We start from the raw sequence: 72,089 nt of genomic DNA, 5'->3' as shown, positions 1-72,089 counted from the left end.
TGGCTTGCTTTGACTTCGAATTAAGTATCGGCCGGGGAGGTGCAATAAGAACGCTTATCAGGGCCGTAACTTTGAGTCCTTCTTAATCCAGCAACTTTGTCTGCTGTATGGGATAAAGAAATCTCGTACTACACCACACAAACCAGCTGGAAATGGTCAGTGCGAGTGCCTCAATAGGACTTTGCATAACTTATTGCGCACTCTGCCAGTTTCTAAGAAAAGGGATTGGGTGTCATGTCTTCCTCAGGTGCTCTAATCATTTAACACCACGGCTTCCTGTAGACTTCCTGTTAGGTGGAGTCTCTAACCCAGTTAAAGGGGAAATGAATGACTGGATTGTGGAACATCAGGCAAGGCTGCAGGTAGCTTTCGATGGTGCGCAAGATCGGTTGAGAACAGCGGCTGAACGTCAAAAGGGATACTTTGATTCTCGTGTTAGAGAAGTACCACTTGAGGTCAATGAGTTGGTGTTCCTTCGGGAATGTGGATTGAAGGGTTGCCGGAAGATCCAGGATGCTTGGAGTTCTGTGATTTATAGGGTAATTGAGACCCCAATTTGGGTGGTTCAGTAAATACTATTGCACCAATAGACGATGTGACTAAAGTTAAGCAGGTCCATCGTTCTCTCTTAAAACCACAAATTCTGGGCAATCAGGCTCTTGGCCGTGGTACAGGACCTGTAGAGGATGCAGAGTTTGTAAGGGGAAGTTACGTAGACTGTCCTGTAGAAGACTCTGAGATAGCCATAGAGGATAGTCTGGATGAGGTAGATATGTGGGCTGTTTTGCCAGAGCACAGGCTAGGAGAGGGTATTTCTTCCCCCACAGTAAGGTCAGCTTCGCGTACAGTGGAGAGTGAAAGCTGCTTTCCTGATCTGGATGTAAATTTAGGTTTTGCCTCGGCGGTCAAGGAGGCCTACTTCTGGCCAACATTCAAATGTGTACCGGTTGCCCAGACCAGTTGGAGAGGCCCTAGGGAGAGTTCCAACAGTCCCTGAGGTGATGTCCAATGCATGCTGGCTTTCTATAGGCCGTGGGATTGATGCTTGAGGTGTGAGGATTTATCGTCGGGGCGACGATTCACAAGGTGGGGTGGAATGTAGTGGGGTGACTTATGGCTCTGGCTGCTCATTGGCTGGGGTCATGTAAATCTGCGGACCAATCAGGGGGCCTTTCATATTGTATAAAGGCTCTAGTGGGGTAGTGCCTGGGAAGCGTCATATCATTGGTACCATCTTCCGTTGAGGAAGCGCGTTTCCGACTGATAGGTATGTGTCCGGCTGCACGTTTACACAAATTAGATTTAGATTATTAATACTGTAATCGTTGATGTAGGTTGGAGTTGTCCCCTGTCCGAATGCTCTGTGCATTTACATTTACATTTAGTCATTTGGCAGAGGAGATCATTTCATGTATCTGCTTTGGTATATATGTAAGTTGCTTTCGTTATATTAAGATATATAGATATATATATATTGCTAGTACTTTATTGTACATTTTATGTTCGGCAGGTGGCTACACGTCTAAGGGTTCACTAATTAAGTCACGAGACGTGGAATATAAAAGCCCTTTGATGTGGCTGCACTGCTTTGCTTTACGTTGCTGTGTCCTGCTCTACATCATCTCTTGATGGTTTTAATCCAAGTACAATCAATGACTGTATTGTTATTCGAAGTCATTCTTGCTTCCAGTGTACAGTGTACATGGGCGGGCGGCTGTAAGCTTCCATGTTCATTTAATACTCCATTCCATTTTCTACCGCTTATCCGAACTACCTCGGGTCACGGGGAGCCTGCGCCTATCTCAGGAGTCATCGGGCATCAAGGCAGGATACACCCTGGATGGAGTGCCAACCCATCGCAGGGCACACACACTCACTCATTCACTCACGCACTCACACCCTACGGACAATTTTTCCAGAGATGCCAATCAACCTACCGTGCATGTCTTTGGACCAGGGGAGGAAACCGGAGTACCCGGAGGAAACCCCCGAGGCACGGGGAGAACATGCAAACTCCACACACACAAGTCGGAAGCGGGAATCGAACCCCCAACCCTGGAGGTGTGAGGCGAACGTGCTAACCACTAAGCCACCGTGCCCCCCTCCATTTAATACTCATTGCTTCCAATTTTGTTTATTGGTTGTGATGTTTTGATTAATTTTGATTTTTGAGTTTTCTTTGTGTACGTTTTGTTTTCATTTTCAGTATTTGGAAGTTGAGAGACGTTGGCTGGGGATATAAATTCACAGATTGTTGTGCTGGAGATCTTACAGTGTGTCACGAGTGTGGTGTATTGAGCGTGGGGTGATGAATTAGCGACCCCAGCTGGCCATCTCTCCCTCCTTACTGATAGGATGGTGTTTTCTATGATTTTAAGTCATTTGATAAAGCCTTGTACAAAATTGTCCTCCCTTTAGATTGTGGGATTTATTTACAGTTGAAAGAAAAAGTATTTGAACCCTTTGGGCTTACTTGGATTTCTTTATAAATTGGTCATAAAATGTGTTCTGATCTTCATCTAAGTCACAACAATAGACAAACACAGTCTGCTTAAACTAATACCGCACAGACATTATACGTTTTCATGTTTTTATTGAACAGAACATGTACACATTCATAGTTCAGGGTGGAAAAAGTATGTGAAACCCTAGGCTAATCACTTCTCCAAGAGCTAATTGGAGCCAGGAGTCAGCCAACCTGGGGTCCAATCAATGTGATGAGATTGGATGTGTTGATTAAAGCTGGCCTGTCCAATAAAAAAACACACACCAGTTTTGAGTTTGCTGTTCTGAAGAAGCGTTGTCTGATGTGAACCATGCCTCGCACAAAAGAGCTCTCAGAAGACCTACGATCAAGAATTGTTGACTTACATAAAGCTGGAAAGGGCTACAAAAGTATATCTAAAAGCCTTGATGTCCATGTGTCCACGGTAAGACAGATTGTCTACAAATGGAGAAAGTTCAGCAGTGTTGCTACACTCCCTAGGCGTGGTCGTCCTGTAAAGATGACTGCAAGAGCACAGCGCAGAATGCTCAATGAGGTGAAGAAGAATCCTAGAGTGTCAGCTAAACACTTACAGAAATCTCTGGCACATGCTAACATTTTTGTTGACAAATCTACAATAAGGAAAACATTAAACAAGAATGGACTTCATGGGAGGACACCACGGAGGAAGCCACTGCTGTCCAAAAAAAACATTGCAGCACGTTTGAAGTTTGCAAAAGAGCACCTGGATGTTCCACAGCACTACTGGCAAAACATTCTGTGGACAGATGAAACCAAAATTGAGTTGTTTGGAAAGAACACACAACGCTATGTGTGGAGAACAAAAGGCACAGCACACCAACATCAAAACCTCATCCCAACTGTGAAATATGGTGGAGGAGCATCATGGTTTGGGGCTGCTTTGCTGCCTCAGGCCCTGGACGGATTACTGTCATCGATGGAAAAATGAATTCCAAAGTTTATCAAGACATTTTGCAGGAAAACTTAAGATCATCTGTCCGCCAACTGAAGCTTAACAGAGGATGGACGATGCAACAGGACAACGACCCAAAGCATAGAAGTAAATCAACAACAGAATGGCTTCAACAGAAGAAAATACGCCTTCTGGAGTGGCCCAGTCAGAGTCCTGACCTCAACCCGATTGAGATGCTGTGGCATGACCTCAAGAGAGCGATTCACACCAGACATTCCAAGAATATTGCTGAACTGAAACACTTTTGTAAAGAGGAACGGTCAAAAATTTCTCCTGACCGTTGTGCAGGTCTGATCTGCAACTATAGGAAACGTTTAGTTGAGGTTTTTGCTGCCAAAGGAGGGTCAACCAGTTATTAAACCCAAAGGTTCACATACTTTTTCCACTCTGCATTATGAATGTTTACATGTTGTGTTCAATAAAAACATGAAAACGTATAATGTTTGTGCGGTATTAGTTTAAGCAGACTGTGTTTCTCTATTGTTGTGACTTAGATGAAGATCAGAACACATTTTATGACCAATTTATGAAGAAAACCAAGTAAGCCCAAAGGGTTCACATACTTTTTCTTTCAACTGTATAATAAACTTCTATTTTCTAATTTGTTTTGGGTTCGTTTTATGCTCACTCCACTTCTGACCATGAACCTGTGTGCTTAAATTGTCAGTTCCCAGTGTTTGCCGGGTGGCGTAGTCGAGGAGTTTCGTTACAAATAACCCTTCTTGAGTATTCTTAAACTGCACCTCGCCACACACATATGATACACACGTTGTCGACTCGTCGCCAAACATGAAGTGTTTTTTTTTGTAATCCTAATTATTGTAATTATAATTATTGTAATTCAAGAAAACGAGTTTTATTGTGTGATATGCGGAACTGAATGAAATAAAAAAATCTAGCAACAAAAGGACACAAATACTTGTTGGACAACAATATTATAGTTAATCGCTAAAGTTGGCAAAGTGATTATATTAGCCGCTAAGCTTGTTGCAAAACCAACTGTTAGTTTATCTTGAAATTTGATGATTTATTCAGAACATGAATTTAAGTTTACCAGATGATAAAAGCACCCTCTCAAAAATGAACCATGGTTTTATTAAAGTAATAGTATAGTATCATGGTTTTAGTACAGTAAAAGTTTGTAACAAAGTGATCTGCTGTCTTCAGTATTAAAGTTAGTCTAATATACATTTTTTAATTAAGTTTAGCCTAATCATAGTAATTAATTTAATCTTGCAGTACATGTGGAACCTAAAACCCAAAACCAAGTGTGAACGGACAGTACTTTGTAGAACACAAGAGAGTTTCACTGATAAAGTTCAGTTTGTCCTGATATGTTTCCAGAGTATGCCTAACCGTATTGTGTTTTTGTGCATGCTCCTGCTCGTGCACGTACTGCAATGTATACTGTACTCAGCATGTCTACCATGGTGCCACTTGTGTACAGACCTGTTCATGAAGATTTGCTTTTGTGTATTTATTTTGTTAGGCCATCATATATAGGGTGACTGTGTTGCAGAAGGAAATTGAGCACTCTTCTTCTTTGGCCCAAGTAAGACTAGATAAAGTTTTTTACACAATGACCAGTGTTCCCCTTTCATGTGTTACAAATAATTCTGTGATTTATTTCACTGCTTATTAATTCAGTAAAGTTGGGAGTAATTTAACTGAGGGATAAACTAAATATTTAGAAAGATGCGATAAAATCTTTTTGTACATTCTTAACAAGCAGATGTTTTAATATTTAACGCTCAATTTAAGACATAGTGACATGTAAATAAATAACGTTATTGACATAAGTTATTGACATAAAGATTTCTTGCCCCTCTTTCTGATTTTTTTTTGCCAATTAAATGTGCTTAATTGACAGATCTTCAGTTTGGCCAGATCTTCAGACAGTACACAATAGCGGCACTATTAATTAACATTAATATTATATATACATGGGCTATGTGTGTCCTGATGATTCACTTTACATCAGATTGTGACATGTTGAAACTTGTCATGGTTTCACCTCTCCTTGCAGGTATTTCTTAGTTGAGAGTTGGAATCATACAGAATCCTTTGTTTCATGTGGGGAGAGATGTTTTTGACCTTGTGGCCTTCCATACTCTCCCCGAGTCGCCTCATCGTTCCTACCCTCCTGTTTCCTAGTTTGTGTTAATTAGCTTCCCCTTAGTGTTTGATCTGTGTCACCTGGTCCCTATTTAATTATCCTGATTTGTTTCCCCATAAAGAGTCCTCATGTTTCATTGTCCTGTGCTGGTGCATTGTACGTCTACCTCGAGCTGTAGCTGTAGCTGTAGCTGTAGCTGTAGCTGTAGCTGTAGCTGTAGCTGTAGCTGTCCCTGTCCCTGTCCCTGTCCCTGTCCCTGTCCCTGTCCCTGTCCCTGTCCCTGTCCCTGTCCCTGTCCCTGTCCCTGTCCCTGTCCCTGTGTAAGCCGTGGTTCCTGTTTCCTATTACCCTGTTCCTGTTTCTCTCAGTCTTAGTAAGTGTTTAAGTTTAGTTTATATCAAGTGCTGTTTAGTTTGGTATTGTGTTAGTCAGTCTTGTACCCGTATTCTGTTTTTGGTTTTACCCCATCGTGGGTCTTTGTTTTGTTTCTTTGTTTAATAAACCCGTTCAACCCCTGTACCACCGTGCCTGCCTGCAATTGGGTTCTCCTGCCTTGTCTCCCTGTGAGATTCTTGACAGAAACTAATTGTGACCACTCTATGTCCTGTATCCTTATTTTAATTTGAAGAGGACAATTTCTTAAATGAACTGAGCTTTACATCTTACTGTAAATTCTTATTCTACTGCATTGTTTCATGCATTTCTCTGACCCCGTTTCTATCCTCTCTCAGGAGTCAGTGAAGCTTGTAGAAGTTTGGTACAAATTATCTGATCTACACAATACTTTGAGGGATTGAATTCTCCATTCATAAAGACTTTGATTAATTTAGAATCAAAACCTAAAAAGACTAAACATTGTTTTGAACCAATCCGCCTGATGATTTATATAATTTGAATTATTTCCATATTCAATTAATCATTTATAATTATACATTTGAAATATTCATTGCATAGCATTATTCATGTATTTTTAATTTCAGTCTACATCATGCTACCTCGGAGTAAAACAAACTCTTGATTTTAAAGATTAAAACAATTGATTTTAATGTAAACGATAACACGGATAGGTGGATTAGAAAATGGATTTTACTTGTTGGTATATTTAGATATGTGTAGAAGCTAAATCTAAAACTTTAAACTACTACGTTGTTTGATCCCGAGATTGCTAGGTTTACGCGCTTTCATCATGTAACCTACTGTTGTTTGACTCTTTGTTTTATCTCCATAAAGAACTAGTTTATTGGCTCCACACCAACATGCATAAGTAAGGTGCATACAATTTCTATTATTTTGCTGCGTGGTTGCGAATGCTTTAAAAACCTTTTTGCCCTTTTTTGCACCTGTTTTACACCATTAGTTAGGTCGCTAAAATACAAAATACACCACCCGGTTAACAGCGCCCCTCAATGGCTAAAAATGGAAATCACACCCTTTAACACAGTTTGGCTCCTACGATATGTTTTTATCTGTTCTTTTTTTAAAGCCCTGTAAAAAAGAATACTGAGGGTATTTAAAAAATCTACATTTATTTATAATTTGTAGCCAATATTCGTTATTAATTAAAGGACACAAAGCATAACAGCATCTATTCATCCTGTACAATAGCTATAAATTACAGGTGATGCATCAGCAACCCCGATCTCTATCAGACAATATTGTATTTTTCTCCAAAGGGCATAAGAAAGCAACATTAAATAAAGCATAAAACGGGCAAATATTCTATTTAGCATTCAGAAATGTAATAGAATCACATGTACAGCTTATTATGTTTGCATTGGGGGAGGAATGAATCATCAAAAACGATTTTTATAACATTTCTCTGCTATAGAGTTGCAAGGATGCGTGACTTTAAACTTAACATGCATGTGTCATCGGTGTCGACCTTCGTGTTACGCGTCTATGGTGGCGACGTATTCTTCTCTCACGTAAAAGTACACGACTGTCTCCTTCGGAAGGTAATCCATGGCACTATCCACCTCTCACAGACCTGCTAGCAAGTGTTACAACTAACCCTCTGTCTGTTACAAAGAACCGCACCCATGGGGCAAGTTGTAAAGTTTGCACTTCTGTCACTTATGCTGTAAGACCGTTGTGTTCTAAAAATAAACTTTTCGTGTTTGTTTGTAGCAGAGATATGTATGTTGCTTGTGTAAAAATCTGATTAATCAAGCTCAAATATTTGATAAGTGATGACCAAAAAGCGTTACTTTCAATCCCTATACACAAAAAACATAGTACCCTTTAACTGCACGTGATGTGTTATTCTTTCACCTGACTGTCGTCCTGCCAGGCGGTTCATGAGGTAAGATTTTCCCGTCCGGTAAAGTCCCACCACAGACACCACCACAACCGGCTCCCTGATACCTGCCAGAAATTCTTTCTCATCTTTCCTCAAACAAAACTCTGTTCACATCCGTGTCGATCAAACACACAGGAGCTGACATGACCCTGTTACTCTCAATCTTACACAAACACAAAGTGACAATGATTAGCAAAACCTTAAAAAGTCATTACGCTGCATAATAAATTCTGATAAATATATACCTTAATAATACATGGTTTTTTTACCTTGAATTGAAAAGCACTGCGTCAGTTTAACGTGTATGTCTCTCGTTTCTTGATGCTGCTATGAGCTCGCTGCACTCATCTCATTTCTCTTTCTCTCTCTCCATTCATATCAATTTTTTTTTTATCAATTTTTTTTCAGCTGTAACAGTTTAAACGAAGTTCAGGTGTTTTCCCGAACTCTAATGCTACTGTCACGGTTGTTTTATGTTTTGGTTTGTTTTTTCCTTGTCTGATTTCTTTATTAGTTATTTAGTCCCTCACCTGTTTCAGTTTCCCTTGATTACGTTTTCCCTTTTATTTACGGCCTGTGTTTTCCTCAGTTTGTTGTCAGTTATTAATATGTTTGGGTGTTTCCCGTTCCTGTGTGTCACAAATAAATGTTATCCGATGGATATTACTCCCTTGTCTTGCGTTTATAGGCTACACGTGACAGAGTAACAGACCTTAAATATGGATTATCTGCGGCTCAACATCTCTCCAGAGGACAATCTGAAGTACCACCTCAGCCAGGACGGCCGTCCTCTGAAGAGATGTGGCAGACTTGTGGAGGACTTCCTCGTTCTGAGTCACGAGATGAGCTGGAATGATCGCTCACTTAATGCGTGTTTTATGTTGGGATTGGATGATGACTCCCTCTGGTGTCTGTGTCCTGAGTTCAAGGAAAGACCCGTTGCCATCCCGGATGAGATCGATCATCATCCAATCCCGTCCGTTCATGCGACGAGCGATCCGACTCACCTCGCGATCTCTCCGAAGTCCTCCACTGGTGACAGAGCGTGCAGAAATCCGTGGTCTGCGAACCCCGCTGCCCAGCCTCTAGAGCCAGCTTAACAGCTGCCAAAGATCGCTGCCCAGCTGACAGACTCCGCCACCAACCAGCTGCAAGAGTCGGTTAAAGGGGACCTGCTCTCGGAGCCGGTTCCGTCCGGCCTTCCAGATGCCATCGAGCCAGTCCCGTCCGGCATTCCAGAAGGCCTCCAACCAGTACCGTCCGGCCGTCCAAAGGTCCTCCAGCCGGTCCCGTCCGGCCTTCCAGAGACCTTTTTTTTGGTGGGGCGCCATATGGTAGGGATAGCCCGATTGGCGAGACTGGTCATCGGGCTCTCGGTGAGGCCAGTGCCCTCCCTTTAACAGTACTCTGGGCCTCCCGAACAACCGGCGCCCTCCGGCCCCCCAAGCGGCTGGCGCCCTCCAGACCTCCCGAGCTGGACGTATGGTCCTGGAGGCCTCCCATCCCGCCATGTCCTGTGTTCCCTGCACCGGCCTCCAGGACGCCCACCTGAAGGGGGTAATGACACAGTTGTTTTATGTTTTGGTTTATTTTTTCATTCCGTGTTTGATTTCTTTATTAGTTATTTAGTCCCTCACCTGTTTCAGTTTCCCTTGATGACGTTTTCTCTTGTATTTAAGCCCTGTGTTTTCCTCAGTTTGTTGTCGGTTATTGATTATGTTTGCGTGTTCCCTGTTCCTGTGTGTCTTAAATATATGATATCCGTTGGATATTACTCCGTTGTCTTGCATTTATATGCTACATGTGACAGCTACAGTGCTATTGGGATGGGCCGTGAAAAAAACCTTTAGCTTGAACACGTTAAATGAGGAAAATATTATGTGATGCTTGTGTCTTTTTAGTGTCAGAAGTCAGTTTTAGATCATGTGATTGCAAAGACATTTTTAATCCTTAAATCAGATTTTTTAAGGTTGTATAAAAGTTTGATTTGATAGAAGCCTAGAAACGTTCAGCTATTTGACCCAAATTGGCAACTGACAGACCGCTGTGTAGAACAAAAGAAGGGGATGTGCACAACATTCTGGTGAAAGGAAAACGCTTTAGAGAAATTATGGCATTACAAGAGGTCATGTTCATGTAACCGTTCATAATTTTGCCAGTTAGTATTGGCTTGTACACACTCCTTTAGTATTATGTTGCACATTATATCAAGTGATTCTGGGCATGTGTGAAAGTATACTGTATGCAAACTCTTATTTCCATGATAAATGCAAATAAATCCAAACTGATGTTCATCATGAAAGTGGCACATGTTCACAAACCCATTCCTGATATTGAGTTGGTTACAGTCAAATGTGTGAGTCGGCATAAACCTACCGCTTCAGTAAACTTATGCACAAAGACTTTTCCCCTCAAATATTACTGACCATGTGTTAGAATTAAATAACAGGAATGGTTGTGTAATGGAAATGTTTTGATAATCACATTTACACCATGATTAATATTGTTATTTTTAATAAAATTGTGAAAGCATTGTCATATTTTGAAGCTGTGTGATCTCTTTTTAATTTCTGATAAGTTTTCTACTGCGTTTCAAACACTTTCTTTTGCAGAATGTCATGACAAGGATTAATAGTATCTCTCAGTAGTCAAGGCCACAGATATTGGCAGAAAGATTTCCGTGTGAAAATGTGTTATCAGGACGATGTTTGCATGCCTTGGCTGGTTAAAAGAAGACCAAGATAAGTTTACATGATTGGGGATGGAAAAAAAGAGACATAAGTTTCTGGTCATTTATTTAACAAGTCCATATTTTTGAAAAGTTTGAAAAAGTTTTTATCGTATTTTTGAAAAGTTTGTTTCATGATAAATATGTATGATTTCGCTGAAAATGCTCTGTATTTAAAAGTTCATCCTTGTAGCTCTCCGAAGAGAAAAATAAACATTTTGTACTGTAACAATATTAATAATAATAAACATTGATCACTAAGTGGTCGGAGCTCTTATTACAGAATAAATTAAACCGCCTTTATAATAAATTATAATTTATTATTACGATTTTTACAGATGTTGGGGTCTAATCTCCTTAGTCTCCTGTCTACTAACTTTTTAATGTTTGTCTCATAATCTCAAGTATAGGGTTTTAGAGTCAGGTCTATAAAACCATTACATAATCTGTAAAACACATTAAATATGGATCTTATCAAATGACTCATTGCAGTTGCCATAGAAGTCCTGGTAAAGTGTGGCCAGGTCAGATCAATGAGTAAACTTGGCTCCAGCATGCTTCAAAATGCTGGCACTAAATAATAGTGTTTGATCAAGGCAAATGACAGATAACCTCAAGTCACCAAATCTGACCAGGGGCCTGTTTCAATAAGGAACTTCAACCAACACTGCTCTCCTGAAATCAAAGTACATCCATATGAGTTAAAGCAGCCTCTTCACATACAGGATTCTCCATAAAAGCACAAATTACATATTAGACACTGAGATGGTCTCTGTGTGATCAAAATGTGTGTCATGAATGACTGTATTAAAGATGTGATGAACTGTGCTTGTTTTTTGTTTTATACTCTTATATGAGGTCTACGTATGACGTTCGCCTGGTTTTTACATTCAAAAACATCAAAATCCCAAAAGTATCATCAAAAAGTAATGGGCTATTTTCTACACAGGGTTTTCAGGGCAGCTCTACAAACGCTCTTGCATTGAAACACGTTGAACACTTGGAAGTACACGGCCACCGCTTTGATTGGATAGAAAACTTAGTTGGAGCCTTCTGTGAATTTGGTTAGAGACTTAACGTTAGTTGACACATTAGCACCATTCACAGTTATCGCACGGTATTATCTGGAGACCTGTGATCAATAAATGACCTCCCCACATCTGTATTTCATGTGACGCTTTTGCACAGGATACATGAAGCCTGTGATTTACTACTTTTACTGACTTATTTCCCAGTTGTGATAGTTGTATGGTGTTTAATGACATATGACCGTACCTGTTACTCCAACAAATACAGTTAAAGACCTAGGCGTTATATGAGACAGTAACCTGTCATTTAAAAATCATCTCTCCAATATCACAAAAACAGCCTTCTTCCACCTTAGAAATGTGTTGCTGATGCAGAAAAGCTTATTCATGCATTTGTGACGTCAAGACTTGACTATTGTAATGCTCTACTTAGTGGTTGTTCTAAGGAACCACGCAGAGGAACCACGATTCCAGCCCAACATCGTGATGGCTGTCAGCCATTGGCCCAACCCTAATATGAGCCCGCCAAACCACAAAGATGCCGATTCTCACGAGATTAAGAACACATACAACCTCTGCAAGTTTTAACTCTGCAGGTAATACTATTCCCGTGCGAATAGGGCTCAGAGTACATCGAGCGATGTCTAACAAAGCAAAAGTGACACATAGTACAAAATGTTTTACTCACATAAGATTGCTGCACCATTCCTATCGGATCCAATATTGACGGCACAACACTGCTTTTTAATTTTAGTCTCTCTGCAAATCCAGCGTTGACAGGTGCCTTGTTCACAAAGGAATCCATTGTGAAAAGAAGCGAACAAACGCTCAATGTTTCAGTATATCCACGTGAGCTTGAACCTCTTTTTAACCACTTGTGTTACTCTAAATTGGGGGTCATGTGATACTTATTTGTTTATTAATTGCACCTTTGCCTCGTTTGTTTGAGCATTTTTATACACCCTGTTATGCCCTTAGTTCCTCCTGTTAAGTTTGTATGTTACTGCCCATTCCGTATTTCGGTGCGTTCTGTTTTCTCCTGTTGGTTTCAAGATACCTTTTTGTGGATTACCTTTTATGGATGTACCTTTGTTGGATTTATCATTTTGTGGATTATTTTTGAGATGGATTGTGCTTGATGGATTATCTTTTTGTTTGACCATTAAATCCTCCTTTTGCATGCATCGTTGTGTCTGCCTCACCTTTTGGGTTCAACCACTTTCCTCACCGTCTACCCGAGTGTGTACCGGGTTCTCACAGTGTTGGGTAAATTACTCTGAAAAAGTAATTAATTACTAGTTGCTCATTACATATTCAATAGTGTAATTACATTACTGTCCAAATTACTCCAAAAAGTATTTAGTTACTCATTACTAATTACTTTCTAAATCCTACATCAACCTTGATTAGTTAAGTGATTCCAGGATAGACATGAAACGGCTTATTTAATTCATTCAAATAAATAATATTATGAACTGACCAAAGTATTACAAATGTGAGAATTATACATTAAAGCACAGATTTTAAAGTAGGACTTTGAATTTTGATGTAAATTACACTATTGCACACACATATATTTCACAAAGTATTTAGTTTAATTACATCAAAAGTAACTAATTTAATTACTTTTCCCTTGAAAAAGTAAAGTAAGGGATTACTCAGATGTTTTCTGTAATTTAATTACAGTTACTTTTGGAGTAATCACTTTACTTTTTCAAGGGAAAAGTAATAAAATTACAGTAACTAGTAATTTAGTTACTAGTTACACCCAAAACTGTTCGTATGTCTTTTTATTAAAGGGACCGGTAACCCTCAATAAAAATTCTGTCAACATTCACTGACCCTCTTGTCATTTTAAACCTGTTTGACTTTCTTTCTTCTGCAGAACACAAAAGATATTTTGAAGCATTTTGATAACCGAACAACATCATACAGAAAGTCATACAGGTTTAAAATGACAAGAGGGTTTAAGAATATTACTTTTTGTCCCCTTTGTCTAGGTATAAGGTTAAAGAGTCTAGTCGATGGAACACACGAAGTTTCAGATCTGGGAACCAAGAATGACACAGACACAGAAGTGCAGTTCAATCTGAGTTCCAAGTTTATTGAATTTTAGGTCCAATACTTATATTCATAAATGATGGAAGTAAATATGTCATTGAAAGGTATGTCATGTAAACATACCAGATCTAAATTGATATTATTCTTGTGAGTTAGTTTCTTATTCTTAGATTTTCTTAAAAGTACATTTATATTATTAGCAAAAGGCAGCACAACGTTCTGAACATTCTGTAAACTTGGTCAGCCTTTAAACTCAAGTAAGATTAGACATAATTCGTGTACAATAATCATTGGAATACATTTCACATAATATGTGGGACACTGGCAAAACCAAAATTCTCACAGAGGGTGAATAAATGATGACATTATTCTCTTATTAAGGTGAACTGTCTCTTTAAACCAGAAAGTATCATATGAGACGTAAATAGTAAATAAAAATATACACATAAATGCAGATTAAAATTACAAGTGAAGTGATTTGATTGTTTTTCATTTATGAATTGGCCATAGCCATGTCTTGGGATTCGACTGGGATTTTTCATAAAATTCTTTAGTATTAAGTATTTTTTTAAACATTTATTTAGTATTTGAAGTGTTTAGAAACTTCTAGAAAGTTTTATTAAGTAATCATCAGATATTTCTTCTTAAATAAACAAATTTATTTTTCCTGAAAATCACAAACTGATATGTTTAAATGGAAAGCACACTGTATCACTGATTCATATTTCCGAAATAGAAATAATTCGTTTTTTATTTAATAAAGTTATTGATATTATTATTGATCGCACCATGATAAGTGGTCATTACGTCATTGACTCATAACATGTTAATATTATGAATATATTTTTCTGAGGTTTTCCTTTCATAGCAGATGAGACCTAACCCAAGACATCAACTTTGTCTTACATGCTACCGCTATTTTTTTTTTTGAGGAGGTTTAGAGAGGTTTGGATTAAATTGAAAAATGTGGATTTGCGGGAATTTTATGAAAAGTTTCCATTATGAGGGTATTATAAGCACAGTCGAAACATTATGATTTTTTCCTAAAATCTTTGTGCACTTATAGAATCCAACTTGCAAAATGTTCTCCCTACATCCATAAATAAGTAACTTGAACATTACATTTTTAGTTAAAGGGGTCAAATTATTGTTTTGCATATACTGAACAAAATTAGCCTACACGTGTTTCTAACAAAGATTATTTTGTTGACTAGACTTAGTTTCTCAAGTTTTTGGCCAAAATGTGTCAGAAAGTTTGCTCAATTTACAAAACAGTGTATTCTGAACAAACAAGATTTTGAAAGTTTGAGCTTTCCTGTAGCTCAGTGGTAAGAGCGTTGCAAGGTAGTGGACTCGATCCCAGGGTATTGCACATACCTATGCATAAATATATAGGATAATGCAATGCAAGTCGCTTTGGATAAAAGAGCCTGCCAAATGCATAAATGTGAGTTCAATGTTGAGGTGTAAGTGCATAACACAACCCCCTGTACTGGTATATAAACACTCAACACAAACTGTTTAAACAGTTATTTGATCAAAGTTTGGGTCTGTTTGAGGCAGAAAACATTCACAATTGTAGTAAAAGAGAAATACATTAGTTTATTTTTATATTTCACAGTACTTAAAGAGTACTTGGAATATTTCATTTGACTAATTTAACATTTTTCATCCACACAACAGAAATATATTAATTCCCTGAACAACAATTATTGGTGTGACATTAATATCTTTATTAGAAAATAAGACAATTAGCATTACATAAACAAACAAATTTCATTTGGCTTAACAAAGTATCATTACTTTGAAGAATTAAATAATATACGTTGAGTCAACACAAAAGTCTTACTGCATCAGGTTGCCTCATTTTACTACGCTGGCTCAAAAAAATGTTTACCGCGGGAGACGGTTTGATTCTGCTGTGGTCTTTTTCTCCCTAAAACACACAAGAAGTGATCACATATAAGCTTTATTCCCTTACTAAATGGGAGACATACAGTTGAAAGAAAAAGTATGTGAACCCTTTGGGCTTACTTGGATTTCTTCATAAATTGGTCATAAAATGTGTTCTGATCTTCATCTAAGTCACAACAATAGAGAAACACAGTCTGCTTAAACTAATACCGCACAAACATTATACGTTTTCATGTTTTTATTGAACCCAACATGTAAACAATCATAGTGCAGGGTGGAAAAAGTATGTGAACCTTTGGGTTTAATAACTGGTTGACCCTCCTTTGGCAGCAATAACCTCAACCAAACGTTTCCTATAGTTGCAGATCAGACCTGCACAACGGTCAGGAGAAATTTTGGACCATTCCTCTTTACAAAAGTGTTTCAGTTCAGCAATATTCTTGGGATGTCTGGTGTGAATCGCTCTCTTGAGGTCATGCCACAGCATCTCAATCGGGTTGAGGTCAGGACTCTGACTGGGCCACTCCAGAAGGCGTATTTTCTTCTGTTGAAGCCATTCTGTTGTTGATTTACTTCTATGCTTTGGGTCGTTGTCCTGTTGCATCGTCCATCCTCTGTTAAGCTTCAGTTGGCGGACAGATGGTCTTAAGTTTTCCTGCAAAATGTCTTGATAAACTTTGGAATTCATTTTTCCATCGATGACAGTAATCCGTCCAGGGCCTGAGGCAGCAAAGCAGCCCCAAACCATGATGCCCCCTCCACCATATTTCACAGTTGGGATGAGGTTTTGATGTTGGTGTGCTGTGCCTTTTGTTCTCCACACATAGCGTTGTGTGTTCTTTCCAAACAACTCAATTTTGGTTTCATCTGTCCACAGAATATTTTGCCAGTAGTGCTGTGGAACATCCAGGTGCTCTTTTGCAAACTTCAAACGTGCTGCAATGTTTTTTTTGGACAGCAGTGGCTTCCTCCGTGGTGTCGTCCCATGAAGTCCATTCTTGTTTAATGTTTTCCTTATTGTAGATTTGTCAACAAAAATGTTAGCATGTGCCAGAGATTTCTGTAAGTGTTTAGCTGACACTCTAGGATTCTTCTTCACCTCATTGAGCATTCTGCGCTGTGCTCTTGCTGTCATCTTTACAGGACGACCACGCCTAGGGAGTGTAGCAACAGTGCTGAACTTTCTCCATTTGTAGACAATCTGTCTTACCGCGGACACATGGACATCAAGGCTTTTAGATATACTTTTGTAGCCCTTTCCAGCTTTATGTAAGTCAACAATTCTTGATCGTAGGTCTTCTGAGAGCTCTTTTGTGCGAGGCATGGTTCACATCAGACAACGCTTCTTCAGAACAGCAAACTCAAAACTGGTGTGTGTTTTTTATTGGACAGGCCAGCTTTAATCAACACATCCAATCTCATCACATTGATTGGACCCCAGGTTGGCTGACTCCTGGCTCCAATGAGCTCTTGGAGAAGTCATTAGTCTAGGGTTTCACATACTTTTTCCACCCTGCATTATGAATGTTTACATGTTGTGTTCAATAAAAACATGAAAACGTATAATGTTTGTGCGGTATTAGTTTAAGCAGACTGTGTTTCTCTATTGTTGTGACTTAGATGAAGATCAGAACACATTTTATGACCAATTTATGAAGAAATCCAAGTAAGCCCAAAGGGTTCACATACTTTTTCTTTCAACTGTATGTCTCCATTTAAAGTCTCATTCATGTCACTGGTACTTGAGAGGCAGAAATTCTGAAAATAAACTGAGAGATGTGATAAAGTCATTCTGGCTCATCTGTGTGTTTCTCTCTGCAGCTGCCCACCTGTCGAGCATCCTCATACATTCCCTGCTGTGTCCATTAAAACCTCTCACTTCATGTCACATCAAACAAATATGTCGAAGCTGTGAATCTCCCGAAAGCTGCTAACAAATCCAGTCTTTGACAGAGAGATGTAAAAGTAAATCCGATCGAAGCTGCGGGCGTAGGCAGAGCTCCTCAGCAGGACACCCTGCATTCAAATACTACAGAGATGTTTCATCTCTCTGTTGGTTTTCCTGTGCTTTTCATCCCGGCTTTTAGACAGAGAGGATGCCTTGTTAACATACCGTCTCATCTGTGGTCGTGACAAGAGCACCGGGTGAGGGTTGCGAGAGCTTAAAAGCAGAACGATTTGACAGAAACACATGTATTTACACTTTATTCACTCCATGGGGCTTCTCTCGTCTAAGTACTTCTTATAAATGTAGCGTTGGTTTGTTGTTGTGCAATATGAATGCAGTGTATTATCATGATGTGTAAGTTATCTGAGCATTATTTTAGTGAATGTCAATAGTTGATCTGTCATGAGTTAACACTGTCAAAATGATTCTTGAGGTTAAGTGAATACTACCCATGCAAATTAGTCAAATGTTACTTAAATATATTAGGTAGCAAAGTCAACTGTATGCAAACTTACTGAATCAACTCAATAAAATTGAGGTCAAGAACTCAACTAAAGTGAACACTGATCACAATAAGGATCACAATACCAAATATATTTAAGTAAATTGTAACTGATTTGCATGGGAAGTATTAACTAACCCTCAAGAATATTTTTTTACAGTGTTATATAACTTTCTGAACTTATGCACACAAAGTCAGTCATTACGTATGGAAAAGTTTATGGGCAAGAATAATAATCCAGTACATGGGTCAGACTGAATAATGGCATTCATTTTTCTTTCATAAAAAGTGGTTTAATCCGACATTCCAGACGTTCCTCGATTTTCTTTGATCATGTAAGATAATTGTTCTCACATTCAGTTTGTTATTTTTATATTGCTGTAATTGACTTGTCTAGTTTGCATATGTGTTCTTTTGTATTAATCTGGTTTATACTGTAAACTTGTGTAATACTGCTCTTGTTGAGTTGTAGTCGCTCATTAAGTTCCCTTCTAAACATAGTTTGTAGTTTTCTGTTACGTTATGTTTAAAAAGGAAATACCAAAGAGTCATTTGGCAAGTGCTTTTTCGTTACATAAGCTCTCCTCTCCCTCCACATGACATTTCATTTTGCATGATATATGTCTCGACACTGTCCACCGTGCTAGTCTTCCAGCTTCCAGTCAATCCCGATGGATGAAATCACGTCAAGTGTGCATTCTTCAAATCGATCCTTCCTTTTTTTTTCTTTATGATATAAAGTGTAAAAACCGCCAGTGCAGCTTTCATGCCGACTTGAAGACAAAAAGGCAAACGGCAAAATCAAGCATACAATGACAACAATTTCATCAGTTAGTACTTGATTGTTCCATGACTCCTGGAACTTGCCTCAGTAAGCTTTACTGATGTGTTGGGTGTAGTTTTTTTCCCAAACCTTCTTAAACTCTCAGCTGAGCTTGAGTTCACACACCAAGCACAACGAAACCGACATGTTTTTAGAATAAATATCTAACTGTGTGTCCTTTTCAACCCAGAAATGCATTCTTGGTGTGCATTTGGGGCTATTACAATTCAGTCCATAATGAGAGCTATTGGAGTCTCAGTATGCAATCTGAAAACAGATGCAACTTAAATACTCATTCCACTGGGTATATGTTTCCTAGAATAAATGTGAGTCCCTATAGATGAATGGTTCGCCTATCAGATGATTTACATTTACGCATTTGGCAGACACTTTTATCCAAAGAGACTTACTGGGATCCAACCCACAACCTTGTGTTGTTAACGCAATGCTCTTACCACTGAGCTGATGTAATGTCTTATATAGAATAAAGGAGACTGGGATTGACAAACACTATGATTATTCCCTGATACATTTCTCTGGCTACAGTTTCCACAATTATGGGTTCATCATAGTGGTAATACACAAGAGAGAGAAGAAAACAGAAATTTAAATTTAAATCGAATGAACTTCCACACATTTGTTAAATGTAATAAGTTTAATGAAGCACATTTGTTAGCAAGATGGCATCATTTATCACATGCTTTCAAAATGATCAATCAAAATCTATCTAACATGAATGTATTTGTTGTTATTTTTTTCAGCTGTGAGGGAATATTTTGGTGTGACCGGAAACACTTATGTAATTCATGTCACCTTTTTCTGCTCTTCTCGTTTTTTGACATTCCAGTAAACCACCAGCAGAGGGCACTCTGTTCAAGGAGTATAATAGCGTGACATGATACAATTCCTCATGCTGCAGAACTAGACACATTACTCATTGCCTGTTTCCCAGTTGCAAAGACTTTTACAATACGGTGATAATTTGACTGCTTAGATCTCTCTAACATGAGATCTCTAAAACACTAACATATGGCAGCAAACCAGTTGGTTTTATAACCAATAAATCAAATGGCTTTTGCTCCCCTGTGACTCTTCTATTCGATTAATTCTTGGGTCATTGATTTTTTCAATTTATTTAATGTGGTTATGAAAACGTCTTGGTTACGTATGTAACCTCAGTTCCCTGATGGAGGGAACGAGACGTTGTGTCGAGAACGACAGATGGGGTTCGCCCTTGAGAACCAATCAACTCTGACTACTATAGAAAAGGCCAAAGAAATTTGGCGAATGCAATTTGCATGCCGGGCTCCGCCCCCGGAAATCCGGTATAAAAGGAGGCCGGCGTGCAGCATTCACTTACCTTTGTTCTGAAGAGCCTGAGACCTCTCAAACTGCAGCAGAATACGATACGTGTTCGTGGCATAAGGGACACAACGTCTCGTTCCCTCCATCAGGGAACTGAGGTTACATACGTAACCAAGACGTTCCCTTTCTGTCGGTCTCTCGACGTTGTGTCGAGAACGACAGATGGGGTTGCCTATGGAAAACGCCACAACGCTGTATCGCGTCACAATCTCTAGCGAAGCGACGGTAACAAGCCTGGGCGTGTCATCTCGAAGCTTTCGTGAGACTGTAACCTTCCAGTGTGGTGGTCGGGGGGTTCCAGAGCTTTCTTGGAGAAAGATGGGTACAGCCCTGACCGGTAACTTTCACGGACGGGGCCTTAGCTCTCTATAGGCGAGAGGCCGTCCAGATCAGTTTACACCGGGTAAGCGCGACTCTTAATCAGAGAAGCGCTACAGAGGCCACCTCCTACCCGTGGGGAGGAATATGGTGGATATAGGTATGGTCTCGTCCTTGGAGGAGAACGCATGGAACGTGCGGACTGAGTAGTTAACCGCGAGGTGGAGGCCCACCTGGGGAAGCTCATGGGTTACCAGGAGTGGGAACCATTCTCATGAGGATACATCAGACGGAACAGCCCACGGAGGGGGTGTTACAGACGTCCGGTAGCACTAGGTCCGGTTAGAGCTATCTGTGATAGCTCACATGGTATCCCGGCCTAAGGGGGAAGGCTGCTCTGCCCAGCCAGCCCCCAGGGGGTGCTTGTTTGGTGATGGATGGAATGCCTATTCTTAACCAGTGTCTGGGTAAGAAGGGAGGCTGGTGAGGTACCAGTTTCTTAGCGATGTGTTCGGGTAAGAAGAAAAGGTAAATAGCACACTGACCCAACCTGTTAGAGGGTGGAAAGGTGCTTTCGCAGGCATACGCCCCCCCGGATGCCAGTCCTACATGTCGCCACGCAGGACGTGGGCTGACACCGGGTTTACGCAAAGGTTGTTAACCCTTGCGAAGGTGTTTGGGCATAGCCCAACCCGCAGCTCTACAGATGTCTGCTAGAGAGGCGCTTCTGCCAGTGTCCAGGAGGTGGCTAAACTCCGTGTGGAGTGAGCCCTCACTGCCAATGGGCATGGGAGATTCTGAGATCGGAATGCCGTCGTAACGGCGTCCACGACCCAGTGCGCCAGCCTCTGTTTGGAGACAGCCTTCCCCTTCTGCTGTCCTCCAACAGACACGGAGCTGGTCAGAGCTTCAGAGCTCTGCGTGCGGTCCAGTACGTACTGGACACAACACTAATCGGGTTGGGTCTTCCTCCCCTATGGGGAGCGCCTGCAAGTTCACCACTTGGCCCCGGAGGGAGTAGTGGGAACTTCTTGGGCACGCACCCGGGCCTGGGTCTCAAGATAACGTGAGAGTTTCCAGGGCCGAGTTTAAGGCAATCCAGGGACACGGAGGATGCTCTGTGGTCCCCTACCCTCTTGAAGGAAGTGAGCGCCGTCAGGAGGGCCGTCTTACTCTATGAGGAAGATCGGAACCTCCGAGGGGCTCTTTGGGGGGCCCTGAGGCTCCCCAGGACCACTTAGGGTCCCAAGAGGGTATGGAGCGGAGATGAGGCGGATTCCGCCCTCTCGCTGCTTAGGAACCTGGTGACCAGGTCGTGTTGCCCTAGAAACTTTCCACCGACTGAGTCGTGATGAGTGGCAATAGCGACTACATACACTTTCAGTGTGGAAGGGAGATGTTAGTCTCCAGTCTCGTGAGGAGGGGAACACAATCCTGATCAAGCACCTCAGTGGGTCTTTCTCGTTGAGAAAGACACCAGGACGAGAAGAGGCACCGTCTAGAGGCGTGTAACCGCCTAGTAGATGGGGCCCTAGCCTGGGTGATGGTCTCAGCCGTATAGGGGGAGTAGCCATCTTAGGATCTTCTCGTCCCGTCTAGAGACCAGACATGGGTGTTCCAGAGGTCTGATCTGGGATGCCAGAACGTGTCCTTCCCCTGAGAGAGCAGGTCCTCTGTCAGGGGAATGGTTCAGGGGGAGTCGCTGTCCAGAGCATCGGCTCTGAGGCCAAGTGCGGTTAGACCGGTGTGGTGTAACCAATAACACTTGGTGCTCCTGCTCCCTGACCTTGCACAGAGTCTGTACAAGAAGGCTCCTGGGGGGGGAAGGTGTGCTTCCGCCCATCCCGCGGCCAGCTGTGCGCAAGGATATCCGTGCCGAGGGCAGGGACTATCAAGCGGGCAAATGGTGGTGTTACGGGAGGTGAACAGGTTTTACCTGGGCCTACCCGAACAGCCTCCAAATGAGCTGGACTGCACGGGGGTGGAGTCGCCACTCTCCACGAGGCATAAACTGGCGAGAAAGCACGTAGGCTGTCTAGTTCAGTTTGCCCGGGGTGTGTGGCCTGCAGGGAACGAGTCACCTGTTGACTCCACCGGAGGAGGCGTCGAGCAAGTTGTGTTTAGCTGCTGTGTGCGAACGCCACCCTGACGATCTGTATTCGCTACAGCTATAGTGCTGTCCTCGGAACAGCACGTGTATGTCTCGCACGAGAGGCCGTAGCCTGCTCAGTGCAAGTAGCATAGCCCACAACTCTTGGCAATTGATATGCCAGCGCAGGCGGGGGTTCGTCCAACACCCCACCTGCGTGCCCGTTGCACACTACACCGCACCCCTGCAGGGAGACTTCAGTCGTCACCACGACCTGCCTCATAACCTGCTCAGAGGGACCTGAGTCCGTCGAAAAAGTCATAAAGACTAGGGGTTATGGTGCGTCGGCAGCAGGGCGGCATCACCATGCGCCTGCTGCCGGTGTGCCACGCTCTCCTCGGAACTCGACTCTGAAACCAGTGTTGGAGCGGTGTCATGTGCATCAACTCGAGGGGTATTAGCCCGCGAGGACGCCATGTGTCCCAGGAGCCTCTGAATTGTTTCAGGGGGACCGCTGTCTGCCTAAAATGTTCATTTCAGACAGTTCAACACTGGTTGGGCACAACTGCGGACAGGTGTGCCGACATGGTGACAGAGTTGAGTTCCATACCGAGAAAGAGGATGCTCTGCACTGGGGAGAGCTTGCCCCTCTCTTGGTTGACCTGGAGTCCCAATCGACCTAGGTGCCGGAGCACCAGGTCCCTTTGTGTACATAACAGATCTCGCGAGTGTGCCAAGATAGGCCAGTCGCTGAGATAGTTTAGTACCCGCTCGCCTTCCTCCTCTCAGGGAGAAAGGGCGGTCAGGGACAGACCGAAAGGGAGGACTCTGTACTGATATGCCCGCCTCTCGCACGCGAACCGTGGGAACGGCCGGTGTCGAGGAGGATCGAGACATGAAAGTAAGCGTCCTTCAGGTCGATTGCCACGAACCAATCCTGACACCTCATAGATGTCAGGACGCGCCTCTGTGTGAGCACCCTGAATGGCAGCTTGTGAAGGTGCTCTGTTCAGGGTACGCAGCCTTTGGGGGCAACCCGCCGTCTTTCTTGGGAACGATGAAGTGCGGGTGGTGACCCACTGAACATCTTGGTTTTGAGGGACGAACTCGATGCCTGTTTTGCCAGAAGGGTGGTGACCTCTACCCGAAGTACGGAGGCGTCCCTGCCTCTGACAGAGGGAGAGATGATGCCCCGAAACTTGGGTGAGTCTCTGGCGAACTGGATCGAGTAACCAAGACGGACCGCCCTCATTAGCCAGCGAGACAGTGTGGGCAGCTCTCGAGCTCCCAGGGACTGTGACAGGGTGACCAAGGGGACGGTCTGCTTCATCATTCCCACGGGGGGTGGTTCGTCGGCTGGCGGAGCTAACCATGTCACGGGGAGTCCCCGGAGGGAAGGTTTTTGCTCCGCCTGCTTACCTGCCTGGCGGGACAACGGCACGCACTGTCGGTTTGAGAGTGGTGACAGCTGTCATATGTGTACGACCTCACGCCTCGCCAGGGTGTGAGGTCGGTTCGCCGAGCACAGTCCAGTGGAGTGTGCGATCGGCTGCAAGTAAACCCGGGGAGAACAGAAAACTCAGTGAGTAAGTGGGCGCCAAGCCCTAACAAGGGCCCGGCTTTGGTGACGAGGCAGGAGTCGTCCCGTACCGACCGATCAGAGCCGTGGCTGTGAAGGTTCGGGCCCGATGTTGTTCTCCCTGGGGTCTTCCCGTCAGTGTCCCTTCTCGCGAGGAGGTTGCTGACGGGGTGGAGGTTTCCCCCTCGACCTCTGCTTCCGGGGTGCCGCCTGTGGGGGCACAGGAACCGGAGCCGATGTCGAAAGGGTCCTGGGTTGCAGGGAAGCAGACGTCACGTGAGATCTCGGAGGCCTGTAGGCGGCCGAGTCGCGGCGTGAAAAAAATGTGGTTAATTGCCACTGTCTGCTTCGCCGTCAAAAAACTGCTGAGCGCAGTCCTCGACGGTGTTACCAACAACCCACCCTGCGAGATGAGTGCATCAAGAAAGCGGACTTCCTTGCTGTCACTCTTCTGCACAAGGTATAGCCGGGGGTGTCTCTCCTGGACCACTACCGTGGACATCGTCCGACCCAGGGCCCGTGCCGCCGCCTTAGTCGCCCGTAGAGCGCTGTCAGCGGTGGCACGGAGATCCTGCATTATACCCGGGTCGGCCTTACCCTCGTGGAGCCCTCTCAACGCCCTGGCCTGGCGGACCTGCAGGATGGCCAAGGCATAGAGAGAGGAGGCAGCCTGGCCCGCAACATCGCAAGCTTTCGACATCAGTGATGCCGAAGTCTTACGTGCTTTGGACGGTAGGAGTGGTCGATCCCCCCCCAGGTGGTAGCCGTCCGCGGCACAGGTGCACCGCAGGCGGACGTTCCACCCGGGGGATCTCGACGCAGTCCTTGGCTGCCTCACCATCGAGGGAAGTAAGGGAGCCGGAGCTGGTTTCACTGGAACGGTCCGTGAGTGGAGCGTTCCAAGTTTTACACAGCTCCTCATGCACCTCCGGGAAAAACATGGCACCCGGGGTGGGCGCGGTTTTCACCGCGCACCGACCTCGGGAACCACGCATCCCCGGGTTAGCACGGATGACATCACTTCTGCTTCCTCCTGAACTCGACCGCTGGGGGTGGAGTTTGGATTCGGCAGAGTCGGATGCCAGTCTCCCTCCGATGCTGCGAGCGACATCTCATCTACGTCACACATCGTTTCCGAGTGTGTGCGTGAGGATCCGGACGGTATGCCACCGCCGGTTGGGGAACGTTCAGAAGAGCGAATCGGGGTGCGATCGGCCCGTGAGCACTTGGCTGGCGGGTTTACGTTCGCAGAGTTCCCCGTATCACTAACGCTGCTAACGTGGGTGGTCATCGGGGCCGTAGCCACAGATGTCACAGCCCGGGTAGCAGACGAAATGGTGGCTGGTTCCCGTAGGAAGACAGCCACCCGTGACCGCAACTTCTGAATGACAATCTGCCCGCAGTGCAGGCAGATGTGTCAACGAACGCTGCTTCAGTGTGCTGGACGCCCAGACACCTAATGCAGCGATCGTGTCCATCCCCCTCCTCGATGAGGGTGCCGCACCCAAGAGAACAGCGGGACATGCCGCGCTGGAGAATGCTCAGTCAGTCCTGAAAAGGACTTTTAGAAAAAATCTCTAACACCTCCGGAACCGCCGAGACGCCCAGGGGAAGGTCGCTGCAGGAAGGGACGATCCGCTGTAACACGTCGTAGCACCAGCGTGTAGTTGTAGAGGATTGAATCCTGAGTTGTACTCATGAGCGATGGCTCTGAAGAACAAAAGGTAAGTGAATGCTGCACGCCGGCCTCGTTTTATACCGGATTTCCGGGGGCGGAGCCCGGCATGCAAATTGCATTCGCCAAATTTCATTGGCCTTTTCTATAGTAGTCAGAGTTGATTGGTTCTCAAGGGCGAACCCCATCTGTCGTTCTCGACACAACGTCGAGAGACCGACAGAAAGGGAACCATAGTTCGGAAGTCACAATAAAATATGATGTACATGCCCATGTCTCCGGTTAATCTGTTAGATTCATGCATTTTGTCATGAGCTTTGACTAGTTTAAAAGATCAAAAGATATTAAAAGCTTTGATTTTAGCTAGCAAGACCTGACATGAAAGAAAGTCCAAAAGGCATGGATGCTAAACATTCCCAAATGCAAAATAATTGGGACAGTCCTGAAGCAACTTTCTGAGCCTACATTTGAAAAATGAATTAAACATACAAATGCAAAGAAATAATGATGGGATTTACATGTAGGTTAGTTATAAAAGTAGATTTTTGATATGTAAAAAAAGCACTTGAAAAAAGGTCCAGTTACTCAAATGCGGAAAAATCTGCTTTATTTAAAATGTTTATTGAAAATATAAGGTATCTTGATAATATACTATCAATAGGTATACAGTAAATCTAAATCAGTGCTATGATTTCTGGTAACACTCACTATAGGGGGCAATTCTCACTATTAACTAGTTGTTATTAGATGCCTATTTTAACATATTGGCTGTTTATTAGCACTTATAAAGCACAAATTCAGCATAACCATATCCTAACTCATACCTAAACCTAACAACTACCTTACTTACTATTAATAAGCAACAAATTAAGAGCTTATTAGGGATAAAGTGGTAGTTAATGGTTTGTTAATAGAGAGAATTGCCCCCTATACTGACCTAATTTCTTAATGCATGTTTTAGATCTCACGCTGTCTGTGCTTTGTAGTCTGTACCCACAATGTTATAACATTTTCTATGACGATTTTTTCACCGGTCATTTAGAGATGAACTTTCACAATCTGATCGATTCCCGATGGATCAAATCCAGTCTGTCAGATTACAAAAGCAAAATGTGTTATGAAATGCTGTTTGATGTTGACTACAAAGCTAAGCAAATGCTCTGTTGTTCATCACAACAGTAATAACTTAAAACCAAAAACATAAAAAAATAACATGAAAAAATGAAATCTTCAACACAAACATGTTTCTCTTTGTTTCATTTTATTTACTGAATAAAAAAACACTTTGTTAATATGTTTTCACTCCCTGTATTGTTCTCTGCAATGTGTGAATATAAATGGAAATCTTATATTCACATTGAACACATTGAAATGAAGACATTTGGAAACAAATGAGGTTACTTGAATGAAAGGTGCAATGTATGTGCAGTGTATGTTGAATTTATTCTTACTGAAATTCAGTCATCACATCGGTGTATAAGAGGAGACCCGTGACACATATGCTGTTGCCCTGCAAAAACAGACAACTGAGAATTACTTAAACCAGACAAACATCCTTTATAAAGGGAGTATGGATCTGACCATAATAGTGTTAAAATGGGTTAGTGGATCCATTTTATTCCTCCTTTGGGAGCTGTTGGTTACGCTGTTGATGGACGAATAGCAATTTAGAGCACATAAGAGATTGTGAACTGTCCCTTTGGAGCAATATTCACTGATATCTCTGCAACATCCCCACGAGCGCTGTCATGCAATACTGCAATAGCACCGACCAATCACATACAGGTCAGCTGTCACAATCCTATCCTGTTCTTTGCTCAAAAAAACATAAAATACTGTACAAGTAGTTCACAGTAGTTCAGACTGCGAGAATGTGTTCATCCCCAAATGTTTCTGCCTTCTATCATCACAATCAATCGTTCAATATTAAATCAAAGAAGAACATGTTTTACTTCACTTTAAATGAAGTCATTTAAAAACTGGAAGTCTTTATGTGTGCAATTCATGTTGTGTGATACATCACAAAAATACAATAACTTACTCCGCCTATATAACACCTGGCTCTGTTCTGGTACTAACACACATTTTTCATAATGCTGTAATTTCCCAGTGGATCACATTTCTTTCTCATTTAATAGTCTATTTCAGATGGGTTACCCAAACACATTCCCTCGCGGTTGGTAGGACAAATAGACTCTCCCTAAAGTCAGAAGTTGACTGTTACATATATATGTATGACTAAATACATATTAAACTGGAGTAGAAAAGATGTGAAGACAGAAAAAGCATCTTACACTCATCCAACGCGCTTTACCTCGACAGCACTAACTCACATCTCAAACTCAAACATCTGTTTGACAGGAATTCACCACTATGTTTGGTATTAGCACCATATCAGATGAAACCAACCCGGTCTCAACAATTGCTTATAAATACCACGCTATTGCATTATCGAACACAAACGCCAAAGTTTGAGTTTGCGTTCATACGCTAATGTTTGCGTTCACCTGGGTGGACAGCAGCCCCATTTTTAAACGTACATGAAGAGGAAACACAGAAATAATTAAAGTAATACTGTTAGGTTTAGGGATGGGGTTAGGGTAGAGGTTATAATATGCACACACGCTAACATACGGTTTAGGGGTTGGGTTAGGGGACAGGTTAATGAGACAAATTGCTGTTTAATATGCACACACGCTAAATAGGCGAATTGTATGCACGCAAAATCGAACTTATTACACGATATTGTACAGTGCGTGTTATTTATACACCATGAAGACCCATGAATATTCCATGCAGACCTAAAACAGGATTCTTGAAATATGTGGCCAAGGATTTGGAAAGAAATCCAAGGCACTGAATATAGACATTGAAACAGTGAGTCATTGAATCAGTGAAAAAGTCAGACAACGTGAAACAACTATGAATCTGCCCAGGACTGGTCATCCACCAAAATTGACTATCTGGGCTCTAAGAGTCCAATTTAAAGATGTTTCAGTCTCCCCTGACGGAGACGGGAGACTCTGAATGAGAACCATAGCGCTCCTCCTTCATAAATCTTGCCGGTATGGATGGGTGGCAGATAGAGGAGCCTTTATTGAAAGAAACTCATATCATTTCTCAGTTGGAGCTGGCCCAGAAGAATGTGAGAGACTCAGCAATTTGGAGGAAGATTTTAGTCAGATGCCTTTGCCACTGAGAATCACACCGAGAACACTGTCAGTAGTATGGCATGTAGCACAGGGCCGGATTAAGAACACATTGGGCCCTGGGGCTCTAGCAAACCCAAGGGCGCCCTTCATTTTATTGCCACGCCATGGTGTCTTCTGCAGTGTTTATTACATGTTATTGCTATTGTTATTATATTTCATTTTGTAATTATTGCATCTTATTTTCTACCGTTTGAATTTTATTTTATAACTATTTTTTATATTTACTTTTATAAATATTTGATAGTAATTTAATATTAGATTTAATACTTATATTTGATTTCTATTTTATATAAGCACAAATTTGCATACTTAACTTTCCAGACTATTTAACAAACATTAACATGTATTTCTTATATTGACTTTTCTAATTATTTTTTCTAATTACATTAATTATAGGCGTTCAACAGTATTATTGAGAGCTATCATGTCTAACAGTTAGGAAATATATTGAATGTTCTCAAAAAGTTAGACAAAGGATGGCAAAACAAATGCATTCTGCGTTAATTGCGATAAATATTTTTCCTTAAAAATGTATTTACCGTAATTGCATGCTTCAACGCATTAACATTGAAAGCACTTCTAATTTTCTATAATTGTAGGAAATGATCTTTTATTTTCATTTCTATTTTCTATCAGCACACGTTTGAAAGCCTACAAAACTTTTTAGGCTATGCAAAAAACATTAACTCCAGATATGAACTTCAAACAAACAGGTTTCCAAAACCAGCAAAAACATTTGCATCACTTTTTTTAATGATTATTTTACATTAGACACTTTAAATAGGGTCTTAACGTTAAAAAGTCTTCTTTCGAACTTTAGCTGAGCACAAACCCCTAATGATATTGTTACAATCCGTGCTTTTAATCATGTGACATGTCGCATTCCAGGAAAAACTGTGTTAAATGGCTCAGTCGTACTTGACCGCAAACGAGATTTAATAAAAGATATCAGGAGTGCACTTCACTTCATCGCATTTGTTACCGATCAGATAAGCTTTCTGATGAAAGAGCCGGTGTGATGCAGAAAAATGACTCCTGGAAAATGATGACTCCCCCATTCCACACTAACATCAGGTGTTACGATTAGGTGTGGAGGAGGGGTTAGGTTAGCACTAGTTTAGCCCCCAGCAGTTTCAATGAGGGGAATCGTAATCTGCCGGGGAGTCAAAATTCGGCACAAACCTGCAAAGTTAACATTCAGGAAACCCTTGCTTTCTAACTTGTTGTGTATAAGAACAACAACCTTCCTTCAACATGTAAAGTGATTTTGATTGGGCCGTGAACTATATCAGTCAGTAAAATTTTCCAATGGTTTCTTGTTATTTTATAATCAACCACCTATGTGAATTGTCAATCATTGAGTGCGTTTACATGCGTGCCGTGACGTCATCGTCGATAGTCTGTTTAATCATAAAAAATTCATCGGAAAAATGGTCAGAAGATTTTATATCTCCTCCCATGTCCGTTGTATCCTTCATATGAAACAAAAGTTGTTCATTTTGACGTTTCTACATCAACTGCATGATTCCAGAACGGACTTTTAGATGTTATTGACTATTTGTTCCGTTTTGGACTTTTAAACTGCGCTTGCAGACATGCAGAAATAAAAAAGAATGAGAGAAAACCGGTAAAGGCATGTACATGCAGCGCAAAATCAGAGTAATGGGCAAAAACCTACCTCTGCCGATTGGTTTTTGCTTAAGCCGTTTACGATCTTTCCCCGATAAAAGAAAACCATTTTACGCATCAACATGACCGAACGTATCATCTTATTTACATTTAGTCATTTAGCAGACTCTTTTATCCAAAGTGACTTACAGGTGGGGTGAGCAATGGAAGCAACTGGGACAGCATAAGTACAACAAAAGCATAAGTCTAATCAAAAAAGAAGAAGACTGGTCTCATATAACCTAACACAGTAAACAGAACCATTCATTTTTTTTTTTTTTAAAGAGTAGAGAAGAAAGAGAAGTCAGAACTGATCAGTCAGATGTTGACAGAAGAGATGTGTTTTCAGACGTTTCTTAAAGATGGTTACAGAATCTGCAGATCTTGTAGCAGCGGGCAGATCATTCCACATAGGTGGAACAGATCCGGAGAAGGTGCGCGAGAGATTTTTTTACCATTTGGGATGGCACCACAAGACGCTGTTCATTTGCAGAGCGTAGGGATCTGGCGGGTACATATGTCTGCAGTAGCGAGTGAAGATAAGGTGGTGCCAAACCAGTGGTGGTCTTGTAGGCCAGGAGCAGAGTCTTGAATCTGATGCGAGCGACTATAGGGAGCCAATGTAACTTAATGAATAGAGGAGTGACGTGTGCTCTCTTCGGTTCATTAAAGATAACTCTTGCCGCAGCATTCTGGATCATCTGTAGAGGTTTGGTTGTGCAAGCTGGAAGTCCACCCAGTAGCGCATTGCAGTAGTCCAGTCTGGACAGGACCAGAGCCTGTACTAGGACTTGCGTAGCATGCTCTGATAGGAAGGGTCTAATTTTCCTAATATTGTAGAGGATGAATCTGTAGGACCGGGCGGTGCTGGCAACTTGATCAGTGAAGTTGAGCTGATCATCGATCACCACTCCCAGGTTTCTTTGCTTTCTGGAAGATGTGATGGATGATGAGCCCAGTTGAATGGAGAGGTTGTGATGAGTCTTAGGTTGTTAGTTTTTCTTAGGTTGTGATCTAATTAAGCATAATCGGCTTAAGACTGTGGATGTAAACGCCCTCAATGATGTAGGAACAGCTCCCATTTCCTCCAGCCAATCAAGGGTCCCCTCCATCCTCCTTCCACCTAAACCTTGTGTTAAACCAGCCCTGTGATTGCGATTTAGAAATGTTTTTTGTCTTAGGTGCATACATGAAAAAAAATCTCCTAACAAACGAAACGATGTAACTTGAACATTTATTTTTTTGAGTACACTGAAGCTTAATGATTTTTTTATGATGACTTGATAAAAAAATTACATTTAACGATGGCTTTGAAGGCCCCAGCAATGGTTAACTAACATTCTTGATTTTATTTACGCTGTTGCTGTTGTTATTATTGTTGGTTGCCTGTTGTGTTTACAGTTGTTTTTTAATGAATGATGTCTGAAATTTGGTATGTGTTTTGAGTTACACACTCTTCTTACTGAAAACGCATTCAACCTGAAGAGTTTGCAGTTATTTGAAAAATCGATGGTGTCTTTTGGGACAATAATGTGTATAGACTAATTCACACTGATCCCATACATTTCTTTGTTGAATCAGTGTAAAACCACTGTTGGCATTTGTTGAATCAGTGCATATTATCTAAACATATTTAAACCATACATTTTTTTGTTTAAGAGAGCTTGTCAACTTGAGCAAAATAGCAAATATAAAAAAATGGCATTGCAAGAATGAAAATATTTTTACGTTAAAAAAATGTAAAAAAATAATAATTGAGCCAAAAATACAGGTTGCAGCAGGTTGCTTTGTTTTTTTACTTTTTTTCAACTATTTCTATTTTGCAGTTTACTAACACATTCAACCTGCATTTTTTTAAAGATGTAAACTAGGGATTGTCAACTTTTGATAAATGTACAATTTTGACATCCACTCTTTTGCTGCTATAACATACTATATTTCTGATGATATCATGTTTATTTTGCATCAAATATTTGACCACAGCTGTACTGTACCTTAGTGTATTTTGCAGTCACTTTACAAATGCAGAAACCTCTTGGTCATGTGTTGCCAGTAAGTTACAACAGTTTTAACAGAAAAGAACCCACATGTCAGGTATCCAATCACAGGATTTTTTTAAAAGAGGGAGCTATGAATGAAATACTAGAGTGTTGTTACTAGAAAAGCTACATTCATCAGTGGACTTCTTATATTAGATCTGAAATGTCAGTGTTTGAGTCATTGGCTGTTTGCTTGGTCAGTGCATCAGTAGAAATCTGTTGCTGTGTGCTCTCAGATGTGTTGTTGACGCATGAATCTTGGGCTGTACACTTGCTAGTTAATGCAGAAGCTGCTCTGTAATTCTCTTTGTAAAGCACTGCTTGCTTGCGCAGTCCAGAGGATGAGCATGAGCATGAGGATTATACACAAGGGAGCCAGTGGAAACATTAAGGTATTAACATCAAAGCTGTTTGCCAGCGAATGGGATCACAAAGGCATTAGTTTATGTGAGCATTGAGGAAGAATACAGACTACAGAAGAGCATAGCAGATCAAGGTTACCGTGCATAATGTACAGGAGGCGCTGCCCTCCTTTCTCCTCCGCTGCTGAATAATGGGAACTCTCGGTATTAATTAAACATCTGACGCGAGCTGGTGTCAAAGACACGACTGGAGGTTCATCTGTGGAAGACCGGCTTCCAAATAATCGTGTTGCCCACACAAAAGAATCTTTACGTCTGTATGATATTTTCTGCTATTGATCATGTCAGATCCTATCCGATTGTGATGTCTACCCCACAACCAGGCCATTACCTCTCTATACCGAGCTCTGGGTACTGCGGTAATGAATACCTGTTGTACATTGGCTCATACAGATGCAGCTCTTCTGATGTGTAATGATGCTTTGTGAGGTCTTGTTAGTATATGGATGCTGAATCACTGAGCTTTTACACATCACCTACATGTGTGTTTTTTCCTGCCTTTTTAAAGGCAATGAAAACATGATGGTGTTGATCTGTTTTAAACGAACTGTAATGAAAAAAGCTTTGCATTGATGTTTCTTTGGTTGAATAATGTTCATGTTCTTGAACACAAACCGTGAATTCCATGACAGAGTAAATTTATAGCGCGTCTTATTGACTTACCCCAAGCAACGCTGTTCCACCAGCCGCTAAATTACACAGCTAAAGTAAAACTGTTAACTTATTATATTCAGTGCTAACATGCTTCTTGTAAATTATGTTCGGCCCACATCACACTTTATAAAGAAAAACTCAGTGCTAAATGACCTGCTACTGCTAGAGCACCTGAGACAGTCCAAGAAACATTCAACTGTAACAGCGCTCTACAATACAATATGGTTGGTGCTGAAATAAGGTTAGTGATGACAGCACCCTGGTTACCGTGGTAATGAATACCCGTCATTCATTGGCACATGTGTACAGATGTCTTGTTAACATGGACACTGAGTAACCATGCTTTTGCAAGTTGCTTGTATGTTTTGTGTATTTTTACCTTTGCAAGTTTATCTGGATTCAAATTTTAAAACACGAGTTGTATGAAACACTGCCTTTGACTTTTGGTTTTGGTAGGTTGTTATCATTCAACAATGGATCATGATGATGTTTCCGAATCTCGTTGAATGTTGAGTAATTGAAACGCGGGTTATTATATTGCTCAACCATTAGTAAGATGGAAAATAATGAGGCAATCCATCTGTAAATTGTGAAATGTTTTATGCAGGAGGTGCAGCCTTCTCCTTGCAACTAATTCGTTATTGATTTTCACTATTACATAATAAACAAATACGTCATACACAACAACATCTGTGCAGAAATGACCGTTAAGAGTCCATTAAAAATCTCGATCATTTTAATGATGGCTGTTTGGTATGAAAGATAACGGCTGTTTCTACAGACGTTTAGTGATCTTATCGCTCATTTCTTGTCTGTTATAACTCATTCATAATTAATTCTGACCCTCACAATATTTAAGTAATTTTTCATGTGAACTTTGTAGGTTAGCACTTAAATGCTTAAATGTAAACGTTCCAAGTCAGTTTGATCTGAATGAAACACTTCTGCACCGTTTTCCAGATGGTAGCTTATGACCGGGTGACGAGTCCTCAAGGAGAGACCTGGTCTGCCTCAGACATCTAGTCCTGTCCTCTAAGTGTGGAAACTCACAACCTGTGAGCTGAAATAATCACTACATTTAACACTGCTTCTATACCTGTCACAATACTCTTGATGGATAAAATATATCATCTATTTTACAGCTCATGCATTTACAATGTTATCATACAACTGGTAACTACATGGATTTATGACAGGTTAGGGTCAGTTTCAATGCTGAAACCTGGTTAAACATTAACGCAAGACACTACTGATGGTGAATTCTGGTAAATTGGTCAATGAAAATATTGTCATGAAACTTAACCCATAAAATATTAGCTATATAATCATTACTTTTTGCATTGAAACGAAAAAAATGTGTAAATGTGCAAATTAGATAATATCTCAATTAATATGGACATAATTACACATGTTTATTAACCAAAAATCTAAATACTGAGAAAAAAACATGTTTTACATATTGAGTTATGTTTTATTAATAACAGAGTTTAAAGGACATGTTTTGGATTTCTTATATTTTCATTTAGAAAATCACAAAATACATAAACATTTTATTTTTAGTCTTCATAAACAGCATGTACGTGGACGTTGAGTAATGAACATATTAACATATAAATAAGACCTCATCTAAAGTAGACATGGAACATTTGACTTAAATAAGTTGTAGACGGATTGATTTATTTGATGTTTTTAGACAAAATCACTGTATTGAGAATCTGTGTATTCACCTGTACCTTTTTGTAATTGGTTATCTATGTAAAGGAAATGACCTCATTAAGACAAGCTAACCCTAAACGCCTTTCCTGGTTTTGCCAAATGAGACATGTTCTTGGGTCAACATCACTGTTGACCCTGGGGCAGCATTTCAATCAGATATGAGTTATACGTTTACAATTCAGTTGAGGTTTAAGTTTACAATCAGGGTAAGTCTTATTGTTTGGGGTTATAGTAGGCTTTTCTTTAAAAATGTGTTTCTGGGTATTTACAAAGGATATTGCCCCAACAAAATCTTTCATGTGACAAAATCACTTGTTAGTGCAATCTGAAACTATAGGAATGAGCTTTCCAAGAATAAAAAATACAAGCTGAAAAAAATCAAAGAGCCATATATGCTTGAAAGATGTAAAAAATCCAGCTTGCAAAATGTTCTCCCTACAGAGATAAATAAGTAACTTGAACATAGAATTTTTAGTTAAAGAGGTCAAATGATTGTTTTGCATATACTGAACAAAATTAGCCTTAACATGTTTCTAACAAAGATTATTTTATTGACTGGACATAGTTTCTCAAGTTTTTGACCAACATATATCAGAAAGTTTGCTCAACTTACAAAAGAGTGTATTCTGAACAAGCAATGTTTCAAGATTTGGAAATCTCGCAAGATGCATTGCAGCATGTTCACTTCTCTGTGTTTCTTATTTGTTTTTCTTTTACAGATGAGTGTTTTAGTTCTTGCTGGCTTAATGTATGCTTTAATATCGCTGTTACTGTTTGTTATATATATATATATATATATATATTGAGTTTAGAGTTCTTTTAATGAATGATGATTTTTGATTGTTACCATGGTTGACATTTGTGTGTTCAATGTTGAGGTGTAAGTGCATGACACAACCCCTAAACACTCAACACAAACTGTTTAAACAGTTATGATTGGGTCTGTTTGAGGCAGAAAACATTCACAATTGTAGTAAAAGACAAATACATTAGTTTATTTTTATATTTCACAGTACTTAAAGAGTACTTGGAATATTTCATTTTACTTATCTAAAATATTTCATCCACTCAACAGAACTATATTAATTGCTTGAAGAACAGTCATTAGTGTGACAATAATATCTTTATTAGAAAATAAGACAATCAGCATTACATAAACAAATAAATTTAAGTTGGCTAAATAAAGTATCATTACTTTGAAGAATTAAATAAAATACGTTGAGTCAACACAAAAGTCTTACTGCATCAGGTTGCCTCTTTTTATCACGTTGGCTCAATTTTTTTACAGTGTGTTTAGTAGAGTTTGGCAGACGTTGGCAGACATTTCAATGTGCGAATAACCATAATCTGAAAATTGACTAGTGTGCTCAAAAATGTAAAACTCAAAGGACTGTAAAATAAAGTGATACTTGAGTAGCATTTACACCTATTACCCTGTATACCCAAAAGTCACTTGGAACAAGACAAATATTTATTGTGAATCACTTTAGACTTGATCACCTAGTACACACTATTGAAGGCCATTAGGGACAGGAATGTTGAAGAAAGCACCCCACCTATTGAAGTCATTCCCCACACGCATCATCAGTATTGGCTTACCCATGAATTGAGTCTCATGACCCTGAAATTTCCAGGAAACATGGTCAATTAACTGGTTGGAGCCGGTGTATGTTTCAGGCAGTCACAGGCTCTCAGGAGAAGTCCATGATAGTAATCTTCAATTCTTCAGACGTTTTGATTCATTGTCAAGATGTGGCTTTGACTGAAGGGAAAGCTTTATTGTCGTCCCTGAGACTGTGCGATTGATTTGTTCCTCTACACCGCCAGCTGTTAGGTCTATTTTTTATTGATTCTCGTCTTGATACACTAAAAGTGTATATGAACTTCTGCTTTTATCACTATGAACGTGAACTATGAATGCGAGGTAATGTCGGGGAATGTCCCTTTAGTTTCACACTCTTTTATCTACAATAAGTAAACTCATGCGAGGAATCCACAGCCAGTGAGTCAGTATTGATTGTTAACATGTTTAATCAAAGATTACGGAGGAACGTGAGGAATGCAGGAAAGGTTCAGTAAATAGACGTGAGATAATCACTTGCTCGTGAACTTGAATAAATGTGAGGTTTACTAGGAGATGATCTCATTCTTAGGTCACATGGCAAAAATCATATGAGGGAAGGTAAAATCTAGGCCATGTTGGGCCGGCCAAAATCACCTAGAGGAAAACAGAATGTGAAGCTGCTGTGGTCACAATTTATACTTTTACATTATCGGGATTTACAGCAGTGAGATCAAAACACTGTTCATATTAACATATAAAAAAATATATCATATAATGGGCTTTACTATCGCAAGATGACAGATTGAACACATTTACAATATTATTAAATGTAACAAATCCTCATCAAGCTAACTGAATATGTAAATGGACTGCAACAATACGACTGGCTAGTGTTTGTTGCCTTCCATGAGGTCAATGTAATCTTTTCAAACTAGTTCTAAAAATGACTCGCTATTTGCTTACAGTGGAATTTGTAATAACGATTTTCTTGAAAAATAAAGGTATTAGAAAGGGTTTCAGTATATTTTGGTTTGTCAGATGTTTATTAGAAGTGAGCTTGTCTGTAAAGGTCCTTACAAATCAATATGTAGTGCATGTTGCAGTGTTTGTGTATTATTTATTTATTTTTCTAGTTTTAAAATGCTTGTTTGTACATGGCCAAGCTATAATTATGTTATACTTGTATACTTCTCTTATCTGCTGAATGAAGATGATGTTTTATCCTGATGTGCAGGCATTTTTTTCTTTGCCAAAGTCGGGTTGATCCAAAATGGACCAATTGGGCTTTGAGTTGAACCCATTTCAAGTGTGTTCTGTCTTTCCTTCTCTTTCTTTGTCTGGCAAGCTTTAGTACTTCAGGTTATGAAGAGATGAAGAAGAGTGAGCGGCTGTGGGAAGTGTTCATGTTTTATCTGCAGAGGGCTCAGGCTGATTGACATCGCCATTCGGTACTCTAATATCACCTTGGCACATCAGTGCAATGGTTCACTTGAGAGCTTTAGCGAAGGCTTCATCACGACCGTTAAGTCTGAGATTTATTGGACCTTTCAGACTTTAACACCATTTAATCTATTTCATCAGCTAGATCTTCATTTGATGTCTCTCCCCCCATTGTCCCATTTACTGTAAATACAGTACAGCACTTTTTCTCTGTTGAAATGGATGTTGGTTTCCTGTTCACTGAGCACACCTCCTCTATTGTCTGTGTTTGGACCACTCAACTCAACTCAACTCAACTTTATTTATATAGCGCTTTTTACAATTTTCATTGTTACAAAGCAGCTGTACATGAGACACATTTAATACAAGTATGAATTCTAAAGCAGCCCCCCCGGCCAGGCAGATAGTGCAAAACAATATGCAAACGGTGGTGAGGAACCCAAAACTCCCATCGAGAAAAAAAACCTCAGGGGAACCCAGGCCCAACCAGGGGATTCCAGTTCCCCTCTGGCAAAAGCTGCTGCCTCTGCACAAGCTCATCAGTGCTTGCACAACAAGGCTTAATAAAAATATAAAAATTAAAGATTATCATTAACAATCTAATAGCATTTGAAATGTTGTAGAAAAAAACAAAGTTGTCGCGTCCTTTATCCAGCTCTATCCTCTTAGCACTTGTCAGGTCACCGCTTCCCATTCTCAGCTCTGCCATCAGGTCTGGGCATGAACTGCATCCTGCGGTAACCTTGGAACAAAGAGACAAGACTGGCTGAGAGTAGAGTAGTGTTCTGCACTCTTTGATGCAACAAGTACATCATTTGTTGTTGGATGTGTTCCTGGTTCCGGTTGATCTAAATAATGCAGCCTAAATCCTCTGAGGATTAATATTATGGAGGTGTAGTGTATGCAAGATTAAAAAGATGAGTCTTTAGTCTAGATTTAAACTGACAGAGTGTGTCTGCCTCCCGGACCGTGCAGGGAAGAATATTCCAAAGTTTAGGCGCTAGATAAGAAAAGGATCTACCACCTGCACTTGATTTTGAAATTCTAGGTATTACCAACTGACAGGACCCCTTAGAACGTAATGTACGTGGTGGTCTGTAATACAATAGAAGTTCATTCAAATACTGCGGCGCTAGACCATGTAGGGCTTTATAGGTAATAAGCAAGATCTTAAAGTTAATGCGATGCTTTATAGGTAACCAGTGCAAGGTTGACAGAACCGGGGTTATATGCTCATACTTTTTTGTACGTGTAAGAACTCGAGCTGCCGCGTTTTGAACCAGTTGCAGTTTTTGTAATAGGCCCGCAGGGCAACCACCTAGAAGTGCATTACAGTAATCTAGTCTTGATGTCATGAATGCATGAATTAATTTCTCTGCATCTGACAGTGACAGCATATGACGTAATTTAGATATATTCTTAAGATGGAAAAATGCAATTTTACAGGTGTTTGCGACATGGCTTTCAAATGAGAGAGTACTGTCAAATACAACGCCAAGATTCTTAGCTGATGACGAGGATTTTATGGAGCATCCGTCAATCGTTAAGCAGTATTCTTGGTTGTTACGCATAACCACCAGTGGGCTTTTTAAAATAGGTGCAAAGACACCTGGTGTGGGAATCTTTTGGTACCTCACGATTCGATTCATAGCGATTCTTGGGTCACGATTCGATAAAACATGTATTCACCATTTTTTGATTTTTAATAATGATTCTTTCTCAAAATTAGATGTGATGTATGTTTTAGGGGTTGGAATCGTTTGGTCACTAACGATCGATTCAGAATCAGTTCTTAGGCTCACGATTCGATTCAGAATGGATTCTTGACATAATAATTAGCATACAGAAAACTTAATTAAGCGGCATTTGCGCTCAGAGTCACACTAGTGTTGGCTATATATTGGTCATATATTGTATTTTAATACAACTGACCCTTACAAAAATTGACTATGTTTTTTCTACAGTTAAAAACTAAAAAACATAGTTACTGTAGTAAAACAATGGTTATCACAAAATGGTTTTGAAAACATAGTAAACGATGGTTACTGTAGTAAAACAAGTAATCAATGCACCAAAAACCCATGGTTACTACACTCGTACCACAAAAAAACATGCTTCATTTTCGTAAGGGGAGAGGTGCAGCACCCGGTCCAGTTAGAAAGCACACACATCACGCAGAGATACAGCGGAGCATACACGAGCAGTAGAGAAAGAGAAAACCATTCAGCCCCGTTGTACTAAACTTTAATATATCTAAATACATTTCAGGATGGTCTTTCTCTGCATCTACCCTGTGCAGTGAGCGACAGGGACAAACATTGCGTTCAATTCACCATACTGCAGCTGAATTGCCAATGAGTGCAATATAACGTTAGCTTTTCCCAAAACCTGTCACTGAATAACATGATCATACTTCTGTATATATGGTTTGTTAGCAAGCTCACATGCGATCTGGCGGTTGACCTCCGGCTTCTTTGTTTCGATGACATCACGTTATTATACTTACTTTTTAAGATTTAAAAGATTTTTTTTTAAATTTGTGAATCGAATTGAATTGAATATGAATAGATTTTTTCTCCCACCCCTAAAAGACACCGTCACCGTTATCCGGAGTTTGAAACATCCATGGCCACTAATTCAGGACGGTTTGCAATGAGAACGAGTAACATTAAGGCGAATATGGCCATAAAGTGAAATATCAGGAATTCTATGCAACGAATCATGGGAAGCAGAGGAAGAAAGAATCAGGAATTAGGATATTTACACTAAGTGTTTTACAGTGTTTGAAGTTATTTCTTGTCAACTGTGTTTCATGATGTCACACTACATCACCCCATCCTGTTTTTTTTATTTTTTTACAAAAGCTATTGGGTGTTTTAATACATAACTGTAATGTAATAAACTGCTTGCAGAAATAACCTATGGGGGGTAAAGAAACATGGGTAGGGGCTCATCGAAGTGTTTGTTTCAGTGACTCCAGTGCTCGGACTGCAGTTACAACAGATGTGTACTCCATGACATCAGGATAGAACTGGACTCCTGTCGGCAGCTTCAATAGTCTGAGACCCACAATGTGGCGCTTCTAGTCTGCAGTGAACCCACGATTGCCCACATCACATTTTTTCTGCTGGAGGCTGCCTGTAGATGCCTGTTCAAGTTGTTGACACTTTCATTCAGGAAAAGAAACTGGATCATTGGCCTGACCATGATCTGAATGAAGAGTTTATGAATGATCACTTATCAAACACACTTCTGAAGCGCTGTGGGGTTAACGGTAAGCAACATATATTGATACAATTTCTCATCAAAGTATACCTACATCAACTTCTATGGTGTCTTTAAGCAGACCTCAGACCCATCCTTCAGACATAGGGAGTATAGAGAAAACATCTACCTTGAGACACAAGAACAGGATGTTGAAAAACAGCTAGATGGAAATATCTTTTGATCATCACTGATCATCTTACATTCATATATTGCGAGAGATAACGAGGCAGAAATGATAAAATCAATTCAATGTTTTTTTTAATCAAACAACTGGGCCTCTGAATGTTAACTTTTTCTGCCATGGTTTCATTAGAAAGCCTTACAGTCATACACAATCCCAGTCCTTGGTAGTGTCCATGTGAAGTACAGCCTTTTATGTAGGATATTCTTTTATGTTAATCATCGAATTAAGTAATCAAATCAACATAGAGGCTTATTATCGACACGCAATTCGTCTTTGTCATAAATGACAGCAAAGCTCATCCAGTTGGCTTCGTTCAGTTGGGCGCAGTTTTTCGAAAATCTTTTGATAGCTTTTTAAAAGCAAACAGATTTAGCTGAAAGCATGCGGTTGTGAAATGTATTAAAAGGGTGTGTTACCCTGGCAACTGAATATTTGAAGTCGTTGAGCAATGCAACATTATAAAGAGTTTGAACTGAAAACACATTGAGAATCCCACAAGAACTGCATTTCATCCTCATTACAATTAGACTCAAGTTTGTATTGTTCTGATTTAAGACAACAAAGACTCTTTTACAGCTTTGTAGCCCCTTTATGTTAGTTTACGAGAGAGAGGGTCTCACAAAAAAACATGTTTAGCTCACACTATGTGTCATATACCTTCAGAGATTCATGATTTATTGAAACATGTTTTTCTGAAGTTACTCATAAGGCACCTTTTAAGCAGGGAGGGTTTGAAAAATATCACCACATAACATATAAAATATGTGAGAGGAAACCACCCCCAAGACTCGTTAACAAATGTTCAAATGAAATAAATATAATAAACAGCATTTATCAATGTTAGTTTATGTAAATGTAATGTTACTTAACTAATACATTTTATATAAAAAAATCTTTATAACATTTGTATCTGTTCATATTTAACCCATTCACATCAACTGGGGTAATTTTAGCATGATTGCATGTTAAACGCAATTTGTCCTATAAACCTGTACCTTAACCTAAAGCCTAAACCTAATGGTATTATTCTACTTAAAATGAGGTCATGAAAATGACATTTCATGCAGAGTGAAATGTTGCCGTGTGTGATAATAAGCAGTCAGTAAACATGAAATGTTGTCTTAAGTGAGTCTAACCAAAAATTACACCGAGTCGTCATCAGAAATCTGTGCTTTAGATTCTCTCTCAAATCATTCTTATGGCACATTAATACCACACATGTCAGTGACATGACGTCAGTGCTGGACTAAGTCGGACAAATTTTGGAACGGGCATGCCGATCACTCTGTGCATCATAATGTCATTTTATATGTGGTGCACTGATGCCATTTTTGAGCAAATATCTGATACACTTTCCTAAAATGATTAAGGTTTATGACTAAATGTTTGGATTCACATATTAATTAAATGTATACTGTATCATGTTAAGTAGACAGGTTTGAGTTGAAATATCCCTCATGTGATTTGAGGCTAAAGCAGCAGTGAACATTTAAAGATATTAAACAAAACAATGATGTGTGTGTGTCTGTTTGTGTAAAAGGAACTTCTCGAGTTTAGTTAATGAATGTAAGAATGTGATTATAGAGGCTTTAAATGCTGCCATCAATCCATTTGTCAGTAAATCTGTTTGTCCAGGAAATCTAATCATTCACTTCATTACTTACCTCAGCTATCTGTTTTCTTTCATTGATGGTGGTCGCTGGAAACACAAAAAGTAGCTATACTCACAGAGTTATGGTTCAGCATTCACACAATGACACAATGACATTCACAGATATGTCTCAAATCTTACCTTCTAGTCATTTGTCAACTTTTCTGAACTGTCTTTAGTCCTCACTTTAACTTTCTGCTCTGAACTCTGTGTTCTCTCAAAAGCTGCCAGCTCATTTTGACATGAATAGAGTTGAGTCTGTATGATCTTTTTTTTCTTGTGTTTTATAATCATGCACTACACCCTAATGTGTTGTATGCAGCTTTTGTCTAGGAGGTGGAAAGAGAGAGAGAGAGAGAGAGAGAGAGAGAGAGAGCCCGCGTGTCTATCTACACAGACTGCAGAACTGCAGGGCCTGAAATGTTGACCTACTTTTTTCTGTGTTTTTTCCAGCACTTCTGAAGGATTTTTCAAGCCAGCACATTTGCATGGAGTCTATTTCTGGCCATCAGAGTACAACATGACCAAATTTAGAGGGATTTTGGGCCACAGCAACGGTGGGATTATGAAAAGTAAAGACTTGATCCATGAAAAAAATCCACGCACATTTTATTTTGAATAATGAGTATTCTTTTCTTTTTACAGTTCAGTCAACATTTAAATGAAAAACATTAGCTTAATCACTGAAATGTTACTTTAGTTTCTGGAGTTTGAGATTGAAATGCGTTGCTGTGCATTCTTCTTAGTCAATTGTGAAAAGCATAAATTAAATGACATTATAATGTTATTTTAATGTGATTTTAATGACAAAGATGATGCTGTCACACAGACAGAACTAAAAGTCAAAAGTTTGTAATGTTATTAAATGAAATATACTAACATGAAATGGAACATGCAGTTCCCTGAATAGCACATAATGCAGTTATTAAACACAACACACTACATGTTTTATAGTGCTTACTAGCTGTATAAAATTGCAATAATAAATGTTCTAAACGCAAACTGAGTAAATGTTGTATTTATCTGCTTTGTCTGATTGCAATAATAATATTTCACACATTCCTCTGTTCTGGTTTCTAAATCTCTGTGGGATTTAGACAAGCACTGGAATGAAACTGCTGTCCAGCGATGCCCCGTCATACTTCAAAGCAAAATGAATCTGATTTCACGTCTGCTATGACTGCTGACATTTACTCTCAAAGATGCCCAGAATCCTGTCAAAGAAGCCAATAATAATAAAGAAATGAGTTATTGTTCAAATTAAACGGTTTTATTAAAAACATAATTATTTACTATTTCAATAAAACAAAAAATGATGGGAGTGTCTTGACTAAACATTTTGTTGTTAACCTGACTTTTTTAAGAAGTTCTCAAGTTGTGATGACAAAACGATCTTCAAGTGAATTGATCCCTTTACATCATTCATCAGTTTTTTCAGTTTTATTTTTTATAAGAAAAGCACATGGCAAGCAAGTAGATGTTTTCTTGAACCTGCAAGACATAAAAACTCATCACATGTCAGTGACACAAATTCATTTTGGCAGACATTTCAAATTCAGAGTCTGTCTCTTCAAGAAGTACGGACAAAATATTGATTCATCTTGCACTGCATATAGTTCTTTTCAGTTATGTGCCTTCTAGACAACATAAGTCAATATCATCGTATTAAAAAAAACTCATAATTCCAGCTATTTCATATTTTTCATAATTTGCTGTTTTTACTGCGCTGAGTGAATTTTTGTGTTTTCCATCTGTACAAATATCTACTGAAATCGGATTTGCTGCATTTTTTAGCGTCCCCTTGTTGAAAAGAAAATTGCAATCCAATTTTCATCCGCTCTGTCACTTAAAAAATCTGAGTTTGTCAGTAGATAAAAAACGGAGCTGCATTCATCTGTTACTGTGAGTTAAACAAAATGTTTTTATCAAGATGTTTTAGCAGTATTCAGTTAAGGTCACTGGATAACAGCAAGTTTCTTTTAATGTATTCACAGTCTTGACTAGTACAAAAGGAGTCCTTTTGCACAGAGAGAGAAGAGGCTTAAGAAATTAAAATTAAATTGCAGTGGCCTTCAAGCCATCACATATTTGAGCACTGAAGCACATTTGGTTTGAATAAAAATAAAGCTCAGCATTGGACACTTAAATGTGAATACTTAGATGAGCATTTTTCAGAATTTGTGGGGAAAAAACTACAAATATCTAATATATTTTTTTTGCATCCAGCAGGTAGCATTGGGATAGAAAAAAAATCTGATTAGTGCATGAAAAAATATTTTTCATGCAATGTGCAGTAGATCAATATGGTTGGGTGATTTATTCAATGAAGGAATTTTTGATGGATTTGTGACATCATGATTGATGCCCAGTGGATGTTCATATCCATAAAAAAGTGCAACATAAAAACACAAGACAGAATTTGGGCAGCAAAGAAAAGGCAGCATTTTACATTTAAAGAAGGACAATTTTCCAGAATTGTCTATATAAAATAGTCCATAAATACAGCATATGGGGTATTACCAGAATAATTATATCTAGATTATATTGTATGGTATATAAGCAAATCAACGTTTTGAAAGGTCAAATTAACTTTATTGTAATAGACCATGGTCTTCTTTGATGAAAAATAATGAAGAATTTGTTTTCTGATTTTAATATTTTTCACACATGTTGTTACAAATTCAACTCATGAATCAAATGTTCAGATTGTTTTGCAACCCCACTGAAATAAAATAATTTTTATAATCCTTGTAACAATTGACTGCAATTATTTAAGTACAACATGCTAACCAGAATTAAGTTCTACGTATTAAATACATTTAGTTTTGTTAAAATGTCAAGTAAATGTTCCTTAAAGTAAAAATAATGACACTGAACAAAACATGTATCTGACTCAAACTTCTCTGATCACTTGCTTTCATATTTAAAATACTATTTTTTATAAGATAAATTGTCAAGTGGTCTCTGTACTGGCATTAGCACAGTTACTGCTCAATAAGTGAAATAACACCCTGATATCACGCCTCCCTCAGCCTATAGGCACAGGCACCGCTCTTCTGAACAACTGTATCAATTTAAAAATCCCAAACATAAAAGTATTACCAGAACTCTCGTAAATCTCTAAGATAAATCAACAAAAAGTCTTTTCTTTTTACTTAAAAACATTTAAAATGACAGTTAATCTGGAAAATGAATCTCCTAATGCAGTCAGATACAAAGCATGCTGGGAACTATTTTTGTAAAAAAAATATGTATGTGGTCTCAACACAAAATAAACTTAATTTGACCAATTAAAATTGGATTAACATAATAAAATTGAGCTGGATTTACTTAATACATTTTCAACTAAAATTACTAGAAATAGAAAATTTGAGAAAATAATTAAAATCTTTTTTATTTTATTTTTATCATTTTATTCACAAGATTTTTTATTTATTTTAACTAATTTGTTTTGTTAAAAACAAGAACATCATTATATGAAGTATATTTTAATCATTTATTTTCCTAAAATCCATCAAGGCACATAATCGTTTTTTAAGAAAACCTAATTCACGCTATAAAGTCGGCAATAAACTCATAGTTTCTAATTATCTTAGTGAACTTAAAATGTTTGCTGGAGGAGTGTGAATTAACCTTATAGGACATATAACATAAACATGCAAATGTATGAATTAAAGAAAAAAGCAAATAAGTGACGCATGCTTGGCACTTTGAAATAATAAAATTCTGCTTAAGGCTTCTGAGTGGTTGGCCAGAATAAAAATAGCGATGCATCTAGTCTCTGTGATACTGAGGTCTAAAGACATGACTCATGTTTGATGTTTGTTTGCTTATAAAAGTAAGCACATCACTCCTTCTCAAAAGTCATATGATTTGAAGTATCATGTATGCCTGTACAGCCTAGTCTAATTTTTTATACGTATAAGTTTACAAGCATAAAACTTTAATTTTTGTATGTTTTTATTAATGCTGAAATGTTAAATTTAGACCTATTACAACGTATAAAATGTGAAAATTGCTACTTATTTTAAGCTAAAAACTTAAAATATTCACAAAGAATTTACATCATTAATTTATTCGTATCAGTTCCTTTTTATAACCATATCGACAAATGAAATTATATTTTAAGACCCGTTAACCTCAGTGGCAGAGCCAGGGATTTTCATAGGGGTGGCCGGGCCGGGGCCAGCAGTTACTTTGGGATGGCACAGAAATATCATCATGCTAATCATCCACCGGCAATCATCCAACCTTAAAACACTTTAACAGAACACTATAGGTGTAGTTTTTATGTATCATCCGCAATTGCTACAATATTTAAATTCAAATAAAAATATATATATAGTCACCCATATGTTGTTCAAAACTATTTGATGAAAAAAATCTTATGACAATCACTTGAAGCCAAAATTCATAGCTCCCATTTCTTGGGAAAAAAGGACCAGAAAATCATAGTTTTTTCTATAGTTGTATTTTGTATAACCTACCCACAAACCTAAACCTAAACATTTTATAGAGAAAATAAAAATAAATAAAACGAAATATAACAAAATATGCAGTGAAATGACCCGGCATATTTTTAGAGTTACAATATGGCTTTACAAATGTATTTTATAGTTGCAAATCCCACTCCTACCTCAACACCTAACCATAAATATTTCTTAAAAAATATGTGATGTCACAATATTTTTATTTATTTAAAAAATACCAAAAGTAGTTAAAATAGTAGTTATCCAGACTATTGTCCTGATCCACTCTAATAATGCGCACATTTCTCCTACAAACACCTCACCAGAAACACAACATCTGTGACGAAGCAGACGAGAGCAAATGAGCGTTAGATTTTCCTGACGTAAAACTTCTTGATTGAAAACTTCTTGAAACTTCATCAGCTGCTCAGGATGAAGATCTTCAAATGAAGGCTTGGATTTGGTTCTGTTCCTTGAAGTCGAATGGATTGTGAAGATATGGATTACATCTAACAAATAAAATCAAATCCTCAGTCACAGCATGTCGGTGAAAACCCCTTTGTTTCCCACGGCAAATAAAGCTAATATTACTTGATAAGTATTGCAGAAGTGCAGAAGTGTTGTTCATTCTTGTTTACTTCTAAGCGAGTAAGATATCACACAATGAAATGTCATATCATATAAAGTAAACTTTAATGGTAACACTTTACATTAAAGTTCCCATAATAAAGCATGCATAAATGTGTTCATTAATGATTCATAGGCCGTTTACAAATCTATAACTTCATGAATAAAAAGGGGGATTTTAATGAAATACCTGTCAAATAGTGAGCCGTTTTAACTCACATGTTATAAATGCTCAATAAGTGTTTGTATTCATTATTTATTTGACTCTCAAGCAGATTTATTATCATCTTGATGTTATTTGGCTGTCAGACGGAAGATTGTAGGGTGTTGTGTTGTTTTTTCTTATTATTGTATATTTCATATCTTATGTCACTTTTCAAACAATGTTGCTTTCCTGATCCTATTTCAAATGTCTTCAGGTGTCCTCCACAATGTCTTCAGATCATGATGCTTATCCAAAGCAGTTTTTTCTTGCTTACCAAGATAAATTCATCCATCTTTTGATCACTTTTTACACAAAATGCACAAAGGGTGACTAACTTGTTTGTTTATGATTCAATTACTTCCAATAGTTAATCAAAACCAGAAAACATTGATTTATTATTCATTGCAGAAACAGAATGCTGCAAACATTAGCAAACATTATCAAGATAACAGCTTTCCTGTAGCTCAGTGGTTAGAGCATGGTGCCAACATCGCTAAGGTCGTGGGTTTGATCCCAGGGATTGCACATATTTTGAAACAAATGTGTAGCATAATGCAATGTAAATTGCTTTGGATTAAAGTGTCTGACTAATGCATAAATATACATGTTATAATAATAATCTGCTTTCCAGTAAAATAATTAATGAATAAATACATCTATTAAGCTTTTATAATATTTGAGTTACTGACTCACTATTTGGCAGGTATTTCATTAGAATCCCCCATTTTATTCATGTGGTTATAACTGTTTTATAATGCATTTGTAAACAACTTATCACATGTGTAAATGCTATATAAAGGATAGCACTTTGATAAATGTAATTGAAGCCAAAATGCCACCAATATGACAAATAAATACAATATAATAAATGAAATGTTTATGTCGCAATTTCCGATATTCATAAGGATTATGTTTTTTTTTCTCTCTGTAAAGTTGTTTATATGTAAATAATTGATGTTATGTGTCGTCAATACGTCAGTATTGTGCGTTTAGATGCTGTAACTGCATCAGTTTTTGCGTTTTACTGTTTGTGCAAATGTAAATGTACGTTTTGTACAATCACATTTTTTCGCAAAATATATATGAAATCTCATGAGATACAGCGCAGGAATGATTTATGTGTTTAAGTACTAAACGTTAAAGGTTAACTTCTTCCAAAATAAATGCAGACACAGACACAGACACAAAAAATAGAGCAGGATGATTAAAATAAGCCCCACTGTAGTCTATATAGCTCTCAATCATTTTCTACAGACTCCAGTTTATGGAAATGTGATTATATAGAATTAGTCAGATTAACCTTATTTGTATTATGTTAAGTTTTATCGTAATACTTTAAATGATAGGGTAGGCTGAGAATGTCTGAAACCGAATCCCCGAACGTGACATGAATATATGTCTGTCTTTAAGCTAATGGAAAAGTAGCACACTAAAAGGACAATTCTTAACTTTCCCATAAAGTGAAGGTGTCGGCCCTTAAAACATTTGCATATAGGCCTACAGAGTAAAAATGGCTTCTTACAATGGGCAACGGAGGACAGCTGCGGGCCTTGTAGACGGTGACCAAACACAATAATTGTGAGTCAAATCTTTCTTGACACTGATCCGGTCTTGTATGGGGACGATCTCAGAATGTCGGGCGTCCTCGGTAGCTTGTTCCTGTTGCTCCGTGTCGTTCGTGATGTAGCTGCTGTATAATTTCCCAGTAGCCTCACGCCAAACCAGTGTTTCCCATCGCTGGCAGTGACATGATCTATTTGTCAGCACCCAGCCCTCTACCTCTCCACTGCATTTCAACCTGACATGCTTACCAGAGACAAACACAGGGCGTTCAGGTTTCATGTAAATACAGCTGTCGATGCCGCAGGCAGGGTGTTGTGGACTAAACAGCAGTATACAAAGAAAGCATTCAAAACACAAAACGTCTGGCCAGTGCTATGAAGACAAGGAGAAACAAAACGAAATAACTGCTGTATCGTGAGCGTGATGTTAAACCGAACGACCACAGCAACGATGTCAAACCAAAATATCCAATTGACTTACATTAGTGTCAAATCTTCTGTCAAGCTTGTTTGAGAGATAGATAACAATAGTGAAAAGAAGCGATTCAGAAATGTAAAAAAAGTGTGCTCTATAATATACACATACTACACACAAGATAACTAATACGCTACCATGAAAGACACAACATGCTTTTTTGCGACGCCATTTTGCACAAATAAAAAGTGAGCATTTGCTAACCCAAAATGTCGGCATGTTAGCATGTTCTATTTAAAATAAAAAAATATACATAAATAAAATAAAATCAATAATAAGTCAATTCATTACTTAATTAAAATAAATCGTACGAAAGCTTTAGGATACAGATATTTGAAATTGTACATTTACTTAAAGATGTGCTGAAGAAAGATTAATAGTTATCTGACTGAGGATCACGTGATAATATGTCTGGGTGTTATACTATACACAAACAAAGTACATTTGGTAAAGATGCTAAGATTAAATGTTACAAAAGAATCCCTAAAAGGTTATCAGAGAAGGGAACATGAAATGAACGATCTTGAACAATCTGAAAAAATCATGTTGTTATTTCATCAGTTCGGGCTGCATTACTTCCAGCATCCGACAGCATCATGCCAGGAGAGCTGCTGTAATCCCAAACTGATGAAATCTAAATATCAACTCCTTCCAGCTGCGCACCACTGCAGGCATCAACAGGAACGTCTTCTTCCCTCTACATATTCATACAAGCCCTGAATGAAATATATATTACACAACATCAATCAAAAGACGCATCCTCCTTCTAACCCTCAATATCAACCATGTTTTTTTCTTTATCTGTCCCAGCAGTTTATGAAATGAAATAATATCATTTGGATTAAACATTGGACAAGGTCTGGCAGGAGTACATGTTAGATATATTTCTCTGTCAATTGTATTTATTAGATAGGGCCAGAGTTTATGTAATGCATATATAAGGATTTGTTTTATTTTCAGTTAGAGCACAGCATTACATTTTGTTTTGTTATTAAAATGTTCAAATTAACGTTTTTTGATTGAATGTATTTTCAAGGTGCAGTACACATCCAATTGTGCATACATTTGCACATGTAAACATGTAGTTTAGCAGTAAATATATTAAATGTTAAATAAATCACTAAGTCACCTTTGCATTGTGATTTTAAATGTGTAATTTTTTAAATAATGTTGGCAGCGTTATCAGAAACAAAATGTACATTTTTAATTATAGTTTTGAAGAAATGCGTAGCAGGGCAACTCTGTGAAAATGTCAACCTTATCACGAAAAATTACTCTGGTAACAGCACAGATTTACCATTTGGTGGTTGAAACACCCATGTGAGAACTCTCTTCAAATATGTAAATTATTAGTTTTAATTTTAGCTCATGATTTTTCATAGTCAGGTAAGAGCCGTTTTCAGGATTGTCACATCCATAACGCTTCATATTCCTCATAAATGAACACATGAAAATGAATATAAAGTAACTATTTGATGTTCAATAGAGAGGCTTCCCTTCATCATTCATTGGGTATTATTGCTTCAGGATTTTGCACTTTATTTCACAAAAATAAACTGAATCATCTCCTTAAAACGTGTCCTTTTTTGTCACATCCATAACTCATGTTTAATTCCCTTTTTTAAATAGATTTTTATTCATAGACTGACATTTTTTGATATTTAGAGTCTATCAACAAGGGTTCAGTGAAATTTGAACAGATGGTTTAATACAATCGTGACAAATTCATTCTCTGAGCATTTTTATGTCACGTCCATAGTGCAAAATACTATGTCCATAAAGCTGGAATTGCCAAGCATTTATTGTGTTTAACAGTACTTTCACGCATTACTGAATATTCACACCCCTGAGAAATATGTAATGAAGATTAATTTAAACAGCTCATGGAAAAACATTGATGTCTTGTTTATAAAGCTGAATACTCTGTATGGCATCCATTCTTCAAGATGATAAAGTAGATATATCTCCGACAGTAGATAGAGAAAATCTTTCTCTATATTGCTTGAATCGGTTGCAAGATATTCTCAGCGTGTGTTTATGATTTTCAGACATAGTCTTTCTAAAGGAGGATTCACTAGCTCATAAAACTCTGCCGAGACCACAGCTAACTCAGCAAATCTATTGAAAACAGATCTATTGAGAATACATTGAGCTGAACAAAGTCACTGCGTTCTTCTAAACATTTAACATTAAGAAAGTCTGAACAGCATAGCTGAGCTGGAGGAGGGAGAAATTCTTCAAATTTGTTGGAAAAATGTTGGTCAAAACTTTACACAACCAGCATGTTCCTTTCCTTTACTAAAGAGCGGCATGAGAGCACGGCCCACATTCAACCATGAATGCACTAGGAAGCGATGGTTTTCACTCTGAGATGGATCAGTATGTTTCCCGCAGGTTTGGGGTCGAACTATGACAGTGTTTTGGTCAGTGAGTATGTATTGGGTTCATGGTGATTTCGATTGCAATGCTCCAGCATCAGTCAATGAATGAGCACAAAGCTCAGCATGACACTTCCTCCATTCCTGCTGATGTGTCCTCAAACTCCTTCAGTGTGCAAACAGAGGAGAGATGTGCTTGTCTTCTGCTTTTTGTTCTGGTAATACTTTCCCCAACTTTGCCTGTCAACTTGCATTTATTGCACAGGTTTTTCTTAACAAAGGACGCTGCTTTTGTCCAAAATCCTGTTTGCTTCAGCTTCTCTCTCTTTCTTTTTTTCTGTGTGTGTGTGTGCTTTGGGAATTTACTTGTCTACTGTCCTGTATTGGACTAAGTATTTATTTTTAACCTGACTGCTCTCATATACTAGATCTTTCTGTTAATAATAAGAGAAAATTACTGCCATCAGCATTTTTTCTTTCTTTCTTTCTTTTGTTCGTTCAACCTTTCAACAGTATTTTTCTATTTTCGATTATCACATTTCATAGCATTTTAAACCAGAAATGTCTCTGAATCAGGGAGAAAGCTGATAAAGCTATCATCTCTAGAGTACTTGCTTAGCTATCAAATGACAGTGTTTACTCATATGGACACTCATTTTTCAGCAAGGTTCTTTTTTTGAGCAAATCACCTGAGCTGTAAATGTCATGTGAGTCATTATATTGGAGCTACAGTAAAATGCACTCATGACAGTGGTTAGTTACTTGCTGATAGCACCACATAAACGCACGTATCTTATAACTTTGTCAAAATAAAACCATCAAAATGGCAAGTGGTGCCACAAATATAAGTTCTGTCATCATTTACTCACCTTCCAGTTGTTCCAAATCTTTATATGTGTCTTTGTTCTGATGAACTCTGATAAAGATATTTGGAAGAATGCTTGTAAGTTGTAACCAATCAGTTATTGGCCACCACTGACTACACTGTAAACCCAAATGTTCAAAATAATCAAACAGATTAAGTGATGTAAGCTTAATTTTATAAAATTTGTATTTACTTGAATATTTTAAATTCCGGAAACACTTTTATTACTTTTGAGTAAAGTATAATAATTGTTTTTGATTAACTTGAAGTTTTGACTAAAATTGATTTGCTTCCTTTTCAATTTACTTAATTTAAACACGTTAATTCAACACAATTGGTCAAGAAGGATTTTCAATGTTTTACGTCAAACTGCATTTGGAGAGTACATTAAAGAAAATATGATTTTTTTATATGTTTTAAGTAAAGTAAAAGACTTGATATTGTTTAATGTTCACTTCTCTAAGATATTTAGAAGAGTTTGACATGTTTTTCAGTTTTGTGGTTACCATTGTTTAGAACAGTGGAGCATGTGCTTAGTCTCTGCAAAGCTGCATTTGACCTCTAACATGTGTGATGTTACCAGTGAGCATGAACTGTGCTAATGCCAGTTCTGAGATCAATCATTTCTTGCTCATTTTGGGAATCATAAGTCAATGTGTTTGATTTATGCATTTAAGACCAGGAAATATGTAAAAAAAAGCTGAAAGAATTTAGGTTAGTAAACTTAAACATGCTGTGGTGTACTTATTTGTTTAAGTTCTGTTTAATTAATTTCATAAAAAGGATAATTTAAATATTTAAGTTAACTTTAAATTAACAGTAATCAAAATTTGAAAGTTATGCTTACTTAAACCAAGAACCTCTAAAACTCAAACATTTTGAAAATACTAGTTGTGTGTTGTCACCCTTGCACGCTTGCGTGCTGCAGTAATGGAAAAGAAACACACAGACGCCCAAAGATATTGATTTCTGCACGAAAATACGAGTTTGTTTTTTCAGACCGGTTAAAGTTGTTAACAAGCGTGAATAAGGTTACTACTAGTTGTGGGCATAGATTATTTTTTTTAATCTAGATTAATCTAGATTAATTTTGGAATTAATCTAGATTAATCTAGATTAAAATGGCTCATTTGAATTCTGCCGAAGGCATTCAGAATATGTGTGCTACCCAAATAATGACTAAAAGTAAGTCTTTGAGAACGGGTTTCTCAAGCCAGGTGGCGCATTAGACCAGGGGCTCATCTCCTGTTTCCAAAATGCATCACAAACTGCTTGAGAAAGCTGTTCTACTATGATAATTGGTGATGAAAATAAATGATGTTCAATAAGATGAACTTGTGTTTACTTCCGCAATAGCTAAGGGATGATTTGCGTTTAGGTGGTACTTGAGACTGGAAGAGCTCCTACAGTACATTTACATTTAGTCATTTAGCAGACGCTTTTATCCAAAGCAACTTACAAAGAGTGAGGGAGCAACAAGCGATATGTCATACAGGAGCCATAATACATTAGATCTCAATACAAAGTTACTGGTTTCAACTAAAGCTAGACCAGTACCTGTTGAGAGAAAGTTTTTTTTTTTTAACCAATTCCGCATTGCACAAGGTGCAAACAACCTTAGTCTTGTCGATGTTTCCATTGGGAAGCTTCTTAAAAATTAATATTCCCTGAAGCAAACCCGGCGGCTTCAAAGCTGCATCGATGTTAGCACGTCACGTTTGATGTGGTAATTTCACAGTAACGTTATGTTGTGTTCAGACCAAACGCGAATGGCGTGTCAAGCGCGAGTGATTTATATGTTAATGCAAAGAGCCAATAGACCTACTTGCTGCGCGAATCGCGCGAATGAAGCCCTGGTTATGAGATGATGAGGCGGCTTCTTCTTCCGCGAATGACGCGAATCACGCGAGTTGAAAAATCTCGTTCTCGCCCCGTACAGTGCAGTTAAGCTGGTATACATCCGCGCTAAAATATCAAGGTGAAAGTCATCATAGCTTGCGTAGTATAGACCCAGCTCCCAACCCAACTTTGACAATAGATTAACGGTGAAATTTTTTTTAACGCGCGATAAGAGTCTCACTGCGTTAACGGCCCACCACTAGTTACTACGTAGCGTAGATAGATCCGTTTTACAGCTATTATCATAAAACGACTACAATGACAAATAAAGTAAATTGTTCAAACTTAAAATTCTTTCTGGGCCAGAGCAGATTTGGGGCACATGCCCCAGTAAGAGGGGTCTAGCAACATGTTATAGTGACTTTTTATTCAGCAAGTTGACAATTGAGGATCGCCACCTGACATGAGATTGTTACAGGCTCTTGGTGACTGATTCACTGCCGTTCTCTCATTCATTGAATAAAAGTCAGGCTTTAAAAAATGTTTGTGTTTGTATGAGCTGGTTGGACACTGGTTTGCACCAGGTTGCTGCTTTTGACAAGGTGCTGTTAAATATTTAAATAAACACTGGCGCAAAAAAGCTTTTCGTGTGCGTTACGGGTTAAAGAACACGTTTCTTAATTTGACAACTATAAACAGACTGATGAAAATTCGGGACATTTTCTCGATATGCGACGTGCGGGACTAGGGGTGAAAGTGCTGTGCAGAACAACACAACGGGTGGTCAACCTAGTAGTCAATGGTGACCAATTAACATGTATCTCAAGTCAAAAGCTCGCCACTCGAGTCAGTCGCAAAGCTCAAAAAGTAGTGCGAGAAAACCTAGTACTGGGAGGGTGTGTGTTTCTGTGTGAGTTTGTTGTGTTTGGAAGGACTTGACAGGCGGGTAGTGTGTGATCCCATTTAGTTGTTTAGTTGTCTAGTTGTTTGCCAATTATTTTCCTGAAGCCAATTACAAAGTCGGCAAGTATGTGATGTCTTGTATTTTACAATCAGTTCAGAAATCCCAATTAAACTTGGGGTCGGGGTTGTTCTTTGAGTTGCCTTGGGCGATCATGGTTTTGGTTGCTTTGGGCGATTTTCCCAGGGTTTGAACTTCTTTGATTTTGTGGGAAGGGGGTTATTAGGTTTTTAAACTAGAACTCAGATTGCTAATTATTTACTATAGGAATCGTTGCAGGAACTGTTGAATTCAAGCATGCTAAAGAGATGTACTGAAGACACACTTTATGGGATTATGTCATTACAAGAACCTCTGCAGTCTAGTTTAGTGTGCATGTACTGAAAAACTGTGGGGGAGGGATGAAAACTGCAGAAGACTCTTTATATGGATGTAAAATTTGCATGAAAGGGTTTAGACTAAAGCATAAAAGCCACTCGGGCCGTGTGCGACAGCGATTTTCCACAAGAGTAAGTGCATTCAAGTGTAAGACTACTGTGGTCAAATCACTGAACGTTTATTTAAAGATTCTTTTAGGTAACACTTTATTTTAATAGTCCACTTTGGACATTTTACAAACTATAACACTGCAACTTCTTGTCAACTAGAATTTTGCTTAATATCTGCTAACACTTGACGACGGGTGCTCAATAGGTGTTCTACTTTTAGTCAACTTGTAATAACTTATTCTCATAACCCCAAACTTAATCTAGTGGTCCAATAATACACTAATGAAAGAAGATTGACATGTAGTCGCTTATAGTAAGTAAAACATTTAAAGTGTGCGATCAATTTGTTTAATCAAAAAAGCAAAGACAGATGTCCAGTAAATTGGTACATTGATCAATCTTGATAATCAGACAAAGTTTCCTACACCAAACAACATCTACATTTTACACGATGATATTATACTTTGGTTTTATCACTGAACTAGGGATATTTCACACCCCAAAATTTTTTTTCCTCATCATGTCATTTCAAAGCTGTATGGTTTTACTTCTTCTGCAGAATATAAAAGAAAATATTATGAAGAATGTTGGTAACCAACCAACATTGCCCCCATTGACTTTCATTGTATGAAGATAAAACTACTGAGGCATTTCTCAGACTATTTTCTTTTGTGTTACACAATATACTTCAATATTTGACAGGTAAAAAAAGACCTCTCTTTCTCTCAACAAGTATTGCTCTGGTTTTTTTTGAAACCAGTAACTTTGTATCAGCACCTATTGTATTATTACTCCTGTATGATATATCACTTGTTGCTCCCTGAACTCTCTGTAAATCTCTTTGGATAAAAGCGTCTGCTAAATGACTAAATGTAAATGTCCAACCATGTGAGGGGGAACAAATGATTGCAGATTTTATTTAGGAGGTTGTACTTTTTTTTTACCTACTCAGTGAGAAGAATATGCCGTATGTAAAATATTTATGTCAAACTTTTCAGTAATCTAACCGAATTAATGTGTTTTATAGTAATTTCACAGTAGTCACAAAAATATCATCTTCCTAAACAAAGCTCCGATCTAACTTCATATATGTGCCATCTTTCAGTTTAGTTATATCGTGAGTTGCTGATTATAACTATCTGCTCTTGTTATTGTGTCTTAAAGCTTCTTCACGTTTTGTCATTTCCTGTTATATATTGTTTCTGCACACTTACAGGAGAACATTATGACTTATGAATAGCTTTCTCAAGCTTGATCAAATCTCACATCTCAGTAACATCTTGGTGTTTAAACTTTCACAGAAAATTTCAATAACTAGATAAAAGCACGACCTTGGACCATCTTACTCTGCTCACAAAAAACGGAGTTTGTCTTCTGCCTGTCTTTTACAAAACACTGTCTCTAGTTCGGCCTAGATGAAAGTCAAATGAATATTGGCAAAAACTAAGCACAGCAACCTTTTGTTATTTAATGTGTCTTTGTCAGCATGGTGCATGTGGTTTGCGGCACAATAAGACAGTCTGGAGACAGGTCTTTTGGATACCGTTTAGAGAAAGCTGGAAGAACTGTACAGACGCCTTTCCGAATTGGACAGTTCCATCCCTATGATTTACTCAAAGCAGGCAAGGTGCCCTTTGAAACGACGTATCCCAACAATTACGTCGACACCTTTCTGTGTTTCCAAATGGCAAGTTGAAATTAAGTGGAGGAAAGATGAATGTGGTGCAGTTCCTGACATTTTGCCAACGCTAATTATACTTGTCATTTTCAATTGAGACAAACAAAATCATTGCGTTGCTAATTATGTTGTCAACAATGTTCAACCGAGCTACTTGCGCAATTGATTATCACGGGCTGGGAGCTGGCCACGGCGTAAACATATGAGAACTGAGAGGAATATTGGCGGGTATCGAACCTTTTAGCAGAAATGAATCAAACCGTCATCTGTTAAACACTCTGTCTGTGTGGAACACATAAGAAAATGGAACTGAAACGTTTGGTTCAGTCATGTGAAAGCATGAATCAAGCTTTGTCATATATGCTGAAATGGTTTCCGATTCCTGTGCCAGATGTGTTTGAGGTCCAGGTGTCAATTTCTTGCCCCTCTTAATCTAAAAACTACCTCAGTTTTACATACAATGACATGGATACCATCAAAGCGAGCATTTCCAAACACTTACCTGAGCAAATGACTCCCATTTCAGGGTTTGGTTAACTTTTATTTGTTATTAATGGCATGCTACATGCCATTTGAGAATCCAAAGAAATTAATGGAACAGCAAATCAAGCAATAAACAAACTTTCGTTTCGTCGTGCAAATAAGGTCAGTCGAGAGATTAATGAAGCACTAGATGATGAGGTGTTACTTCATGGTAATGAAGCAGTCAGCACCTATTTCGGATAGCACCTTTAAGGCATTTAACCACAAACGTGAAGGTGAAGTTCTTCTGAATAGAAGAAATGTGTGCTCTGATGAAAAAGTGCCAAGCATCAACTGAGAACACAAAAGAACAGTCGATGTGCCTGAAAAGTCCCCCAGTTATTAGCCAAGCACTTAAGCATCCTTCAGAAAGAATCAGATTGTTGACACCCTTGGACACGCACTTGTCTTTTCTGATCACACCGTGAAACTACAGAATCGCTTCTGGCAATATGAACATTTAATGGCAGCAACCTTTTTGTGATTGTGACATATTGAGTTCACTCCAACAAGCCTCTGTGCGTCATCGCTTGTTGGATTTTGCATCGCCCTTCCGAGCTCGGGAAGCAATGGGCCATATGCGATTCTGATCATTTGCCAAGGAATCTGATAATTGTGGATTGCTAAATCGTCTACGCTTTACATGCCGCTGCTATAAAATCTCATGATTTCTAAACACAAGCAGCTATGGCAACAAGTGCCTTTCGGGCGGCTGTAAAGCCTGGCACGTTTACAGCTGTTAAAAAAGATTCATATCACATTGTTTTTGTTCCACAGGCTTTTGTTCGTACAGTCATTGGAACTCTTTATCACATATAAATGCCTCCATGTTAATTTGTAGGGAAGGGAAAAATCATTTGTCTCCCAATCGTTCCCCCGAGTAGCGCTTTGACCGAAGAAGGACGTGTTTTAGTGTACAGTTGTGAAAATCATCAGTCTCTGACGTCTTAAGTTTTATAAACAGGGATTTCTTACAGATGATTAGCTTTAACTGAGGTCTAAACTGCCTTGGAAGAAGATGTTTTTCTAAGAATATTTGACAATTCATTTTGATGAAAGTGCACAAAAAGCCATCTTTGAAACTTTACCAATGTTCATGTCTGTCCTCTGTTATTAAAAACTGTATAATGTCACATGTTTTTTAGAAGCTCTCAAGGCTTTTGTGTGTTGTGGTTGCTTCTAAATGTAATGTCTGTTCTGTACACTGGGTGGCGCTGTGGGGAGGTCTGTAATACCTGGAGAAAGCTGTTCCTCTCTATGGCAGTTGCTTGGCTGGTGCAGGACCACCCAGAAATGTGTGACCTGAAATCTTTCAGTAAGATTTTTTTAAGCCAATCGCTTAACACTGAAAGCGCTTTGTGATTCATTTACATTATGACATCAAAATAACATCATGATGAGATTGACTGGCTGATGGTACCACAAGACTGCACACAGTCCTAAGACCCTCACTAGTGACTGAGAGATAACTGCACACTGAGTCAATGTCAAGCATTTAAGAGCACATCGCACACTAGGAAACATCCACTGTAATATCATGAAAAACGTCATTTATTATGTTGCTTGCAAACCTTTTTTTATAATATTTAATTTAATAACAAATTAATACAGTACATACGTATATCACTCGATTTTATTTTGAGCAAATATAAACAAGATAATTAAGGTCTAAAACATAAGGCTTTGTTCAAAACTTCAAGGTAAAAATAAAATCTCCCTTTCGCCTTCCCAGATGTGTGTGATTTCCTTTTTTTTCAAGAAAACATGCATCCAATGAGATTTATAAAAAGATGATATTAATTTGCTGACACGTTTGATTTATATTCTGATATGTTTGATTTGGTGGCATCTTCGCTTAATAAGCTGAGAATATTCATTTAGCTTCAGAAGACATAGATTAACCCACCAGAGCCATTTGGATTACTTTTACGATGGATGTGTGTGCTTGTTGCAGTGTCCCATACTGTTGAAAAACATTTGTTTATATCAAATTCATTGTTTGTCTTCGGCTGGTGAAAAGAAGTCAAAAACAACCGGGATGACATGATTGTGATTCAATTATAAGAGAATTTTCATTTCTGGGTGAACGTTCCTTATACCGGACTGACAAATCTGAAGCTACACATGCTTACAAAAACATCAAGACTGCTCAAAATTCAAATTTTGTTTTCCTAGGAAAAAGCTTGTGGGTTCAATCCCTGGCGACAAACATACTGATGAAATACATACCTTGAGTGCATTTCAAGTGAAAAAACTGAGTGCCAAATGCATAGACGCACACGCAACTGAAGTAAAGGATTGTGAAGGTCAAGGGTGTGCTAACCAAAAGCTGTTTTGTGCCGAGTGAATTGTTCATAGAGTAGGAATGAAATGTGTTTTGGGCCAAGCAGTCATCGTTCACAGCAACCTGGCTGTATCACTCCACGCCTAGTCCTTGAGGACACCTTGTGCATTTATAAAAGTGTGATTTGGGAACGGAGAGATGGGGGATTTATGGTTGTGGTGAGGCAATAAGAAGCTAGTGTGCCTTATCACACACTGCCAGCAATTTTGTATAGTGCTACTGGGAATCTTCTCTAGCCGCTGTCATCATATAGACATCAACAGCCCTTCCTCTAAACGTGTGTTTAATCTTCACATTACTCCTGCCAAGAGACGAATGAAGTCGCAAGTATCTAAACACAAAATGTGATCTATAAATACTCCCACATGGAACCATTTCTATTTATCAAGACATTTGGGGATGTTAATGTACAATATCAGATTCCCTGAAGCAGTGCTCTAGGTTTCATTTGACCATTTTTGCATCATGACTTTAAAGTGAATTCAACTTAAGGAGATTTTAAGTAAAAATAACAAAATAATCTTTGTGGCGTTTACACAAATATATCAGTCCATTGACCCTCTTTCCTTTAACATTGATGAAGCACAAGTTCAATCAACTTACATTCATTTATCTTAACGTACAGCATAGTGAAGTATATTATTATAACAAACAGTTTGTAAATAATTGATGACTGATTTGATGTCAGTCATTGAATGATTCTCCACAGCAGCACACGACATACTGCATTTCTGATGTGTGTTTTCCTTATTGTGGTAAGAAATATGATGTTGAACTGTGTCTATCCTTACCAAAGCAAACACGAATCACCTGAATGGTAACTTGACAGAAAACGAATATTCACTACAAAACAAAATCAATAATACTAAATATATCTGAAATTACATATAAATGCCCCAAAAAGAACTTTTATTTAAAATAAGCATGAATAATCAAACTGTTCGCACAAGAGCATTTGTACTGATAATATTAAGTTCATTGCACTGGAAATGTATGTTACGTTTACTTAATTTGAACTTTAGTTTGCACAACTCACATTTTTCCTTTCACTTTATGCATAAATGCTTTTCTTGCAATTTATATTTTTGTGTTGCATGAACAAAGGATTTTAAGTTAAGTTAGAAATGTAGAAGCTACTTAACATAATACAATATGGTTGTTGAGCCAACTAATCACTTTTTACAGTGTTTGTTGATATACATATTTATTCATGTACTAAATGCAGATAGTGAGTTGGTTATTGGTTTATGCTCTGTTTATTCATTTTCAAAACAATGTAAATGATGTCAAAATAAAATATGAGCCTGATTTTCTGTTTGTTGATTTGTCCAGTTTCATTTAGTGGTTTTGTCTTGTGCCGGGTTTATTTTGTCAGTGGTGGTACCCATAAGGCAGTGGAAAACCTGTAAACAAGGTTGGCGCATAAATGGTTTATCTTGATGAAATCAGACAATTAGCCGTGTTTCAGGATGGTTAAACGAATGTAGGTGCCTCCTCTAATGCTCTTCCTATATGGCCAACACGAAACAGACCACAGAAGAGAGTGAAAATTGGCCACAAAAATTGAAGGCATCTGGCTGAATAGTAAGAGATCAGCAGCATGAACAAGAAGGTCCTGGATGAGACCCCGCCGTGGGCACTTCCTCCGACCACCGCTGTCGTGCCCTTGAACAAAACACAAAACCTCCATCTGCCCGAGTGGCGTGCAGTTTCAACGCTCCTGTGCTCTTCTCAGTCTATGGGAGAGATAACAGGCAAAATATGCGAGAAAAGAATTCCTACATGCCTAAGCAAACTGCACGCGATTGGCTGCAGACGTGGAAAGGTAGTTTCCTGAGTTAAAGGGGCGGTAGCGCATGTGAGTGTGACACCAGAGGGCAGATGAGGTTGGGGGGATTTAAGCTATAGGCTTTCAACCACATTTTCACCCGAGCCCCCGATCCAGCTCCGTGTCCCAGAGTTCTGTGAAAGGCAGAGATTATCCCTGCACACGGGCTATAGTTACAGCTTTGTGGCTGTGCAGCTGGTGCTAATAAGCAGAGCCCAAGTCAATGTGCATATGAGGAATGCTGATGAAAATCTGTGGAATTTCAAACAGAAGAGGACGAACAAAATCATATCTATGGAAAAATAAAACAGAGCCTTCTTAACACTGAGTTTGTTTGCATTTTTTAACACCCTCTACGAAAAAATAAGCCGTGCGTTTACTGCAGTAACCATAGTTTAACAGTTAGTAAAGCTTCGGTAGCCACATATTAAATATAGTGTTACATCAATAACAACAGTTCAGCCATGGTAATACAAATAGTAGACATGAAAACATGATTATAGAGAGACTAACCTAACCTAAGATTTTATATTCAGATTTTTCCATTTCCATTTCCATTTAGTCATATAGCGGACGCTTTTATCCAAAGCCACTTCCAAATGAGGTCTCTGCACTCATAGACATTATATTGAAAAAAGAATCATAATTATATTACAATGTATTCTGTGTCTTCTTAATTTTTCATAATTATATCTCTTAACCACAGCAACTAAAAGCTTGCAACACTGCAAAATGATGTAAAGGGCTCTTCAAAATTTAAATTGAATTGAATTTAAAATGATACAGTTTCACTAACACAATGAAACTTGTTTTCTAGCAAAAATTATATTTATTGTTTTCTTTATTACCCATTTTCATTATTACTGCACTATTGACTTTTGTTCTTTTGATTATATTAAAAAGTGTCCATGAAAAATGCACTGTAACAAAACAAAACAAAACAATACAATAAACAAAATAAGAATTTTGAATCTCTTTCTCCATAAAAAAGATATTCGGATGCCAGCCGTCTCTGCTCTGGTTTCTTTCTTTTGTCCAGTTGTTTATCTGATTGTTTGTCAATTGTATAACATTTAATGTAAAGACACCTTCAGTATAATATCCAGTGTGTGAACAGACACATTTGTAACATTTGGTTACCTTATGTACTGATGAACATTTGTATTGATTTGAAAGATGCTTTCAAAACCTTCAATGTGTCTTTTATTAAAATGATCCTATTTATGTATTTATTCTTTGTTTTTGAAGGAAATGGTTTGATGAAACTGCGTCTGTCTGTAAATGTTTTTAAGATGGTGCCACAGAAATTATTCAAAGCACATGGCACATTAGCATAAAGCTTTGTCTCTTTTCTGGTTTTAAGATATAAATTCCAGGCTCTACAAAATCACTTTGACAGGAGTGAATTGGTCTTTTTTCATCTCTTTTAAAAAATGCTTCAAAAAGACACACTGTTTTAATTTCAGACCACTAATGATGTAAAATACTGAGTATTGGGACAAACAGGTAATGAGTTTAATTGGCAAAGAGCTTTAAACATTGAAACCCTAATTCTGCTAAAGATGAGCAGCAAGACTTTTGAAAAGCACAGAAAGCAGCCGCCATCAAAATGATAGCAAGAGTTATTTAGCTTCACCAATGATGAATTCATCATGTTTCCCTCTCGGAAAACTAAAACTTTGGGATACATGGATATACAGCAAACGCTTGAGATAATTCATCGTCGCTGCTCAAAGGAAATGTATGTAGGGTGTCTTTCTCAGGCATGTCTTTATTCCTTTGGCCTCCCAAAGCCTTCGATTTCCTTTTTGCCCCTCAACCACAACACGCATGACCGCAGGGCTCCACTCACAGGGAAGTTACACGGTAACGTTCGGCAAATCGCACAAATTCCGTCTGTGACGTTATGAGTAAGGACAAAAAAAATGATGGGAAGGTTTGGCTGGATAACAATCAAGCTTTTGTTCCAGCAGTCGGGAGCCCGGCGATGAGCGCAGGGAACGAATGGTGAGCGCCTGAGCCCTTTCCTTGGTGTTCAGAAGTTTTCCAGTCCCCGTTCTCTGTCTGGCATCTCACCCACAGCACATCCTGTGGGAGAGGAAGCCTGGTTTAAAGCAGAGGCTCTGCGGCCACATCAAACAATGGCTTTTTGTTGTAAACAAAGACAGGGCAGCCTGCCTGGGGCCCCCAGTTCTCTCTCTCTCTCTCTCTCTCTCTCTCTCGCTCTGTGAAGCAACACACACACTTCAGCCATTCCTCTCTTTCTCCTTCTCTGTATAGCTTCTAGGCCTCTGGATTTTGTCCAGATCGCCTGCCCATATGCCACAAGTCCCAACTGTCTGTCAAACAAATTCACGCTGGCTTTCTCTTTTATTTGTATGCATAAGCCCACAAGCTTGCCAAAGAAAGGAAAACGTATGGAAATAAATCAAAAAGCAAAGCAGAGTGTGGCAAACATGTGTCAAAGCACTAAAAGGATGTTTTAAACATCCAGAGCCTGATTTTTTTGCACTATTATATAGATCATAGCTGGTTTGAACATCAATTTGTATGAGTCACGTTTTTGGTACATGAGACAGGAGGATGTTGTCACATAATTTCACAGGATATTATTCTTGGATGTCTTGATAAAATCTATTTTCACTTTAATAGAAAAGAAGACGAATTGAACACATTACATTTTATGGGTGGGGTAAGTTGTCACACTTAAATCTGGTTTGATATTAAAAAGCTCACTGTACTAAATACTAGAAAAAACTGTAATGTTCTGACAGCTAGGGTGCAGAAAAAATGTGGTTACAGTTTTTGTTGAATAAAAATACATGTTTTAATATTATTTTACTAGCTTGTAATGTGCAGTCTATTTCTCTCATTTGACATTGCTTTACCACATTTCATATTTCACTTCCGCAAAGAATCTTTAACTGTTCAGCAGTTATAAATGACTTTATTACAATTAATATATAATAAATTAATATGAATTAATATGTAATATAAAATAAATAGTTATGTTACTGGCCACTAGCCGGACCAATTTACAAACTTCTAACTTCGGTCCAGGCCAGTGTGTACAATGAATCTAAATAACTGGATTTCATTTTCCTTCTAGCACCTCATTTTGACTTCAGTCCCTTGTTTCCTCAGTGTTTGACGTTTTTGACACTTTTGTCTTTTGTCAGTAGGATGTGTGGCTATAACAGCTGTCATGCAGACAGAGACATTAACACCTGTGATAGCTCTCGTGGGACACAGGACTGAGAATGAACATAAGCCAGTCTGTTAACACTATCTGCCCATTCTCCTAACAGCTCGGAGAGTAAATCATTTCTTAATGAGTGACTGCCATCTCAACACAGTCTGAGACCTTGAGTCCAGTAGGTCGAGGTAATAACCAACTAGATGAGTAAATAAAATCAAGAAAAATGACCAAATTAAATAGTTATTATGTTTTCAAAAGCAACACTGCAGCAGTAGATTCAGTTTTAGCAGAAAGCATCTTTTTGACTTCATGAAGCTCTCTGTTCACACAGAACTCGTAAAGCAAGTCGGGTGTGTGTGTGTGTGTGTGTTGGGACTTATACATGTGAAAACTATAAAAGCCCATGTTTGTTTGAAGAACACATCACTGAGATAAGCCCATAGAAAAGAAACACAAATGAGATTGCTTTAATATCTCGGTCATTTCCCCGAATAAATGGAGAGCAGACTTTTGTTTTTATTTCACAAGTCTGCTGCTTCTCAAATGTTTCTCCTGAAAACGAAAAAGAAAATAATCTCACTTGTCTCCTCTAGAGTTTTCATTTCTCACCACATTTTTTCAGAACCAAATAATTGGATCTAGATGATGTCCACATGAATTGTACAGCTCTGCTCCTACGTTATGAGACATAATCCTCAAACATAACTGCTAACTCTATTAAATCTCCTGAGCCATTAAACTGTGTTGAAATGCTTCTCTGGGCAGTCTGTGAATTTAACTCAAACTGCTGGTACAATGTAAACAACTTACCTGCTCAGATAACAAGACTTGTAGTCTCATCTAAATTGAATTAATTTTCACTTGAGAAGCACTTGTGAAACCAGCGGTATCCCTGTAACCAACAATACATTACAACATGAAAAATGATGAACATTAGTTACACATATTCAAGTTATTACTCTGTATAAGTGTTCTATGTTCAAGTTTCCCAATTTAAGGTTGTTCAGTAAACATGATTTTTATATGAAAAGGTTTCATATTTTGATTTAAAATTCTCAACTCTATTATATTTGGTTAAGGTAACATAACATAAGAGATGTTAAGTTAAAAGAGCTTAACAGAAACAAAGGCAACGTTCTTCTGAACAACGATAACCACACCACTCAAAGAACTCTTCTATTCTCAAATATAAATGAACATCACATACTAACAAGTGTTTCTGTTTACACATAAAACAACAATGGACTCTGCAAATCCAGTTTCATGCAAAGCATGCTGGGGACTGAAAACCCTTTGCCCTTTAACAATTTAATGTTAACATAAAACAAAAAATTATGTTGTATCAACTATAAAGGATTAAGTTAGAAAACCGAACATAAAAAACACTTAAAAAATGTGTTGAATTTACTTTTAAATGAAATAAATTGGAAATTTCATTTTTTTCAGTGTATAAAATTAACACCTTATTGCATTTTTAAATGTGGTATATATATGTCATTTTTTTGTACATCATGTGGTTCAAAAAGTTTGCAGTTTTGCTGAATTCTAAATCTGAAACCTTTCAGATTGTGATGATACAGAAACATGTCAAAGTTAAAAATTGATTCAAATTTCAAATAAGGTAAATAATAATATAATAATAATAATGGTTAATAAAAATATTTTTTTGTCTGCTGATGTTTAATATAATGCAGTTTATTACAGTAAAGACTAAGCTTATATATGAAGAGTTTGGTTCCCAAAACGAGATAATATAAAACATGATTTTGGATTTGGTTAAAGTAATCATGTATTTATTGTATTTTATTGTTTAAGTTAGATGTAATGTTTTAGTTATTATGGTTTAATTGAAATTAATTGAAATGCACAATGAAAAAGCATGATTTTTGAACAATTTTAAAAACCGAGTTATCTCATTTTGGGACCAAACTCATCATCTATATACTGTATATAAAATTAAGAAAGCTTTACATTTTTTTCAAATGAGTATTTCTAGATGTCTTGTGGTCATTCCAGTCAAGTGTCTGTTGAATTTCAACAGAACAAAACATCAGGAGTGACATAAAGTCATCCAACAGCAATGAGAAAGACTGACAGAATGTCTAGACACATGAAAACTGCGATAGAAATGGAGGTCATCACTAAAAGAAAATCCTCATTACAGGTACAACTATTACTGTTGTATTAAAGTAAACTTGTTTTCTTTGTAGTATTTTGAGGTCTGAAAAAGGTCTGAGGTTTCTCCAGTTTTCATTTTCTGCAAAGAAATGATTTTAGTAATTTACCCTAAACCCATACTTTTTATTATCAGTATAAAGTATAAAGCTTAAAATCATGTATGAACTGTAAACTCGGATAAGTATGCAAGGCTTAAAAGAAGTAAAGGCAATCAGTTTTTCTTGTTTGAGTAAAGAAATGCTGGGTTTAAGAAGAATTCTCACATTTTAATGATACATCAACACGTCAAAGTTTAAGAATTTCAAATTTTAATTATTAAAAGAGGTGCATTTAAACTTTAGCATTTAAACAAATAAACAGCTGAAAAAGTTGATTGTCCTTCATTTTAATTGGATAAACACATAATGATAAAATGAACTGTGGTATTGGTGCAGTCATTTCCTGTCTGTGAGTGGCATGACCATTCAGTGCTCTGTAATTTTGCTGTCCTTCTTGAAGAAAGATTGGGCAAGGGGTAGGGGTCTCATTCGTATGAACAGGGAAATGGGGAAGATATGTGGCCCCCAACGATCCCAGAGGACCCTGTCAAACGACTGAATTGTTTCATGGCAATTTTCGTGGAAAGGCAGACTCGGTTCAGGCCGAGTTCAGACCAGCACAAGAGCATCGGTCCTCTGTGATAGAGCAAGAACATTTTCAGATGATTTCCAACCCACAACTAATATGTACCATCAGTAACTACACCATGTGTGCTGCTGTGAATAGTGTTTCTGTGATCTGGCTTTAACTGTCTATAGGATCAACTGCATTGTGATGACAACACAAGATACAGTATATAAATATCCATACCAATACAGTATTGTATCTGCCCCTGTATTGTTTGTGAGGAGATTGCATTTCATTTTAAAAGTGATGCATTGTATTTACATTTACATTTACATTTACATTTAGTCATTTAGCAGACTCTTTTATCCAAAGCGACTTACAGGTGGGGTGAACAATGGAAGCAACTGGGACAGCATAAGTACAACAAAAACATAAGTCTAATCAAAAAAGAAGAAGACTGGTCTCATATAACCTAACACAGTATACAGAGCTAAGTTAGATTTTTTTATATAAAGAGTAGAGAAGAAATAGAAGTCAGAACTGATCAGTCAGGTAGAGATGTGTTTTCAGATGGCTACAGAATCTGCAGATCTTGTAGCAGCGGGCAGATCATTCCACATAGGTGGAACAGATCCGGAGAAGGTGCGCAAGAGAGATTTTTTACCTTTTTGGGATGGCACCACAAGATTTATTTATTAATATTTATTAATATTACTATAAATATTATTTTAGGTGATTATAAAATGCTTATTACAGTCTTAATATATAACTTATTATACATGTTATTTATGAATTGTTGTGTTATTCAAACACCAAATGCATTTATTTTACTTTTTCTTTTGAAAAGTGATGAGGTTCAAAACCTGTAAACAGGATGATTACCTTTTCCGTGAAACACAAAGTGAGAAATTTTGAGAAATGTCTCATTGGTGGTCATACAATCCAAGTCAATGGGGACCAGTGTGGTTTGCTTATCAACATTCACAAAATATCTTCTTTTGTGTTTCACAAAAGAAATTGTCATATACAGCAGCGGTTCACAAAAGGGGGGCCGGGGCTCACAAAGGGGACCCAACTGACTTCAACTGACTACAAACATTAGACAAAATGAGCATTGAAATACATTTTCACATCAATAACTTTTAATATCCTGGCCACATTTATAACGAATATATGAAGAGCTTGGTCCCAAAATCTGTTCCAATTATTATCAATTAAACTGCAGTTGGTTTAAGGCATAATAATTAAAAAAGTACAGCTAATTTACACAAAAAACACCATAAAACATGATAACCTAATTAAAAACATGATGTTTGACAAATTTGAAAACAGAGTTGTCCCATTTTGGAATCAAACTCTTCATATGTTTTTTTAGTAGATGTCAAGATCTAAAAATTATGTAGGCAATATTTTTATTTTGAATTATATATTGCATTTGAATTTCAATGAATATTATTGGAGTCATAAAGGTTAAGAACCCCTGATATACAGGTTAGAACTACAATGTGTGATACATTATAACAATGTAATAGTTGGATCAACTTTAAAAAAATAGTCCAAATGGTGACGCCTAAAAAAAGTTAAATTGTTTCAGCTTAAATTTCCCAGCTAACAAACTGTAAAAAACGATCAGTTGGATCAACCTAAAAAATGTATTCCAAATGGTAAAACCTAAAAATTGGGGATCAGTGTTCCCTTGAGCGTTTCCATAACAAATGTACTTTAAACACACAGTGGTAAACACATGGGTATATGAAAGTCAAGGGTCAAGAGCCTCACTCAAGGAAACACTGATCACCTTTTGACTTTTCATGGCTAGAACATTTAAGTTGAACCAACTTTGTAACCAATTGGAGCAATTTTTTAAGTTGATCCAGCTGATAATTTGGTACATTTTTGTTAGCTGCGAAATTTAAATTGGACCAACTTTACATTTTTTAGGTTTTACCATTTGGACTCATTTTTTGAAGTTGATCCAACTGCAGTGCAGTAAATGATGAAAAAAATGGTCTTTGACTGAATTTTCTCCTCAGCATTTCTTCTTAAAAGATTTAATTAACTTAAAGTGATACTTCACCCAAAAATGGAAATTTTGTCATCATTAACTTACCTTCCAGTTGTTCT

The sequence above is a fragment of the Triplophysa dalaica genome, chromosome 3 (genome assembly GCF_015846415.1).
Source record: "Triplophysa dalaica isolate WHDGS20190420 chromosome 3, ASM1584641v1, whole genome shotgun sequence".
NCBI lineage: Eukaryota > Metazoa > Chordata > Actinopteri > Cypriniformes > Nemacheilidae > Triplophysa > Triplophysa dalaica.
This window is presented reverse-complemented; position numbering follows the sequence as displayed.